The 68,203-nt window shown below is 41.3% G+C and overlaps 1 long non-coding RNA gene across 1 annotated transcript; it reads left to right on the top strand.

Moving 5' to 3' along the window:
• Positions 1-8,377: 8,377 nt before the first annotated feature.
• On the top strand, positions 8,378-16,774 carry LOC115599012. The gene is made up of 4 exons (XR_003988077.1): positions 8,378-8,624; positions 9,967-10,227; positions 10,361-10,506; positions 16,610-16,774. It is a non-coding gene; the product is annotated as an uncharacterized LOC115599012 (long non-coding RNA).
• The last annotated feature ends 51,429 nt before the right edge of the window (positions 16,775-68,203 follow it).

The raw sequence follows: 68,203 nt of genomic DNA, 5'->3' as shown, positions 1-68,203 counted from the left end.
TCTTTGGGTTATTTTAACTCCCTTCTGCTTCCTGTTATCCTGTTTTTCCATAGATTCAGCTTCTGATTAACCAGATTGTGTCAGCTGTGTGTCTGCTTGGGGAAACTCAAGTTCTTTTACCTTCAGCTGTATCAGAAGGGTTGTGGGGCTATGGGGGGGTGTTCTGTGGGGCTGGAGAACCAACAATGTCCTTGAAGTTCCATCAGCAGGATATTTCAAACTGGTATTTATGGTTCAGAACAGCCCTTTTTTGAGGATCTCACAATGACAGACATCTCACAGGGTTTGGAGGAATAAAGTCCATTCCATTGTGTCCTATTTGAAAGCTGCTGGTGACTCTTCCTTGTTTGTTAGTCACTAATTTAGGATCTGAAGGACTTGTTGCTCGTGGTATTGGTGGGGGGGATTCAAGGTTATTTAGCTGTGGTGTTTCATTAGCATCCCAGCTTTTATTAGAGGAGAGGAAAGAAATAAATATTCAGTGCACTAAACTGAATTCCAAACAGAAAATTGAACACACAAAGCTGCAGGGAAAAAATTCAGAGGCAAGTTAAGATTGTGACACCTTTAAAACTGTGTTATGTTTACTACTCTTAGATGCCATTATGGTTTTTTTGTTTATTTATGAACTCCTGAATTTTTAGAGCCTGGAGCAATGCAGATGGAGAAAATTATAGTTTTAAGTAGCAGCACACCTTTGGAATCTTCTCTGGTTTAGCTGAGAGGGGAGAGGGTGCATTAGGGAGCTCTGTGTGTGTGTCTGTGTATTAGTATGCTGCACATACATACCTGTGTATATATTATCTGTATATATATTATTATATCCATTTTATATTTGTTGTACATATCTTGCTAACTGGACTGTTTGCAAGGGTCATGTGTCTAATCCAAGAAGCTAAAAACTTTAAGACTAATGGGCACACATAAACTGTGCATTTTACTGGTTTAAGGATCATAATATCTGGATTATATATAAATAGCTATTTAACAACAACTGGTTCTCCCACAGCAATTAAGAACCTATAAAAGTTGAAAGATGATGAGCATCATATAATTGGTTTGTGCTGAGTCAAATGAGATGCTGTTTTCTCAGTAAGGAGAATATTCTCTTTCTTGAGAAAAGAAAGAATAACTGATGATAAATATTTATCAGTGATTCTTGTCTTTCTCTTGTCACGGAGTCTTCATCAACAAATTGTTCTTTAAGAAAAAGGTCCATTTCATCTGAGGAGAACAGTCAGCCAAGGTATGAGAGGTAGACACTGCTCTTCACACCTGCTCTGGGAAAGATGTCTGTTGGAGCAACAGAAGCAATCTCAGGGTTATGTATGGCTTTTCTTAGCTACCTACAATTTACTGTCTTTTATCATCAAAGTGGGCTGGATGCTACACTGTATAAGTGGTTTGTATCAGGGCAGAAAGTCCCTGTGTGTATCTTGAGGAAGGAGTCAGCTACAAGATGTCTTATAGCAAGTAAAGGTTTTATTCAAAGCTTTGTTTTTTAGTCTGATTGTACACAAGTTTTAACAAAAGACATTTGGTTTCCTCTGTAGACAGAAAAAAAAAAAAAAAAAAAAAAAAAGGTATCCTGTTTGGTCTATGCTCCAAACCATCTATATTTTGACATGAAGCACAACATCCTCTGATGGGACAGAGAGCTTGGGGGTCCCAGGCTCCAGAAGCAATCTCCCCGCTGTTGTCTGCAAAGTGACCCATGGAAGTGTCATGTTTTTGTGGAAAAATTTGGACTCAGTTTCTAAATAATGCATCCTTTGATCAGTGCCTTTATTTCTACAATTCCTGCTAATGTTCTTGATGTGAGTTTTAGGGGATGCATTTTCTGTAGTAATTCCAGTCACTACTGGAGTGACCACTTGGGACCTGTTTTGGCAGAGGTGTGAGCTGTGCGTGTGCCACCTGTTTTGTCACCATGGATTGTGCAATGCCCTCATGTAAGATCTCTTGGGCAGCTCAGTTGATGCATGCTTCAATAATGGTCTGATTGCAAGTAAAATAATGCAAAGGTATATATTGATATTTCAATTGCTTTAAAAATTGTACTTGCTGAGCTCCTCGTGCGTGACTTGGGCATTCAAGTATGGATTGTATCTGATTCTGAGAACACATTGCTTTGTCTGCTCAATGCCTGTAATAGCTTATACTTCCATCCTTGGGTAATCGTCTCTGCTTTAAAGAGTGACCCTAAATTGTATTTACACAATAAATTAACGTTCACTTCTTCAGGGGAAAAGATTTGCTCCAAGGACTGTGAGTAAGTGCAATTTTCTCTGCACTTCTTCTGTGGTCTCGATCGTAAATAAAGAGCTATGAGTGCCCATGGGACAGTGCAAGGGCTTCTTGCAATCAGTTGCTTTTACAGCTCTTTTATGGCTAGGGTCTTGAGGAACTAACAGTTTGAAACAGAACCAGTGGTGGTTAAAAATATATATTTAACGTGGCTATATCTTCTTTTTTTTTTTTTCCAGAAAACCAGGTGATGGCAGGACACAGGTTCCTGAGGAAACTCCTTTTGAAGGCAAAAGTGACTTCTTTTCAGTAACATATCAGAGGGTGTCATGTGGACAACTGCAGGGGTTGCAAGGTAAGCATCCTTATTTAAGGAGGGAGAATTCTTACTTGTCAGTAGGGCAAATTCTGAAAGTCCAAGAAGTTGGACTACTCATGTAGTACTTCATACTACTCATGTAGTATGAAATACTGAGGCATACACTTAGAATTTTCTCTAAAGAAAACAAGGTTGTAACATATTGTGCCAGATGTCCTTTTAAATATACATAATAAACAAGGTCATGTTAATTCACCTGGGTTCAAAATAATTTCACTTATAGGATCAGGGTGTAGTATTTCATTGGGATCAAAGAAAAGGTGCAGGTCTTAAAAGCAACAGGTGAATTTGTTTTCAGTGATATTCCCAATTGAAAATGTATTCTCTTTTTAAAGCAAATCAAATCAAATAATGAAATTTTAAAATGAAATAAGGCACTATAAGTGCTGCTGACCTGTACCTCTTCTGAGCACAGGGACATAGGAGAGCAGAGAGTGCATGAGTTAACCTCTATCTGCTCCATCAGTGGTGAGACTGGAAGAGCAAATGCAGCTCTGGGAAAGGATGCTGCAAAACTGGAGAGGATGATGGAAAGAGCCATGGTAAAGATAGGAGGATGGGAAAATGTGGTGTGAGATTAACAGAGCTCACTCTGGTTTATCAGAAAGATTTCAGCCTAGGTTTGATTACAGGGTTTCCCTATGAGAAATAAATATCCTAGAGGTACTATTCCATCTGGTGCCTAAAGGCACAACAAGAACCAGTGTTTGGTAGGTAAACTTAGCCCTGTTTATGTTTTGAATAGCAGAAACATTTTCTCTGTTAATATGGTTAGCCATGAAGAAAAGGAAACTTCAAGGAGGTGACCAGCCTGTTTTGATGCCTAAAATCCTGGCAATGAGTTTTTTGAAAGCACACAAGCACAAGTTGGCAGCCAACCCCTCTCCAGGGGCACGAGCAGACCTGGGTCCCCAGCCATGGGGAGGATGCTCTGTGCCAGGGCTGAGCACCCAGCTGAGGTGTCCGTGTGTCTGTCTGCAGCCAGTGGCTGTGTCCAGATGTGCACCCAGCCTGGCTCTGCAGGGTTACAGCAGAGGGTGCTCTGAGCTCGCCTCCGGGAGTGGCCAAGGAGTTTCCCCTGCAAACCCTCCTGGGAGAAGCGAGGGGGCTAAGGGAGCCTGCCCAAGCCCTGCTCTTGTGCCTGCAAATTAAATCACTGCACAAATGCAAAGGCCTTGAGAGTTCTCCCTGCCCATTTTTTTTATTTTTTTTTTTTTTTTTTGGCTGGGAAGCTGGAGCAGCTCTGTGTGTAAGATTCCCACCGAGGGTGGTTATGTAAATACTGCTCTCACGATAGTTCAGTAACAGAATTAACTTGGCTGGGAGGCAGAGGCAATATTCCTTTCATTTGTCCTCCACAGTCCTTTCCCCACCTTGTCCCTGTTGGTAAAAGGGCGTTCTTGTATCAAAGCTCTGACAGGACTTTTAATCAAAATAATCTATTTTAGAATAATTTTTCATGTATTCTTCTGGCTTTCTCACTGAGGAGGAGGAAAAAGGACAGAGAGGAACATGGAAAAAAAAATTATACTACTCATTTCCCGGTTTTGTTTATAAAAAAAAAAAAAAAAAATTGGAAAACTTTCAAAATCCCTGAAACACTGCTTGTGAAAATCCCCTTTTTCAAAATTAGGCCAGTAACTGGGCTTGGGGGAGTACAGTTCACTCCAGCCAGTTCTCATAGGCATTTTAAAAGATACTGTCAATATTCAAGCTAAGGATAGAATCTCACCTCCTTTCTGACAGAGGAAGGGGAGCAAGCTTGGATGATAGGGCCAAGGGGCATGTGGGAAGCAAATGGCTTAATTTTTCCTCCAGAAGACCCATCCTGCAACACAGGGCTGAGGATGGAGGAAGGAGAGGGGACCCTTGAAGCAGCCCCAGCTGCTGCAAGACCTGCAGGAAAAGGTGATGGGTTGGACCTGGAGAAAAGGCAGTCTGGTTTGGGTGGATTTTTGGGATCCTCTCTCACCACATGAGGCTGCTGCGTGGAGATGCTGGAGTCCTCCAAGGGATCAATTCCATGAAGTTACTGGAAGCAGTTCCATGAAGTTCCTCCTTGGCACTGGGAGGTGCAGCACACTGTAACGTTGTGGGTTCCCCACCCCTCCAAATCTTCAGGGAGAGACTTGATATTTACTCTCTGATATTTTATTTGCTGGAGGACTGTTCTTAAAATACTGTGGTTTATGTATAAAATATTATTTATGTGTAAAATGCCATTGAAGCTCAGTTGGATCCTGAGCTGACCTCTGCCTACCCCTCAGATCTTTCAGCTGCTTATTTGATCTGTCTCACAGTGTAAGACACACTGCTCCCCCTCTCCCATACACTACATAAAGCTTGCTTCCCAGTACATATACCTAATTTGTAGCTAATACTCTCATTGTGGCTACTTTAATAATAGTATAGATTTTTTTCTAAATGAGATGCACATGTGGCTCCTAAGCCAGCATTCTTCTGTTTCAGATTAAGTTTTTTTTTTTTTTCCCAGGATGCCACATCATACAAAATTTTCTATAATCTTTTCTCTTGATTTCATTCTTAGCCTTCATCAAAGAAGTGCTGGAGCAATCCAGGAGCAGATTGTGGCCTGTCTGGCAGAGAAGGGAAGGGCATGAGGGATCTACTTATGCCATTGTGTTGACCTTCTGAGCTGTGGGTAACAGCCTCAGGTCAAAGGACTAGTATTAGCTAAAAAAATGCTGTTTTCAAGGGTGGGAGTCTATTTTCTCCCCTGCTGAGGCTCCTAGAAAGTGTATCTCTCCCATTGGATGCAGAGCTGTACCATCTCCTTCCAGGACATGGAAATTCAGAAGACGCCTGTGACATTCTTGCAAGGCCACAGGCAATGAGTACAATAAGGACAAGCCCAGATCTCAAAGGGGAACAAAGTTATAACTCAACCAGCTGGAGCTGAAAAAGGTCACTGGCTCAGCTCCAGAAAGACTGGTATGTTTTGATGTTTGTGGAATATCCCCATGCTTCCTACCAGGCCACACTGCTGGGACAAGATCATGCCAGAGCAAGTTTATGATGCTGAGGCATCTCCTGGGTTTGACTGCAGCAGAAATACCTTGTGGTTTCCCTACATCTGGGTGGAATTACTAAGTCTTGGAACATATGAAAATTAATAATGAAAATAAAAAGCTTTCCTTCCACCCCCCGTCACCTCCTCCCACTGACACCATTCAAAGATTTAAAACCAGTTTGTATCACGGCCAGAGGTTGGAGTTAGAATTGTAATGTTTCCAGTTAGAACAAGGAAATTGAAGCAGAGCAATTAATCAATAACAATATGGGAAAGTAAAGGCTGAGACAGCCACTTAAAGCTTGACTGCTTAGCTGGATAAGGGGAATTTTAGAAAAATTCCATCTTTTACTGCCCGTGTAAGTTTTACATTACCAGCTTCCAGCTACAGAGAGAAGCAGAGCTTTGTGTTGTGCTGCTTCACCCAGCATTCTGAACCCATTCATTTGCAGAGAACGGATACTTGATGATGAATAATCCCAAAGTGTTTCAGTGACTGTTGCACAAACTGTGCACTCAGGCCCATTTCATAGAGCCATGAAATGCCATCATCCCTCAGGTGAAACAAAGCAACTCTTCAGCAGCACAAAGCAAAGCTGCACAGCAATTTAGGAAAGGAAGTGAAGAATAATGGATTCACTTGAAACTGCAGGGGGATTTTAACTATGCAGAATGCAATTACCAGAACTGGAGTTTATCCAGGACACTGGGGTTAAGACCCCATCTATTACAAAAGATGCCACAGAATTGCCAGCATCCTTCCTCTCATTTCCTACGTGTTACTCGCTGAGCTCTTGAGTACACACTGAAAGAGGCCAATGCTGTTTAGACTGTGAAAAATGAAGGCACCTCCGGGCAAGGTGAAGAGGAAAAAGTAATGTTTCTTACTGATCAGAGCTTTTTCCTTGCACATGATGCAAAGGACTTTTTATTAGAGAGAGAACTGAAGACCCCACAGGTGTGTGACTCTGTCCAGAGCCTGTGGACCAGGGCTGCTGCTGGCCCATGTGGGATAAATGAAGGGCTGCTGAAATAGCAGCAATCCTTTCACAACCTAAATTTGGTTGTCAATACCTTAAGCCAGATAGGGACCATTTCCTGACCAACTTTACGCAAGTTAGACTATATTAATTTAAATCTCTAAATAGCTCTTAATTTGTATCAGAAGCCCTGCATCACAATGGAGGCCATAAACCAAGGGCACTGTCTCTAACTTCCTGGCTCATAGCAAATAAAAACCACTTACACCTTGTCTGAATGGCATTTCTCAGGAGCTTCCATGAACTATTTGAGTTTCAGAGTTTCTTGACCTTCTGAGCCCTGCTCCTATCAGACCCTCTACTGCCCCTTGCTTGTACACACAGCCATTCCCACTGCTTAATAGCTTTGAAAAAAAACCCAGAGCCTATTCTATCAGAGCATTTACACCCCAGCAGAATCAGAGAGAAAAATCAGATGCCACAAGCTGATGTTTAAAGGAGAGAAGAGGAGGGGGAAGCACTAAAGCAGCTCCAGGCGTGGATGAGTGGAGCCGGGAGCAGAGCAAGGGCAGCTCCATCCATCCTGTCCCAGGAATGCCCCTGCCTTCCCTCTCACTGCAGGGAAATGAAAGGCCTTGGTCCTGCAAGGGAGAAGGAGAGGAAATATTTGTTCAGATCTTTGTGTATTTTTAACTCTCACAAAAATACTGCTTGCGAAACATCGGGAGCAGCATCTTTTAGCTTGGTACAAAAGCTTGAGAGTATTTGGAGAGCTTTTCATACGATCTGTGAGATGCACAAGTCAGTGTTCAACACTTCTATGTCTGGGTATTTAACTGATTAAATTAAAAGTCCAATAGCCCTGTGTTTTATTTGCCTAGAGATGCAGGTATTAGGTATGCTCAGTGCTGGAAAGTCCTGACTGTCTTAAATCCATCCCCTCCATTTACTGATGGGAAGATTAAGGTCTCATTTAAATATATGTAGTTAGATACCCCTAAGTATTGTTTTTCTCTTAAGGATGGTGAAGACAAACAAGTAAATAAAAGAAGTAACTAACACAGAAGAATGCATAACTACATCCACTTGCCCACTCACAGGTGCTGGAGGAAAAGTTACCACTTACTAGTGAAACCCCAATAAATAATGCTTCAGTCTTGTAACTACAAATCTTTCTAATAGAATCTGGCTATTTCATGCCCTGCCCCATAAATCAGTGCTCCTGATGAGTAGGCTTTGAATGGCTGGACAAAAATAATTAATCAAGATTAAATCAAAAGCAGCACGCTGCATGTGAAGGTGGTGTTAGGCAGGATGCATTCCTAGGAACAAAATCACTTAGAAGGGGCTTATAAATCTGGGCCATGGCTGAGGCTGATGTGAGGAAATGTGATTGTGATGGATTTTCAGGTTTTATTGTGCATAGATATTGCACATGGTTAGGTCTTCCTGCTCCTGCAGACAGCATCAGGTTTCAGGCCACATGTGTCTTGTGGCTTCACCTACTGAATGCCACAGGTGAGGGTGCAGGGCTGAAGGACCTGTTCTCACCTCTCCTGTGATGGCACTCAGTGGCTGATTTATGCCAGCAGAAATGCAGAGAGGACTACAAACAGTAAGGAGAAACTTGGGGAGATCAGATAGTATCTGTGATGTTAATAAGTAGAAGAAAGACATGCAAGATCTGGAAAAATAAACATTGCTGGGTCATAGTTTTATTCCATTTTAGCTGATGTTCCCCCCTCGTGGTGTCTGACCATTCTGAGCACTGAGAGTATTTTCAAGCATATTGGAAGTGACAGTGTTCTGATAGCTGCTGTACTGAACATTGGCCCAATCATTGAGTGTTAATCCAGTTTTTCTCCTGTATTTATTGACCATTAATGAATCAGGACTTATTCTTCACAGGCAGTGATTGAGCTAAAGCTGTGGCTGGGATACAACCAGGAGCAATGCTCAGAAAGAGAAGAATCTACAGCATTAGCAGGTAAATTAAACATGCATCAGAGCTGGTCTATTTACCTAATGCAAAATAATGCTCTATTTCAAATTCACCCTTAATATCCTCTCTTAAACTAGTCTAATATATTTTTTTACACAGAACATTCCTGTCTGGAATATTTCTCAGCTTATTTTCTCCAGTTCTTCTCTAGGGGAGCAAAGATTTGCATAACATTAGGTCAAAAACCCATTGAGGATGTGCTGCACGGAAATTTTCTAAAACAGATTCATCTTCTGGCTGTGAAGGGGAACTGGGCTCAAGAGAAGTTCCAGACTGACAAAGCACCAGAAAACAGAGAATCCCCAGAGGTTCTGCTTGCTACCACCAGTGCCTGGCAGATAGTATGAAGGCACTCACTAGTTAATAGATCCATCAATATGGGACATAAAATAGACGTTGCCAGGGCAATATGAAGTCTCCCCAGCAGAATGATGAGGTGGTTACTGAAAAGTGATCGTGATTCATAAGCTCATAGAAGGGGCAGGGCTGGTGCTAAGTGTCTGAGCACTTTCATGTCATGGCAATACACCTACCACTCAGTCATGGAGCACACTGTTAGCCTCATTTCCTGCCTCTCTGCAGAGATACAAATATGGAACATTATCTATTTTAACTTTAAAATAGTGAATAATATACCTTTTCTTGGAATTCTGCCTTTCAGCAAAAGAACAATAACCTTAACTTTTTTAATAGCCTTCATCATTCTGCAGTGATGCCAAGAAGATTAATAGTAATTGCCATATTTTATTACTTTTATAGGAGGCTGTAAGGGAAATGAATGTTAGGTTCTGTGTCAAATGAAGGTCGCCCTGACCACCACTGGTTCTAAGGAAGCTGTAGTGCTTCTGGTGCTATAGCTCAACTTTAGGTAACGTCATTAGTGAGGAAGGAGAAAAAGCAGCCTTAAAAATTCAGTATACCAAAAAATCTTCAATGCCCAAACAAAATCAATAGAACACTATAAAAAAAAGCATGGGAAATAAAATAACTGATCTCCTGCCTCCTCTAGAAATTCTTCATCCTGACCTGAAGTTGCAGCTAAAGGAGATATTAGTTTTTCACCAAAACATGTTCATTTTTTAAAATATGCTTCGACCTGACTGAAGAGTCCATCTCACCTTATTCTACTTTGAGGTTGTGTTTCTTTTCTTTTTCTTTTCTTTTTGAAACCACTCTGCCTTGTTTCATTGGGGTTGTTCTGGAGAGCTGCAGCCAGTGCTGGGTTTTGATGGGCAGAGGGAAGCACCTCAAATCACAACAGCATAAAGAACCTGACTTTGAGATGCTCTGCTCTTTTTTGGCTCTTATTATTTTTTCTTTTTTTCAGGACATGAGATGTACCCTGAGGTTCTGGATAGTTATGTCCCTTGAGCTGCAGCTGAAGAAGGAAAGATGGGGAGCGGGAAGGAAAAGTCCCCAGTGAAAATCATGGACAGAAGATGCTTCCAGGTTTTTCTTCTGTGGTGCTGAGGGACTGTCACCCTGGTACATCAGCTTGCTGTGCCTCAGAGAGCACTTTGCTGCTATAAGCATGGCTCAAGGTCTTTCTAAACACAGTCCCATTGTCAATGCCCACTCTAAGACCTATGTAAGATTTCGGGGCAGCTGTTCACAATAAACACCTGTCAAGATTTTTGGGTAGTTTTCCTTTCCCCTGTGCATGCAACCTTATGGGCAGACTCTTGTGTTTTGTCTGTTCTGAAAAATGTGTGTACTTGCAGTCGAATTAACTGAGCTCCTCAGCTGAAGATGAGCTGCTTGAGCTGATGCCTTTGCAAACCCCATCAGCTGCAGAAGATGCTGATAAGAAAAAGGGTCACAGGAGGTTCTCATGAGTGTCTAGTGACCACATGTGTTCTCCAGCCTGGTAAGTAGGTTTTAAATGGAAGAAGAAAGAGTTGTGTGTAGTGCCCTTGGTCTGAGGCAGCTTCTTGGTGGAGGACAGGCTATGGGTGCCACTGTCTACTTAGCAGGATGGTGAGTGAACCCTGCTGACTGCTCAGCTCCTACTTTGTATCCCAGTGCTAGACCAGTATGAATTGTCTGAAGCCCAGTCTGGGGTTAAATCAGGGAAGTTTTTGACTGCCAGTTTTGGGTTATGTTTCCAAAACCATGTTTTTTCTTGTCTTACTGAGTATGGCTTTGCTCCTCCAGTGTTTTTTGTGCAAGGTGCTGTTGACTTGTAGGTAATTCAAGGGTGGGAGATGAAATATAGTAGGTGTGCAAGAATAGGAATGGTCCTTAAGATATATTGAGGTGGAACAGTAAGGATTTGAGAGGATAGCAATTGTCTCTTTATCGGTAGGCGTTTTTCCCCCTCCAGATTTAGCCTTGAGAATCTTCCTGCTTTTTCCAAAAATAAAGACCCTCTTATATCTAAAACACTTTGGAGTAATTTCATCTCCTGTTTAACTCCTGGCTAATAATTTCATCTTTCATTTCCTCCTATTGTTCCCCTGGCATGCATCCCATCTATTATAAGCCCCAGATATCATGAAGTGATTTTATTTTTTTTTTTTTTTTTAGGTTTAGGGAGAGGGAAATAAGAGTCAGGTGGTTTGAAGTTAGGTTTTTATAGCAGCAGAAGTTTTGGAAGCAGTGCACAGAGCCTAGTACTAAAGAAAGAGCTCCATGGGAGGAAATGGGAGTGAGGAGACAAAGCAGCTCTAGCTTTCTGTAAGAGCTGTATCACTGCTGCAAAACAGGACATTTCCAAAACTGGAATGTTTTGTAGCACAGAGGCTTTTGCCTCTTTGTCTGCATGCACAATGACAGAAACTATGGAGTCCATTAATTGGACTTGAGTTTGTGTTTGCCGGCAGGAACTGGGCTCTGCTACATCATATCTAAAGGTGTCCTGCTACTTCCACACCTCCCTTCTTTCCTCTGAAACAGCTCCCAGGCTTTATTTTCTTTTTGGCTTGTGAAGGTGGATTGGAATCCCCAAAATATCAGCAAAGCTTGAGTTAGAAGATTTATCTGAGAGTGTTGTGTGGTGTTTTAGCTCTGTCAATGAAACTCTCTGGGTCAGTTTCTTTTCTCTCCTATGTGTGTCACAGTGTTTTGTCTCCTGGGATGTGTGAGAGCTCTTTGGACATTGAGATGGGGCTGGATGGTGGGCCTTACTAGAGGACCCATGAAATTTGTTTTACTGACCAAGTTACAGAGGGAGAGGTGGATTTACTGGGGTTTTATTTGCACTGGTTCTTGAAGCTATCTTTCATGGCCCATCTGACCTCCTGCATCCAACACAGCTCTGACAGGAGCTGAGGGGAAGAAAGGTGGTTTGCTTTTTCCAAACATTTTTTTATGGAAAGGTTGTAGAAAGGTTGCTGGAGAGCAAAACCTAGGTCTAGAACATGAAGAAGTATACTAAAGATGCAGCAGAGGCTCTACCAGATCAGTCCAGCATCTGCCTTCACTTGACTGTGGAATGCCAACAGCAGAGGCAGTGATTGAGGCATCTGAAAAAGATGGAAGATGCTTCAGAGAAAGTTGGGAAATAAACAGCCCATGATGTGAGCTTGCTATTAGCTACTCCATTACACACATTTCTCTTCTCTTTGTCCAAAACACTGTCCAGTGAATTTAAGTCTCTTGCAACTTGATTAGAGTGCAAGGACATAGGTCTGGCCTTACAAGTGTTAGGTTTTTTTCTATCTTACTGTTCTGGGTTGTTGTTCACCCATAACTGTGTCTCAGATTTAATGAAGTTATGATGATAACCAGGTTCTTGCTCTTTATGGAAAGGCAGCACTCTGTAAATACTGAAGTGAGTCTCTCTGCATCTGGGCTGGTTTCCTACCAACCTGGAAATGAAATTATGTGATTGCTGTCCTAGACTCTGGCTATTGAGTAGCTTTTGCTAACATTCATCCAAAATACATAAGGAAGGAAATTCAATATGGTCAGGAAAAAATAAGCAAATACCACACAAATGTGGCATGGTGCTTCTTAAAAAAGGAAGGTTTGTGCTTGCTCTTTTCCTCTTTCAAGATGAAGAATATTGAAATATATGCAATATTAAAACAAAAGCCCTGCTGTCTTCAGCTTTGTATCAACTCCTTGACCTGCCAGGGCTTCTTCCACCAGCACCTCTACCTGTTGTGTGCTGATGGCTGAGGTTCCCTGGGTATCTTTGTGATGTATGCAGTGGTTTATTATGAAAGAAATCTTGCAAGAGAAAAATGTAAGTTCAGCTTCCAAACAGGGCCAATATCCTGGTACCATCTGATGTGCCTCATAGTCCTGGTATCTCTGAATGCTGGTTCAATGCTTATGAAATTAGAGGCTCTTGTCTTGTGTGGTTTTTTGTGTCTTGATCTCCCCAGGTGGAACTGGGAAGATAAATAGCAAATGAGAAGTCTTAGGAGCACAGGTGGAATATAAAAATCTACAAAGAATTAAACTGATAATATTCAGGTGCAATAGCTAGTAAAGACCTCTTAGATGATGTGAGACAGAGCAAAAATAACTGCAGGACCTTCTAGAAACCTATTCTAGGATATTTCTTAGCTGTGAGATTAGATAATTTTAAATCTTGCATAAACCCTAGAGAAAGTTTATACAGCACATGAATTAAAAATGGGTGTTTGGGACCATTCCCTTTCATGTAGCTACTGGTGTAACCCAGTAGCATAACATTATTCTGAACTTTCAGCAGAATTCCCATTGGCTTTAGATGATGAATTTGGTTCAGTTGTAAAAACTCTGGAAATGGCAAGAGCACAAATTTTTCTGAAAGCATCACAGCCCCTGTCCTCATTCCCCCAAGAGATACAGGAGGATTAGAGAGGGCCAGGAGAAGAAAAGGCCTTTCAGAGAAGAAGGTAGTAAAGGATATTTTGGAGAGTAACTTAGAGTGGAATAAAAAAAAAAGAAAAAGATTTGCGAGTGAGTGTTTTCAGCATGGGAAGCTCCATAGAAAAGGGCTTTTCTCTTTTTTTTGTGTGTTTTTGTTTTGTTTTTTGTTTGTTTTGTTTACAGTTATCCAGTGGAGAGTCCTCAAGAGAGCTGTGAAAAGCCAGTTAAATATTTTATAAAGAAAAATTGGTTGTTTCAGTGCAGAGCTTGAGGAAGGGAAACTTGCCAGTGAGAAATTCCTGGAAATGTGGAACACCAAAGGAAAAAGTCTTATGGGGAGAGAAGCAAATCTGGAGGGTTGCCCTCAGCTGGGGCTCTTTGAGGATCTTTTGGGGGTGGGAGAAGATGGGGAGATGCTGGTCAGGGTCATGGCTTAACCTGCTGTAAATGTGGCTGTAAATCATTGTGGGAGCAAGTCAGTGCTGAACATGTAGAGACCCCAAAAGATGTGAAGGAGAAGAGTGACTTTTGATCATCTTCTAGAAGTAACTTGTTATAAAGGAGAGGCTGGCCTGAGGCAGCAAAGAGTTAAAAACTAGAACAGAAACTCTAGACAGATTAAACATTAAATTATTCTGACATTCATTATATTAAGCAGTCAATTATTTACTAGTGGCACCAGAGAGAGCACATGAATTCTCTACATCAGAGCAAATGCAATGATGCAGTCCAGGCTATTTTTAATAGTAAAGCTTTGGACACAGTGTGCTGGGTCTGATGTGTCTCATCCCTAAATGCATCACTTGGAGCTTTTATAAACAGCCATAGCTTTTCAGGAGTCAGACATTAGGCAACCACTTGGGCAGCACCAGGGACGAGTGACGTAGAAGCCTGATAAACATTTGCAGGGATCCAAGTAGAGCCTTGAGATGGCTAAAAGTTTGGGAAAACAAATTATGTGGGAAGGAGAGGTTGTTACAGGACTGGAAGGCTGTGCTGGCTGTGCCAGCAATGTGTAAGAAGCAAATTCTCCCAAGCTTCCAAGTTCCCAGAGCCCTCTTGAGGTCTGTGCCAATGAAAATAGGAACAGGTTGCTGAAGAACTTTCAGCAGAGGGTGATGGATTTCTTCTGCTACTTGCAGAGATGTGGCAATAGCAGAGGGAACTCCTGGAAATGTCAGGAGGCAGCTGTGCAAGGCTGGGTGCCACCTTCTCCTCCCACCCGTGTGGGCTGTGGGAGATGAGCTGCAATGTGCCCCCACTCCTCCTCTCCCCTGCAAGGTTGTTGCATTGGAACTGTGCATTTGGGAGCAGCTGCCTGACAATCCTGCCAGAGCTACAAAGGGGAAGATTTTTAATTTCAAGCTTGTTCTAGCATAAGTTGTGTAAGTTTCTGTGCCTCTTGTGTATCAGAAATTCAGCTCAGGATCCACGGAGACTCTGCTGCAAATGGATTCTTGCAGCATTGGTGATGCAGGAGGGGGTGTGGGTATTTGAGGCTGTGCTGTGATGGTTTAGGTTCCCTATTTCTCACCTTGAGCATGAGTTCTGGAGCTGACCTGCAATGCTATACAACAGTGGGCTGTAAAGAACTAGAGCAGTTGATTTGGGACCCCATGTATTTACTGTAGTGTCCTGCTTTTTGGAAAGCTACCACTTGTGGATCCCTGAAGGAAGAGAGCTGGCAGGGTATCAAAAGAGGGAAGAATATTTTGTATATACAAAGGGTCATAAGCACCTTGTGTTCCCCACACTGCCTCCCTGCAGGCTGCAAACCCTTTCCAGCTGGGATTGCCTTTTTTCTTTTACTGGTTTGAGTGCAGCAGTTTGTGTAGTGGGCTCTTATCTCTAACTGAAATGGAGAGGCAAGCTGAAATATGGGTAATGTGAGAAAAGAAACCATGTACCTGACCTCAGACAATGAGCTATCTAGCCAGCCTCCAAAGTTAACAGCAGCAACAAATGCACTGACAAATCAGTGGAAAAATTGTACAAAGCATGAAGCAACAATGGAATGATTTAAGCCCAGAAGGGCAGTGAAGAATTGGTGTTCAGAGACTGTTCCCAAGTGCTTTTGTCATCATCTGTTTCAAGGGCTGTACAACTGCCCAACTGATGCAATTCCCATGGATATCTTGGCAGTGCCTGAGCTACGTCTCCTCCCAGGGGAGCTGACCCTTGCTTCACTAAGAGGGGAGGAAAAGTCCCTCTCAGGATTCATTGACCCTGTTCCAGTTGACCATGTACTTTCTGATGCCTTCCTGAGGTCATAGGTGCTGACTTACCCTATTCCTGTACTAAGAATTGGGAAATCTTTCTTTTTTTGGAGGAGGGAGGGGGGGGGAGAGTCTATGACTCTGCATTTGCTGAGCAGCATCAGGCTTCTGAATTGCTCTGACAGCTCACATGATGCTGTGTCTTATTTCCAGAAGATGGAGTGAAGAGAGATGAAAGGCAAACAGGCCAAATGGAACAGTGAGAAGGTACATGGAAAGCCATCCTTAACAATTCATCTGAGATCACAGAGGTCATGTTGTAGAGTAAAAAGAGTCAGCATTGACAGTAGTTCTTTCCTACCCACACAAGGAAATAGGAGAACATGTTCTTGAAGCATGAATCTGCAGCAGTAAGGGGAGTTTATAGCTTGGCTTACAAAATGTAAAGTTCAAAACTGGACAGAAAGAATACATCAGATCATGAAAACACAGAAAGAAATATTATAAAAACAAGTTGCATAAAGGAGGAAGAAAATAGAACTTGGGGAAGAGGATGAAAGAGAATAGTGAAGAGAATGATCAAACAAAAGGATTTAAAAATAGAAATTGAAGAGAGATGCCCTTTATTCCCATTAGATGCTTAGATGAAAATTAAAAAAAAGGTGTTTGGAAATGAAGGTAATGAATGAAGCAGGGAACTTGGATGCTATCATCAAAGGAAGAAATTTTCAAAGAATGTTAGAACAGAGAAAAATGGTAAAAATTCTTGTCTATACTTTCACCACCCTCTCTCTCTCTCTTTCCCTGCAGCGTTGTGTTGCTCACTCAATCTGCCTGGAGCCCTGATGATAGTGGAGTAAGGAGGGGTGGGGAAGAGAGCTGAACTTTGCTTCTGAGTATTAGTACAGAAAGCAGCACTTCTGAAATTGTCTTCATATTTTTTCTTCCCAGCTGAAAGTTACAGAGAGCTTTGAATGGGAAAAACAAAAATGTGATGCAGCTGAAACTTCTTTCACGCCCTGATCCCCAAACAGAGCACCACGCAATGTCACAGTGGCCTGCTTCAATCTTTTTCTTTCAAATGACTTTTTTTTAAAGCATGTGTGGTGTGGAGAATCTCTATAGAAGCCAAAATGGGAATGCAGTGCTCCCTGTCATGGCTTTGGTTTGATATGAGGAAACGAGCTTGAACCAGGAGAACTCTGCTGGTGGCACTGCTGCCCTGAGTCCTTGGGCAGGTTTCTCCTCAGCAGACATCTGCTACTTGATGAATTCCATCAGCTCCACTGGCACAGAAACCACTGCAAAAACTATCTGAAATATGGAGAATTAAATGGTTTGTGTGGTTAGTCTCAGAACACTTGAAGATGTTACCACCACCACCTATTTCCAGCAGCCTGAGTTAGTTTTAGGAGCCATCCAAGTATTTGCTGCTCTTAAGGCTTCACAAAAGGAAATCCTTTGCCCTAGTGCTATGGAAAATGTGAGAGTTTCACAGGGATCCAGTTGGGGGAACAATTCTGGGGGCTGAGCTCAGTCAGGGCATGGCAACAGTGGCTGGTTGGGTCCTTGTAGGATCCTGGGTCACCTGGGTGTGGAAGTGCCAAATGAGAAAGGGGTTTGGCAACCCCCAGTAAAAGAAGGATGAGGACAGAAGAGTTCCAGAGCAGTGAGGCAGAAAGGGCAAAATACAGAAGGATCACAGGAAAAGCAAGGCAGATGTTTTCTGGCTGGGTATTCACTGTGGCAACTGGCAGCAGCCCTTCTGAGCATGAATAAATCCAGGTATTGACTGTGGTAGAGTTTTTGAGATCCCTTTCTCTTAAATAAAACCATTCATTCTCTTAATGGAAATCTCTACTATAAATACCATAAAGAATTCTGTTTTCTATGCTTCTGAGATTATTACTGATGTACCTGGAACAAAACAAAGGACTTGCACTTGGGGGGGGAAAAAAGTGCCAGCTGAGAGATTAATTTTGACAGAATCTAGGTCTGCTCAAAAACACTCAAAAATTCAGCATGTTGTCTGCTTGCCCATCTCCCTGTTTTGATACTCATTCACAGCTTTGAATTCCCTGCTAGTTCAGTTTTGCCAAATATAAAGACTTTGCCATGGCAAAACTACCAGTGATGCAGCAGGACTGTTAAAAATGGATGGCTGTGGGGTTTTTTTTAGCTGCTCTGAAAAGGCCATAAACTAAACCTGACTCTTTCTCCATATATCAAGCTCAGCTGCAGCTTCCCTTTCTGATCTAATCTGCAATAGGTGGTTGTCATATCCTGAATACTTCCCCACCTGGATCTCTTTGTGGTTTCTGTGAAGTCAGGCATTCTTACTGGGGAAATACAATATGCACATAAATCTGGCACTGCTGTTCATTGCAGAAGGCAAAATCCTCCATCATCCATCCTGTGACAAATTCTGAGTGGTTGCAGCACTGTGCCATCACAGATTGCATCTCCAGAATGTAAGCACCACAAACTTTGCACTTTCTGGCATAAACACTACAGCTGAAACATGAAAATATTTCTGCAGACGCCGCAGTGAAGGAACAAGGTTGTGTTATTGATTCTGCTGAAATGCTTCTTGCAGAGCAAGCATCAAAGCAGGGCTGTTTGATCAGTTTACACACTTTAAGCCCAGAGTTTATTTCTTGTGTAATCCTCCTCGAGGCTCTCTCTGGCTGAGCAGAACCATTGCCAGAAGTGTCTGCTTCCTGCTCTGCAAATGTAATTTCTCCTCCCTTCTCTCTGGTTTTGGGCTGGCTTCTGTGAGTTCAGTGTATGTGCTGCTGTAGAGAGCATTTTTAAATTTTTTTAATTTTTTTTTTTAATGAAGAAAATGTGGAATTGAATTTTTTAAAAGGATTCCTGAGTTTAGACTAAAATATTTGGTTTGCTCCTTTGAGATGGCTCTCCTCTCACTAGGAAAGTGTGCTGGAACAAGAGGCAATTTTCTCCATCTGCAGAGGATAAGGCTGGGGTCAAAACCAACTGTGTCTTGCTTGACTGCAGGTGTGCTGCAACTGCACATCAGCCATCTGCTCATCAGTCCCTCTAGCTGTAAAACAGCCTCAGCAAAAGTGAGAAGCTGTGAGCATTCTGAAACCAGTTGGGCTCTGCCAGCCAGGTCTGACTTCAGACAGTGGGCTTGAGTGCAGGACTGCTGCAGCTCAATATCCTTAGAGAGATCTCTTATCCTGTTCTGTGCTCTCCTCTTGATACTAAGATGGGTGTCTTACAGCTTATACCTTCACCTGACAGTGAGAACTGGATAAAGGAGCTTAATAACTGCATCTTTGCATTGACTCCAGATCAGAGAATCTTCTCTACATGAATTTCATCAAAACAAAGATGAAGATGCTTCAGGGTGTAGGTGAGGTGGGCTCATTGCTTTCAAGGATCAAATACCTCCCTGGGGGTAGAAAGTCTGCTGCAGTTTCTAGCAGAGGAAGCCTCTTCTATATGAAGCCTTTTCTCCTGTGTCAGTATTCAGAGGTCATTGAGTAGCTGGGCATTTTTCTTTTGCTTGCAGTAAAAGCTGAGTAGTGTAAGCTGAATATGCTCAGATGTGCTTGAGCACTGGGCAGTGTCCACCTCCAGTGGTCTCCTACCCCATGCACTGCTCCCAAGACCAGGCTGAGGTTGCCTTTGGATGTTTTGATGTGATCAGTGTGCTTCCTCCCAGGAAATAATGGTGTCCAGGCTAAGAAATGGTGTGGTGTCTGCTGATATCTTGATTTCCTACTTGTGTTGAAACCCCCAGAGTTCAGTTTGGGCCTGGTCCAGCTTTGGATCCCCTGCTGACCATGTACTCAGCAAGTGAGAAGGGTGATCCCTGTCCCTCTTTGTGGACCCAGGTGTACTCTCACCTCTGCTACTGTTCCTCTCACCCCTATTGCCACGTGAATTGTTTCTGTCGAAAATATAGCTGGTACCATCTTTTTGTTGGGCTGGAGAAGCCTGGGTGGCAGTTTCAAGGAGAGAGAAGGAGAGCAGCAATTCTTTTTTTGGGACACTTTGTTCCTAAGCACAGGAAGTTGTAAAATTGCTGATAACAAGCTAGTTCATTCATAGCTGAAGCCAGAAATTACTGCCTTTTCTCAAGGCACTGCCTTCTTGAAAAAGAGCTGAGGCCTGAGAAAAGAAGAGAGTCATTAGTTCTCTTTCAGTTACAGTAGATGCCTTTTTTTTTTTTTTTTTTTTTTGCCTTGAAGTCTGTTATCTTCAACTATCTCTCTCAAAGGAGGAGGTAGTCTTGGTCTGGGGTAGGCTCTGCTCACTTTTAGAGGATGTAACACCACTCCTCCAGTGCCATTTCTCTGCTGTGGATCCTACAGACTGGATGCCAAAGGTTAATTTCTAAGCTGTTGTAAATAGCTCACATTTCAGCTCCTGTGTTGCTCCTGACACATTCTGAGAAATATTTTCTAAATGTATTTCCCAACTTCACCATAATTCTGTATTTACCTCTCAAGATGTAAGATATTTTAGTGCAGGGGTGAAAACATCCCCAGACTGAAACATACATCATGGCACTAAACAGCTGTGCTGCTTTCATAGGTGGAATTGCAATCAAACCAACCAAGGCGTGAGCATTTCTCAGCAAAAAGTTGGTTTGTGTTTTTGCATTAAGCACAGAGAGACAAAGATTCATTTTCTTGAAGAGCTTATTTTGGGTACTTAACATACTTGTGGAAGAAACATGATCGGGGGGATGGGATGGATATCTCTGGAACATCAGGAGATAATGTCAGGACTTCAGGGAGGGGGGTTCATGGCTGTTTCTGGTTTCAGTCACATCTGGGAATCTAAACAATATTACAGGACATGCTGGAGCACAGATTACTTGCAACAAGGGCACACTGACCCAAATTTTTTGGTTTTTTGTTACCACTTCTTTTATTTTTATGGGCAGTTTTTAGGAGTGACCTTGACTATAAAATTACTGTCAGCCCATCTCCCCTCTGTCTGGTTTGTGGCTTCCCTCCTGAGATCTGCAGTGAGGGTTATAATTAAATTGGTTGGAAGACTTGCAGAGGGCAGATGATGTGAGGAGGTGTCCCTATAAGTCAGGATCTCCTTCTAGGGCCTGTGTTCTCTCTCCTCAAGGCTGTGTGGAAGCAGGAGGACAAATGTATAATGTATAAATGCTACCAATTTCCTTGTCACCTGGATCTTTGGGGTAGAGGGCTTGGGAAACTTGAGGGCAAAACCATTCAGGACACATTCTTATTGCCCTGGCTAAGCCATGAGACAAGTGCATCCCATTGGGAATTTCCCATATAAGTTTCCCCTCTATTTTTCCAGCACTGGTTTTGGATTAAGAGCTGCTCCTCAAGGCAGGCCAGATATCCAGAACATGTTTTTCCAGGAACAAAGAAAAGGTCTTCCCAAACAGACCGAAATCCTTGATGCCTCAGATTTGCTGAGGCAATAGTTTTATTTCCCACACTGCCTTAGGACTGACAAATGGCAGAGAAATTGTAATGGCTGCTTTGACTTGGGCCATGTTAATGTGGTAAACACAATTTATGTAATCCAGCCAGGGTTGTGATTAGCAAGATGCAATCTAGGAATTCAGTGTTTATCTACCATAATGTGTTGGTACCTTAGTTCTGGTCCTCTTGTACTTAAGCATGAGTTTTAGAAGAGCTCACTTCTTACACGAAAAGTATCTGTACAACTTTGAATCATTGAAATTGAAGATTTAGGGGAGTTCTTTTTCTTAAATCTGAAGTTGTAAAACTCATCTTGGCTGCACTGAGAGGTCTAAAGATGGGGGTCTGCTCTAGTCCTCTCCTTTGCAGTATTTTGCAATAGAAGTAGAGGCAGAATAGTCAGCCACTGGGGAAAAGTCTGCTGTCACTCTGGCAGGCTCTGAGAGACTCTGGGTCCTCCTAAAAGCTCTTCCTGTCTCTCTGAATTTGGTTTACACTTCTGCATAGATATCCAGCTATGTTGCAAGAAGGGAATGGCTCCATACCCTTAACAGTCACACAGATAAGGATTGCTGCTAGAAAACCTGTTTTATTCTGAATAATGAAGTAAAACCAACAGGATTGGTGACAAGGGTTTGTCTTTCTTAGGATTCATCCCAAGAGAGTGTGGTGCACAGTGGTCAACAGCTCTGACACTGCTGCAGCTGGACAACCATGAACCTGGAGTGCTTCCTGGCCTGTGAGTACTACTGAGATACTTTTTTTTTTTTTTTTTTTTTTTTTTTTTGTAGTCTCTTGCAATGGCTTTTAGGTGGAGTCATGAGATGTAGTGAAAGAAATTCCACGGTAAAATTTTAGCAGTGTGCATCCTAAACTCCACTTGAGGAAGAGATTTGTATGACTGTGCAGGGAGTTGAAGCCCTCCTAAATGTGCCTTACATATGTTTTTAAAAGAATTAAATTGCAGGTCTGGATTATCCCATAGAGAATGTCTTGGTTCAGAAACCAAATCGGGATGTAATGTTAAATAGACTGTACATTTTTTTTTATGTATATTGGTTTTGTGCCTCTGGGGTAGCTTTATGCATAAATCTCAGTACCTATGCCAGTAAAGCCAGATACTTGTGTTGTAGCTGGATTGTGCTGATATAAATTGAAACAGGATTCAAAAATGTGTGTGTCTATCTCTAAATCCCACCTTTTTTTTTTTTTTTTTTTTAATATTCCTGTTCCACTCTAGTGATTTCAGCAAAGCTATGACTGCTACCAACACCAGGCTTTGGCTTTGCTGTGTGGGTTGCCAGAGGTTTCAGTGAAACAATGTTTGCCACAACTCACTGCAAATTTGTGTCACAGGAAAAAAATATTGTTACAGTCACAAAGAGAGAGGCATCCAGTTAGAAGATGCTTTGTTGTTGTTGTTTGTTTGCAGTGCTTTTCAGAGCAGCGCAGTTGACAGAATTAACTGTCCCCATTAATGGAATGGGAATGTGGAGCTGCTGAAAGCAGCTGAAGGACCAGGAAAGCCTTCTGAGAAACATCTGCACTGCCAGCCTCTCAGCTCAGTTGCTTATGCTTAATTATTTAGAGCAGAGTGAACACTGAGTCCTTTTTTTTCCCCTTTGAAAGTAGGTGCATTAACATTTTCCTGGTGATTTGTGGTGATTCCAAGTACATTTCCTGATGCAAGATATGCTTTTGTAGACTCTCAGATATTTAAGTGAAGAACAGAAAATGATCTTGCTAGTTCATCAAAGAGTGTAAAATGCTGCCTGCCATTGCTCTTAATGTAGGAGCTAATCCCCAAGAACTGCTTGGGGAAAAAAAAAAGTTTTCAAGTGCAACATACTTGTGCACTAAAAGTAAAGTACTGATCAGCACAATGGGATGTCAAATTCATTTTGCAGGTTTGATGGTGATGCTAGAGATCAGGCTGGGGATAGTACTAATAGTAGTTTGGGGTTTTGGGGTTTGTTTTTTTTGTTTTCTTTCTCTCCTGGTTGTAACAACTCATTTATACATTTTGTAAAGGGGAAAGTATTTGTCACAGACTGAAACACATGGGATGAGTAATGAAATGCATCTCAAAGTAACATGATGGTCTCATATGTTACTAAATGCTTACAGTAAAGCACATATAGATGCATATGACATATCAGAGGGCAGGAGCCTTGGGGTTTTTAATCCTAGGTTGGGAACTTACTTTCTTTTGACTTGGAGCACGTCTTTTGACTTTTCCATTGAGTTATTGTCTCAGTTTTACTTATTGCTTTATAGTAGTGAACTGAGTCTTAGATGAATGAGGAGCTACAGCATCCTTTGGGATTTGTTGATCTAATCAAACATGTGACTTGTTTTACAAATTAAAAAGGTGAGGATTTGAGTAACTGACTTTGATAATTGAATGTTAGAGGGATCATTCCTGGCTGCAGGATCCCCATGAAGTATCTCCCCATGGGAGAAAACACAACACATTTCATACAGAAACTATGGTGAGAAATAATCATCGAGCCTGCCAGGTGATGAAAACAAGCTCTTTCCCCTCCATTTTCCATTGTCACACCCCTGGTGAAAAAGCAGAGGGCATGGTGGCTGGTCAGCTGTGGAGTGTGAAGAGCTCAGTGCTGTGTGACATTTGCTGTCCCTTCTTCCCAGGCCATGGTCTGGGCCATGCCCAGAGGATCACAGACATTTTTCAAGCAGCAGAGAGAGGATGTGTGATTTGCATTGCTCAGAGGGGCTCAGTGCTACCCAGCCTTGCAAGGATCCAAAACCTACGTGGAAAAGTGCTACAGGGGAATTTTCTAAGTAGTGGGACCTGGGGAAGGTCTATAGGGGCAAAAGGGAGAAAGGCATTTATCACAAGTGGGTTGTTAAAAGATCTCAATTTCTTGGTTTAAAAGAAGCCAAAGTCTTGAGAGGGGATTGATCCTGGATTGTTCTGGATGAGATTTTGTTTCCAAATAATCTATTCCTTGATATCTATGCACAGAAAAAACCCAACCCTGTTTAAATTTTTTGAGTGGCATTGCAAGATAAACATTTCAGTTTGATTTGAAGGAGTTAACAATGTCAAATTTGAAGACACTATATTAAAGTGCTGACAGATATCCAGGTCCACTTTCCTCCGTAATTAAAGAACTATTTAAATAAAACCTGAAAAGCTGTTGCCAGATCTCTTCTTTCAACCTTCTTTCATTACAGTTGAGGTTCAAGTTTTGTATAAACCTTGGCAGAAACCTGAGAACCACAGTTAAATCCAGACTATATTGGACAAATAGAAGTGAATATGGCTGGACACTTGTGGCCAAGTGCATGTTGGAGTATTAGGAGTCTTTGCAATGACTTCAGTCATCACTTGTGGTGTGTTTTGAAAATGAGTTTTTCCCCCTTTCAGTCCCCAAATTAAGATGCTTGTATTAGAAAATTTAAATATTTTTATTTCTCTTGCAATATTGCACTCAAAGCTTTCAACACAAACATTTTATTTCTCCATCATCTTGTTCTCACTCAAAAGCATGAACTTTTTGTTAGATCTGCTTCAGAACTTTGTTGAAGTGAAAAATCTCAATTATTTTGTTGTGAATGCTTGTTCTAACAACTTGGCCAGGAGAATATGCTTTGTTCATGGACACATTTCTCAAGATCCCACAGAAATAAATCTCAATCTCCTCTACTGTGATTAAAATCTATCACACTTTTTCTGGTGTATGACCTTGTACAAGGTTTTATCAGCCAAAGCTCGGTTGGTTTATGCCTGTTATTTTTTATGAAATTCCTGAGTTTTGTTGACCCTTGCTACCTGTCCCATCTCTGTCAGGAGCAAGACTTCCATTTTTTTGTAGTGCTTCTTGAAGTGTGAGAGATGAAGCTGGGGAACTGTTTCTAAGCAGTTACTCGGCTGTGTATTAAATTTACTACCTATGAAATTTTTTCAATGAGTGAGAGATATTTGAAATGCTTCTTTCTGCAAGTGTGGATTAGGTACTTAATATGCCCTCTGTTTGCTGGAGGATACTGATACTGATGATGTGACATCCCTGGAAGGCAAGGTAATAATCACTGAAATCAGACAGAGAGCTGCTTCTGTCCCCTTCTGTCCCCTGGATGCAAGGGCATCTGAACAGCTTTGTTCATGCTAAATAAAACTGAGGACACAAAACACAGGCAGAGTAGGAGAAGCAGCTGAGAACATGTCTAGTTTTTTTCCACTGCCCTGAAAAAAAATCAGGACAGAGTATGTGTGAACCAGCTGCGAGTACACAGCTCTCAGATCTTCACAACTGGGATGGACTGAGTGTCCTTCCTGGGACACTGCAGTCAGTCAGTCAGTCAGGATGGGATACCCACACTACATGCTTGTCTCAGTATTAAGACTGATGAGAGTCTCTGCTCTTCTGAGATGAATTTTCCCCTTGTCTGTCTCAAAAGGCTTAAGCACAAAAGCAGGGTTGGGTTGAACACTCTATCCTGAGGTGAACTGTGCTCTTTGGAAACGCCCTGTAATTGTACCCAGCCTGAGCTGGTTATTGTTCTGTAGCAGTCATGTGTGCTTATGTTTTAGTTTAGCTGTGTGGATGCTGTAGGATTGAGAAAAGTTGGTAATTGCACACTGAAGTGTGCTTCCTCCCCAGTATTTAGCAGTTTTGAGAATGCAGTTTGCTTGTGGTCAGATTATGCATCCATCACTTTGATAGGAGGACTCTTTCTGCTAGAAGCTGTTGTGTTATGAATTTATTTTTAATGCCTGCCCATTGTCAGTGCCTTTAGAAAGAAGAGGCATATTCTCTTCGTCCTTTTATTCATTAAAACCTTGCTTCTAATTAGGGGAGGTTGGTTAGATTGTGAGCAGGCTGGGGTTACTCCAGTGTAAAGCCCCCTTAAAGCTGAGTATATACATGAATATGTAGTTACTGCAGAACTAACCCCCAGGGATCCTAATAAAAGAGACTATCTAAAAACTCTGATTCCTTACTAGAAGGGGAACAAACCCAACTGTGTCAATAGAAACACAAAAGATTGTTGAGTTATACATAGCATCAAGCAGAACGAAATGTCTGGGTTTGTCCCACCCAGCAGTGTGGGGAGGGAAAGGGGTTTGCCAGCCTTATGGCATGTGGTGAGGACTTGTACCTTGGGAAGGGAACAGTGCTGATCTCTGGAGCCCACAAATGGGATCCAGGCTGGAGAAAAACTAAGTCAGAATGAGTTTTGGTACCTTAACTTTTGAAGTGATGGACTAGCACTGGCAGGCAACTGTGCAAGAAGTTGCTGTGTTAAGTAATTGAACAAAAAGTTGGGGTTTATTCCTAAAGTGTTTCAGTTAGACTTTATCTCATGTTGTTGTTATGGAAATGTTTTAATGCTGATCGATGTTTGATGTTTTAAACTTAAACCCCCAAAAAGCCCAGCTCTTCAGAATGGTTGCTAGCAGTTCGTTACCTAAAGTTACTTGTATGCTGGGCATTTTACATGTTCTTCACTGGGGTTTTATTTTTAATAAGTTGTTAATGTTGGTGAATGAACAGAAGGCTATACCCAGGCTTTCTACATAGCATAGCTTAGGCACAGTGTTTTTCTCTCCTCCTTGTAATAAATCTGAAGTAATGCTCTAGGTACTGCAGAAAATAAACACCATGTGATTAACTTGAGTGACATAAACATGACAAGATGAATAGGAAGCAATGGGGAAAAAAGGCTGATGGTTCAGAAGCCGAAGGCAGCATAGCTGAGACTTTCTGGAGCTGAGCAGTTCACCTCGAGCAGGGTTTGTAGGGCACAGCTCCATGTCTTGTCTTTTGGACAGGCAGAGCCAGGCTGAGCCTGACTCCCTGCTCCAGAGGATGCCTTGGCTGCTGTGGGGCCCACCACAGGCTGTTCTAGTAACCCTGGGTTCCTAGAGAAGCAAACATTTTAGAGAGACAAGCCAAATTTCAGCTATGCAAATCTCCTCTTAGGAAAGGGAACACCCACAGTAACCATGGATTTAAATTCCCGATTTCAAACTCTGATATTACTCATTCTTTTTTTTTTTTTTCTCTCCATTCTTTTTGAACTGAAGCAGTCATCATGTTGCAAATGGAAGCTATGAAATCTTTGGGTTACTGGAGCAGCTAAGTGACATTTCTTCCCTCCTTGTCCCAGCTGCAGACAGAAGACTGACTGGTATTAGAATAGTATTTTCTAGGCTCCTTTGTGTTAACAAAATAATGCAAAGGCTTGGGAAAGCCTGACTAAGGCATTTCTAGAGGTAGTATTGGGAAACTGGGTGCCATTTCTTTAAAATTATCATCTTTCTCTGTACAGACCTCTGACATGCATGGAGCAGTCTCAGGTTGAAATGTAGTATCAGGATTCTCCTGGCTTTCTCTTTTTGTGTGCATTGTTTCTGTGTCATTCATATATCATATTTTTGCTTGGCACAATATGGGTGTCTGTTCTCAGCACTGCTTTTGACTTTTTTTTTGTTGTTTTTCAATTAACTTGAATCTTCATAGTAAACTTCAATTCTTGAGGTCAAACCAATTTTACTGGTCACCTTATGGGAGTTCATGAAAGAGTCTATTTAATAAGTCAAACAAGGAATTTGTTCACCAATACTGTGATTATACTCTCTTTATTCAAAAACCTTTTTTTTTTTTAACTTTCTTGATGCCACTGGTCTGAATTTGTGTTACAGATGACTCAGGGCTTTGTGAAAGTTGTAAATTATCTAATTAGGTTTGTACAAACTGTTCTTCTGGAATAAACTGGAGTCACTCGGTCTTTGGGGAATTGTGCTGGAGAAGTGATCTACATTTTGGTTTTAGGACTTCAGCTTGACAAAGCAACTGAGCTGCACATGTGGAATGAGGGGTTTTTGGGTGTTTCACTGCAACAAAAAGCTGCTAGCATCTTCTGTAAGCACTGGCAAAAAAAAAAAAAAAAAAGGTGTTTCCATAGTGGTTTCATTGTTTTTTCTAACCTACAAATGTGAGATTTCTCTCTCTCTGACTGGAGCAGTGGCACAGATTGCCATTTTACACTAAATGCCTTGCATTTAGGTGGCTAAGGCTGGGGGAGATTCAGCTCTGGCTCTGCTGTTCCTGTGTGGAAGAAGGATTTTCAATTGCACAGGAAGAATGCTGCTCAACAGGATTAAAGAAGGTAGCATTAGAGCCTAAAGTGTCTTCTGGAATGATTATTGAAAGCCACAGGGATAAACTTCTGGTGATTTTAATAAGATAATGTTCTCCCTTTAAGACCAGCTAACTCCAGCTGAACCTTCTGAGGTCACCTTCCTGAAAGATCTGTCTGTGGAAGGTGAATGGTGCCCTGAAGTGGAGGGGAAGGATTGTTACCTCGAATAAATGTGCAATAAGTAGGATTCTGTGGGTTCTGGAAGTGAATCCAAGCTTCTGTGTGTTCAGCTGATGGCAGAAGCTGACCTCAGCTCTGGGGCAGGCACACATTTCAGATGTAAACCAGCATGTAACCATGATGAAGATTGAACACCAGTGCCCCTCACTTTCTTCTGCCACAGCATGATGTAGTCTGCTCTTTCTGTGATTTAAAATCAGCTTCCTCTGCTGTCAGGGGTGGCATTTTCCAGATCCCTTCCCAGGACCTCACATTCTGAGCCTGTGCAGCCCTGCCTCTTGGGTTTGTGTGAAAGCATCTGCCTTGGGTGGGAGATGGTATACAGTAGTCTCTTTTATTTACAGGAAAGTCTCTTTAATCAGAAATGCCCTTTAGAATTTACCCCAAAGAACAGTCCAGCTGCTGTACTTTGGCATCCCATTCCCTGGGGCACCCACAGAAAGGGAAGATGGATTTCTCCCTGCCCTGAGTGAAAAATGTTGCTGGGGAATGTAAATTTCCTTCTGAAGTTCATAGGTATATTGGGATCTGCAGCCTTTTTGTGTGGTTTGGAGTGCTGCTCTACTCCTTGCCTCTGAACCAGTGGTTTGATTTATAGTGGTTCTTTGTGAAAAATGGGAATACATGATTTATTATGTATTCCAACATCAGTGATTTCCCAAGTGCTCATTAAAGAGGGGGGTGGGGTGGGGGAAGGTGCTGTGTGTGGTTTAAGATGTCTGATGGATTCTAGGCCATCTCCACAATGCCCAAATTCTTAAGCTGTGGGTACTTCTGTGGGTAGATCTGGAAAACGGATGGGTTTGCTCTGCAAAATTTGTCAGAGGGATGCCATAAGCAGTATGAGACACCTTGAGAAAAGCTTGGAACCCTTTACTCGCCCTCCCAAAAAGAGTTGAGCAGGCTGTGCTACTTCCCCTCACCTTTCCCACCAAGTGCCTGTGAAATTCAAGCCTCAATCACAGCATCTGTGCTCTGGGCAGTGGTTTTCAGTCCAACCTTTGCTTTTGGAAGCCGCAGCTCTTGCTTAGGTGAGACAAAACCAGTGGAAGGGCCAGCAACCATTGAGCAATTTGAATGCATTATTTTACAGTGACTTCAGGATGCATCCACTCCTGCATTTGGATACAAATACATTTTCTTACTGCCATGAGAACTGCTTTGGCCTGCCAAAAGGTTTGGGGCTTCTGAGCACTGCTTGAGGTTGGGAAGAGCTGTTTGTTGCACATTCATATTTTCTTGTAGCTGTTCATTAGTTTCCTTCATTTTGTGGTTCCAGAAAGATGCCTTTCACTTTCCACTTGATCCTTTATTGCTTCATATGTGGGTTGATTTAAAAACATAAATGTATTATGGGTGCCCCTTTATTCTGCCTCCCTTCTGCTTGCTCAGTTGGTGCTTGATGCCTTGTCTGAGAGAAACAGAGCCCTTGGGGTGAATGAGAGAGACCTCTCTAATAAAGGGAAAAGATATTTTACACTCCCTGGTGCCAAAGGGGAGTGTTGGCACCAGCAGCAGGAGGTCACTGCCTGATTCTCTGCCAGGGCCTCCTTAGCTCAGCGTTTCCTGGGGGGAGCTCTTGGCTTCAGTGATGTATTACTTGCAAAGATAAGGAATTGTGGCCTTTACTGACTAGGCATAGCAAGTTTCTCTTGTTAAGAATATTTCATTAAATCTTTATCCCTATGTGCTGCAAACTGCTCTTGTCATAACAGTGTCCAGATGTGTCTTTAAAATGGTCTTTTACCCGTTGGTTTTGATAACCTTCCTTGGCAGCTCACCCTTTCCACTGAACACTGCATTCATTAACATCAGGAGTTCTGTTCCAGCGCCTGCAGATCTGGTGTGTTCATTTTTTTTTTTTTTTTTTTTTTTTTTTTTTTTTTTTTTTAAGTGAGCTCAATAAACTAGGAAACACCAACTTATTTCATGTTGGCCAGGGCTTCAGATTTATAGTTCTCTGGTCAGGGACCAAAGAAGTTTAAATAAAACCCAGTCATTTTGCCTTATCTCACTGGTGAAACACTGTCTGCAGGAGCTGAATTCATCCTCTTGTTTCTGAACCACGAGCCACTGGTTATTCCCCTGCCTTCCCTATTCAGTGCATCCCAGCCTCTCGCACAGCACAGCTCTTCTTTCCCATGCTTTGATTGAAACTTCCTCCCGTTTCAGCTGTGCTTTAGCAAGAAGACTTTGTCCTGAGCAGTAAAGGAAAGACGCAGCTCCTTGAGAAGCCCATGCTGAGAATTCTGATGTCCATACAATAAGAGCCTTCCCAAGGAAGGCAGTGGGAACAGCACGCAGACGTCACCCGCGCTGTGTCAGGCAATGGCATCACTTGGGCTGCTGGGATGTCCTTTGTTAATGAACCCTCTGGACCTATTTGCATTCATACGTACAGTGGGAAATTGTAGGGACTTTGTGAGAGCTAGAACCAATAAAGCTTCTCAGGAGGGGATCCCTGGGGGCTGACGACGTTTCCGATTTGGGAGGTTTGCATCTTGTTGGGTTTTTCCCCCTTTGCTTTCTTTGCAAATACTGAACTTGCATTTTTATTGTGTTTAGGAGGCATTTTTTGAATTCTCGGCAGGATTTTTCTTTATGGGACTCCAGTGTCACAGCCACACATAAAGCAAATGTTTATTCTTCAGTTTCTAAATAATCAGCAAACATTGACTGGTATTTCATTTTCCTTTTTTAGAATCATAGAAATATTTAGGTTGAAAAAGACTTTTTAAATCATTAGGTCCAACAGCCAAGTCCACAACTAAGCTATGTCCCTGAGCACCATGTCTACATCTTTTTAGGTTCTTCCTAAGCTATGGTGACACAACCACTTCCCTGGGCACCGTGTTCCAGTGTCTGACAGCTCTTTTGGTGAAGAAGGTTTCTTCACCTGATGTACAAATAGTTATTAAAATGGGCTTTGCCTTGTAGTTATCAGAATATTTTGTCAGTGGTTGCCACTGCTTCTGACTGCTTGCTGCATCCTTGATGTGAAACTGTTTAATATCACTGTACTTGTTTGGGTGACCTGGGTGCTGGCATCTCTTTGGTAGTGACAGAGCTGGTCTTGAACCCATAATCTGTCTCACAATGATGCATCTCAATTCCAGAGAAGTCCTGCAATTGGGCAATTTTATAATTTTCCTGCCACCTCTCTTCTCTGGCTTGCAGCAGCACCAAGGGGAGATGGGTTGAGGAAACCACATGGCTACTTCATGCTTGCACATTTAGTGATGTGGTTTCTGGATACTCTTGTTGTGTCCTTCTCTGCTTAAAGCCTTCCTCTTACAAATCTATTTCTCATGCAAATGCTACCCTCTTGCATGTGCCCTTGAATATTTTTCCAGCATTAATTTTTAGTTTTATCCAATACCAATCATATACCTGAAATTTCAGTGCCTAAAGCTGTAAAACAAGTGAACATGAACACTAGTGACTTAAAGCATAAATCCCTGTAGTCACATCTGTTTTATCTTCCCTGACAAGAAAAGATGACATTAAAAGAAAAGAGTGGGTAGAATTAAGGAGTTACAGTTCCTGATTGCTTGATGTGTGTAAGGTAAGAATTTCAAAGCTTCCCAGATATCTTCATTTTCCAGTCTGTTGTTTGTGATTTCAAATGAATTGGCATCCTGTCAATGATGGTCTTGCTCCATTATTATAAGAATTAAATCTCAGTTAAAGTATGGCTCTGACTGTGCATCTCAGTCATGACAGTAGAAAAAAAAATGGAAAGTGCTACTGGTGTCAGACCAAGCCTTGGCTGAAAACCTCATCAGTGCTTCATGTCCCTGCCTCTTGGACTCTATCTCTTGCATGCCCTGCAAAATGGTAAATTCTGTGCATCCTTTTCTTCCTAAATTAAGAAAGGAATCTGACCTTTTAATCCTCTTTCTTTAATTACCTTACATCTGTACTTTGCTTGATTTGGGCTTTAATGCAGCAAAGCTTTTTAAGCATGTTAAAGTGTTTTCCTTAATCAGGTCCTTGGGTTCCAATTCAAATACTCCCAGAGGCCTTTCTTCCCTGGTTTGGATAGTGTTCCCACATTTCCAGACAGAAGCAAAACATGGTAATTTTTTTTTGCCTCCTTGGCATGTGTCACAGAAACCTCTCTTATCAGTGTTTGAAAGCATTTTGGCTCTTTCTCTGAGTATGCTGGCAATAAATCTAGTCAGAGATGTAGGTACAGTCAGGACAAACCTTAAACAGGGCTCAGGAGCTGCTGCTCACACTGCTGGGAGTGTTCCAGGGTGAGCATCTAACATGACCCTTAGGATGCTCTTTGGGCTCTGACTCCTCCTGCCTGCTATGAGCTGACAGCACCTTCTATACAGCCATGGAGCCATCCACCTTTCTTGCTCTTCCCAGGCAAAGGACTTGGATTCTTCTTGACTATTTGTTTCAGTTTTTGTGCCTTTTCAAAGCTGCTTCAGGAAGCTGAGTGGTTGTTTTGCCACCCAAAGTTTGGTTCCTGGCTGACATCCACTGGTATCTGTACCAGCCAGTAGTGATCCTCCTTTTTTTATTTGGTGCCAGGCTGGTTTCTAATGGACTTTGAGATGCAGTTACTTCCCACTGCAGACAAGAAAGCACCCATTATATTTAGCCTATTGCTGCCTGGGGGTATGATGGTCCCATGCTTCTGTTCTGCCTTGACATCTCTCTGCCTGTCCTTTTTTACTGGTCTCCTTCTATAGCTACTTTACTCCCAAGTCTTGCATGCATTTCACACTAAAAAATGAGTCTCAGAAAGCATACACAGGACTCTCAACATCTACAAGCAGTTGCTGTATTGCCTCCACCTCTAGGCAATGTTTTCCTTCAATCTCCATGTCTGTTTTCTTTGCTGAAGCTGCAGAGCACCCTGATTTCAGCTGAGCCCTACAGGCTTCTGCGTAATACGGAGTAATATTTGCTTTAATTTAATTAACTGTTTGTATTCTCTTGGTGTGTGGCATTCTGCTCTGAAGAGGTGATGTTGCTAGGCAGGCTGCTAGTGCTGAACAACCCAAAGGTACTGAAGAGCAATCCCTAACCTTTTAAGAAGGGAAGTTCAGGCAACATTGAAGAGTGTATGATGATGTACAGCTGATCCCTTCCATGGTAAGCCTTGATAATTTATACCCCTCTACAGCATTCTCTAGGAGGGTCTGTGTGCTTTTAAAGGGAGCTTTATGTATCCACTTAGGTTTTATAGAATTGTATGGGTGTTGTCCACATTTAAAATTTTATTGGTCATCTTCGTTGAGACAGAAAATTAAGTTTCCCTTTTATTAGTCTATAATGGTGGCTGGTATATGTCATATCACTAAAAAAATAAAAAGGTAAGAAAAAGGGTGGGGTTTATCCAACACATGACAAAGTCTACTTTCAAGTTGGAGACTCTGCTGTATTTCATATTTCCACTGCTCCAAGGAAATACCTTGAAATTGAAATGTTCTGGCTGGATTTGGAACTGAACTGGACTGTTTTATCCCTCTTTGTGGGATATATTTATATATTTGTATATATTTATAAATACATATATTTTACAAGTTAAACTGTAAGGAAGAGCTGCTGCTACACCTATCACAAATCTGTGGCAGAGAGCCATAAGATATAAAGTGCAGATGAATGCAGAGAAAGTCTCTAATAAAAAGTGTGGAAATAATTTCACTGCTGCTGTATCCATACAGAGGCCTGTGGGCATACAAGGTACCAAAGGGCATCCCAAGGTAATTGACACAGGCCAAGAAAACCCTTAGAGTGACAGCATCATGTGATGCAGGAATGATGTGGCACATCCCCAGGTTTGCAGACTCCAGAGAGCAACTTTAATTTCCCCCTCATCTTGAGATTCCTGGTTTCACTTTGGACATTAAAGGTCACAGAGCAGGTTTGGTCTTTTACCTCCCCAACCAGGAGCCCCTGGGCTGAAAGGAAGAGATGCTGTCTTCTCATTTGTCCCCTCTCTCTGGAAAGCAGCAAGCACTTTGGCCTCCAGACAGCATTTTATTTTATTTTATTTTATTTTATTTTATTTTATTTTATTTTATTTTATTTTATTTTATTTTATTTTATTTTATTTTATTTTATTTTATTTTTTATTTTTTTATTTTTTATTTTTTTTATTTTTTATTTTTTATTTTTTTATTATTTTTTTTTTATTTTTTTATTTTTTTATTTTTTATTTTTTATTTTTTATTTTTTATTTTTTTATTTTTTATTTTTTTATTTTTTTATTTTTTTATTTTTTATTTTTTATTTTTTTTATTTTTTATTTTTTTATTTTTTTATTTTTTATTTTTTATTTTTATTTTTTATTTTTTATTTTTATTTTTTTATTTTATTTTTTTATTTTTTTATTTTATTTTTTTTATTTTATTTTTTTATTTTTTTTATTTTATTTTTTATTTTATTTTTTATTTTTTTATTTTTTATTTTATTTTTTATTTTATTTTTATTTTATTTTTTTATTTTATTTTTTTATTTTATTTTTTTATTTTATTTTTTTATTTTATTTTTTTATTTATTTTATTTTATTTTATTTTTTATTTATTTTATTTTTTATTTTATTTTATTTTATTTGTCTTTATGGCATTTAACGTGTCAGCTTTGCATCTCAGCTGGGATTTTGAGGTGTTGCTGTGATGTTATCAGGCAAATGGCCAAAGGATTCAGGGCTCAGTAGATGTTTCACCACCAGCATCTGCTGGCATGTATTCTGCTGCTGTAATCTTGTCTGAGCATGTGGTGAGTCCCCACCATTTACTTTTGGGATTCCTCGAACACATCATTAAATTACTTCTGTAGGTTAATTGAAGAAGCTAGATGAGATCAGGTGTTAGGATGAGCTGAGTATTAATCCCCTTTGTGTGTTTTGAAAGCTCATCTTGAAATCGATAAGTATGCAGCTATTGTCTCTTTTTAAATAAATATTGCCATAAAGGGCTTGGTCCTTGCTTGTATAGACAGCACTTCTTGGGCTCTCTTGTGAAGGCATCTTTTGAAGGAGGGCACAAAAGGGCAAACCATAAACCTGAATTAGAAACACTTTCATAGAGTGACTCAGATTAAAATCAAGCAGGTTGTGGAGAAAATTATGCGTGCTTTAGTGTACTTTAATTATTCTATTTTAGGTTTGCATCACTAATTGGTCTCTTATGGCTCATGTTACTGCATGTAAGTGCATATTTGTAATGTGTTGGTTTGTGCTGACTGATAGCATATGTAAAATAAACATTCTGCCTGCAGTTTCTGTGACTTTTCAGTCTTTCAGTGACTTCCATGTAATGCAGAGTAGCTGTGGGGGGAGATGGAAGGTTCTGCATGAGTAACCAGGGCTGCTGGTCACTCAAAGGTTGTGATCCAGTAGCATCCTCAAGCAAAACATGTGCTTTTGGGAACTTCTGCTCTTGAAAAACACCCCTACCTGGTGACCAGTTTTTGCAAGAATAGGTGTGAACTTTTTATATGTGGTGAGGGAGAAAATAAGTGATGGTTTTCACCATGGATGGAGACATCATGGTGTAACACTGAACAACAGGGGTGAGTGAGTCAGAATAAATGTGGAGAGGTCAGAAATTACTGTCCTAGATGTTGCTATGATAAAATCCATCTCCTGGCAAACAAGTATTTGCATGGCCCTTGAAAGATCCGGGGTTGGATAAAATACTTTAAACCCTTTGCAGGTCTTGTTCCACTGAAAATCATTTTGGGTGTCTCCTCTTCTACTCCCAGCTGCTATTTCTGGTGCAAGGGACAGGACAGGACTTGGTCTTTATGCACTGGAGTAAGCCAGCAGCCAAAATAAAAATTCTCAATGGATCAGACATCACTTAAAGCCTGTTTGTGTGCCTCTATTTTAGCAGATGAATGGGTCTGTGGCTGGTAGTTTGTTGGCTACCATATATTCCATCAACAGGGAGGGAATAAGATTGATCAGGCTGGGTAATCTGACTGCAGAGGTTGTCTTTATCTGAGCAGTAGGGAAAAGAAGACTTGTATATTTCTGACAGGGTAATGCAGATTTTGGGGCATCATTGATACCTATTTGGAGAGAAGCTGAGAAAAACAAGTTGCTGCAGTGCAAAAGGAGACCCTTTGACCACCAGTAGTGTGCAGCAAGCTGCCTACAAAGAAAGAATAAAAAGGAACAAAGTGTGTGGAAGAGACACATGGCAAATTCAACCTCTGGATAACCCCGTGTCAGTAAATCATTTGCCCCAAACACTAGTACTTCATTCCTCAACATGCCATGAAATCATGTAAAGGCAGAGCTTCACACCCTGTGTATTTGAAGCTGAAGCCTTCCTTAGGTGCATAAAATAGCAGATCTTGGGAAAACTCTGCAGGGCAGAGAGATATCACAGGCTGTTACCTCCATGTGGTGTTTGAGTTAAAACATCCCATGGCTGGGGGGGGATACCTCAATATGGCTTTTGGGGTATGACAAAAGTTAGGTGTAAGTTATACTTAACTTCAGTCTCCACCAAAACCCAAGCCATGCTCCATCCTTTAGGGACCACCCACAGCTCTGCTTATTTCAGAGCCTAGGACTGTTTCTCCCATGGATACTGGAGCAGCATTCCAGGTGGAGTAGGAGCAATGGGACTGTGTCTGGGGTGCTGTAGGACTCCTAACCTTCAGCTCAGCTCTGGGGTTTGATCTGCTCTCTACTGTGGGAGAAGCTTTGTCTGGTTTATTTTGCTCAGCACAGAAATGTGAACATCTATTTTTTCTAGCCTGAGACCATCCTCATCTCTAAGTCTTACTGAACAAATGAGATATTGTCCACTAGTTCTGAGAGCTGCTTTTTAGTTAAAAAGAAAACAAACAACACAACAAACTCCTTTTTCCCTTGTAGCAAGAGAAAGTTAATTGAAGTAACAACTGGTTTAACACTATCTTGTTTAAAAAAAAATAATTCCAATAAATGTTTAACATTTTAACAAAGTTCAGTACACGCTCCAGTAGTACTGCATCTGGGTTTCCTCTGCTTTTTTTAAGCTTGGCATACAAAGTACCATTTAAATACCATGGTGAAAAGGGCAAGCATTGGATTTAATGCCTTTGAAATTATTCTGGAATTAAATCCTGGGCAATATATCTCAGTCGAGCAGTGTTGCATGTAGCCACATGCAGCTAATGAGCCATCAAAGGCGATGCTTTAAATCCCCATGCATACAGTACACAGACCTTTTATTTTTGCTGTCATAACACAAATCACCAACCTTGGTTCTAAATCAAACACAGGTAAAAGGAAAAAAAATAATAAAAACATGAAACAAAAGGGAAAAGGAAGGAGAAACTGTGGCTGATTGGAAAGAGATTTGAAACAACAGTTGGGGTTTCTTTCAACACCATTAATCACCTCTTCTGGAACATCTTTCATAACCCAATCTTTTCTTGTCCTTGTTGCTATTTTCCCCTCTCATGGTACAAAATGTACATACTCTGTGGTTCTTGAAAGCCATTTCTCTCATGCTGGGGTTGAAGGGCTTAGAGAACAGCCCATTACCAGCTCCCTTTGGTCTTGGCAAGGACACTGATTTCCACCTTCATCTGGTACCCGAACTTAGCAGTGAGGACATGGCAGAGGCTGCCCAGTGGGCTGCAGGGAGGAGATGCTGATTCATCTTCTGCACTGCCCAGCACAGAAAGGTTGAAACCTGGAGGATATAATCAATGAAAATAAGGTAGAATAGGAGGGTGCCAGAGGATATTTGTGTACAGAATCAAGGCACTGGTTCTGCCAGCATTTCCTTCCCCTATCTTCTTTCCCTCAAGTGAAATGAACATATGCAACAACTTCAGATCCGTGCTGGTTGCCTGCAGGCTGCTTAATGGCCAGTGTAAAATGAATAATGGCTGTTAGCCAGCTCCATGACCATTCACCTTGCTAGAATCCTTGATGTGCCTTCTGGAAGGAGGAGGCTCTGTTGAGGGCAACCTGGGACTTCAGCAGAGAAGCAGAGGGCTGGGAATGCATGAAAGCCACACCAGTGGCCTTGGCCACCTTGATTTTCACGAGGACTGTGAGGACATCAAAGGCTGTCCATGTGCTTGAGCTGTTTGATAGCAAGAGAGCTGAGTGGGTGCTGAGTGTCTTTATTGTTTATAATTTTTTAAAGGTGAAAAGTACACAACCAGGTTGGTAGCTGTCAGGGGCTGTACTCTCTACCTGTGTTCCCAGTGCCTTCTCTGGACTGGTTTTTGTTTTGGGCAGCTTCACAAGGTAGGTTTTTAGTGATGCATGTCAGATATCCTCTAATTGCATGATGATGATGGAAGCCAGAAAATGAGCAACTGCAAGAAGGACCCATTTGTGTGAGGTGAAAGATGTTTGTGGGCTGAGAGCTACTGCTTGAAATGCTCGAGGTGGTTAAAAAGGTGAGAGCAGGGAAAGGTTTTTATTATCTCTGCTGCTACCTTTGTATGGCATGGAGGAATTAACCTGTTTAGAGATGTTAGGGCAGGGAATCCCTTAAACCCAGACTTACCCATGGAACTGTGTCTGAGTTCTGTGCTTCTGTGTCCACGTGCATTTGTAGACCATGTACACATGTGGAAATGAGCTCGTTTGCATTATTCTCAAGTGGTGAGTGAAAAAGCCTGAGCTGGAATTTGTAGCTATGATAAACCTTTAAAAAATAACTAATTATCTAGTGAGTAATAAAAAAAAATAATTAGGAGATTGGAGGAGAGATCTGTACAAGTCTTGCAGCCTCTTGCATTAACCACAGTATTCCCAAGCTCTTTTACAGTTTATCTCTGCAATGTAATTTTTGAGCAAAAGAATGTTTGTGCATTGTTTATGTGCTATTATCACTTTTCATTAATGGAGTGGTTAAGAGGTTATAACGTTTATTGAGCTTTGCATTTTCTCTGGATTTGATCCTCAGAAAACATGACTCAGGTTTGGTGAGATGTCTAACTTCTGGCAAGAGGGGTGTAGAAAATAAATCAAGCTTCACTATTGTACTTAAAATGGCATTTTCTACTTATTTTTGTCTATGTGTTTATGCATACAGGTTTATACAGAACACACTGGTCTCCAGGTTTGTTTTTTTCTATAGTGGGAAAAATCTATTAATCTCCTTAAAAAAGTTAAAAAAAAGCATGAGTAGAAGTGGTCATTTTTGTATTCAGCATACACTAATGTGATGAATAGAGATATCTGTCCTGTACCATTGCAAATATTTATAAACTACATATCACTGCAAAGTACTTTAAAATGTATTTTCTCTCACAGGGGTTTCCTCTGTTTGTCATGGTATTTATCCAACTGGGAAATGCTGAAAAATGGGTATGTGTTAACAGAACAAGCTAGAAGGATACAAATCATTCTCTTTCTGCTGCCCCTCTGTGGGAATAATGTGAATATTTATAGATCTGGAAAGCTTTCAGGAGTCTTTAATAAGTGAGAGCCAAACCATTCTCTTTGTGCTGATGCCATTTCTTGCCTTGACCTGATCATCCATCAGCCAGGAGCTGTAGCACCAAGGAGGCTGAATCCAATCAGTCACATATACTTACAAACTTGTGTTTGTTTTGGTTTGGTTTTTTCCTATTAAAATTGGAATAGAACAGGGGCAAAGGAGCAGAGCCCCACAAAGGTAACATTATTTGCAGCACATAGTGAAAAAGACACTTAAATACAGTCATCTTGAAGGGCAGGATGCATGGGGCTTCTTTCTTTTAGACATGATGTGAAGTTGCATGGGTCAAATGCAAGACTTATTTGACCAGCTTGTCTCCTGCAGCTGGAGGTGTTCCCTGGGTGATGTTTAGCAGTGTTCCCAGCCCTCTGCAACTGTCAGACTCTTTACCAGACTCTTTTATGTGGAAGGTGGGTAGATTTTTATGAGATGTGAGACCATGCTGATAAGACAAAAGAGGAGGTTCCAGTGAGCTCCCCTCACCTATTGAAGCTAACTGATGGAGTGGGGAAAGAAAAAGGGGGTTAACACGATCTGGTGGGAAAGCAGAAAGCAGAAAAGGCACTTCAAAGCAAAGGCTGAGCAGGGGTCAAAAGCAGTGTCAGGTCCAAAGAGAAATGGAGAAGGGAAAACCTGAACTCCCTCCAACCTTCCCAGATGAAGAGAGCAGGGTCGGGCACTAGAGGGAAGAGTTGGAGGCTGGCTAAAAGGAATGCACTGCAGGGAGAAGGGGATTAGAGAAATCTTTTCTTGGGAAAAGAAAATTCATTGGAAAAAAAAAAAAAGGCAGCTAGGGTATCACATGAAAAATGAGTGTAAGCTCTCCTGCTGTCTTTTCTTTTTTGAGTTTCTAGTTACAAGGTAAGAGCAGAGCTCCCAAAAGTGAGTGGGAGTGTGTGTGTCCTGTAAGAGGAGATGCAAGGCTGGGTTTTAGAGTAGTTCATTCTTCGTATGACTCTTACATGTTAAGGTTGTATTTGAGTCTTTTATTGCTGTTGGCCTTAGGACTGAAGGCTCAATTCTGACCCAAGCACAAATACCTTTTTCTGTAATGCAGCACAACCTAACTTAAATCTGCAGGATAGATGCTTGAGTCTTTGTTTATATACAGCCAAAATAAATCAATGAAACATATTCAAAGACTTGCTTGGGACTGTAGATCCTATAAAGCCTTCCAGAATATTTAGTTTTACCAGAGTATTTTGCCTGAGGATGTTGTGTGGGCATGTAATAACCATAATGCTATAGCAGCAAACGGTCATATAAGACTGGGAAGTTATCTATTACAAAGTGTCCTCAACTATTTATTTACTTATTTATTTGCTTATGAGGCAAAGCAATCACAAACCAAGAACACAGGGCGGGAAGATTGGATTGCAGTTGCTTTCATCTGCATTAAATCCATCTTGGAGTGGGAGGTGGAATAAGTGTCAAGTCTGAGCGAGTAGGACACCAGGAAAGGTGCTGCCTGCACAGGGGTCACATCCAGATCAGTGCCTGTGCCCTGCTGCAAGTGCTGGTAGAAAAGAGGCTGGGGGGGGACCACCCCAGTGGCCACACGTACAGTTTCATAGCAGGAATGTAAGGAATATGTTCAGGAGAAGCCTGGCTAGCTGATACCAAAGAGGAGAAGAGGTTACTCCAGACTCTTTGCCTGGCTGCTGCCAAGCTGCTTGGCAAGCTCTCAGAGAGTTTGGGTTTCCAGGGTCTGCTGGCCCAGTGCCTCCCTTCAGGCTGCTCCCCTGTCTGCAGGTTTAGCAGACATCTCCCAGCAGCTGCCTGGGGTGAGGGTACCCAGCTCCATGGTTTCCTTGTGGAGGAGCCAGTGATCTGGTAACCTTTGCTGTGCCCTCCTGGGAGCTGGAGAATGGGGCTGGGCACACCTGGCTTCCTCTCGGGTTACTGGAAAGGAGAGATGAATGCCTGGCAGTGCAAGGGACCAAGAAATAGGAATCTCAGCTGTTGCTTAATTTGGAAAAACTTAATATTGGTCTGATGTTTTGCTTTGGGTTTTTTGTTTGGTTTTTTTTTCCTTCTTTCCTGCCTCTAAAGAACGCTGTGATTTCTAATCCTTTCTCCAAAACAGAATCGTAATTTTATTCCAGACTCTCTGTGGACTGAATTTTGGTTGTTCTGCCCTCAAGATTAATCAGATTTTCTGTTATGCATCCTTTCTCCAGAACACAGTCTATGCTTTTCTAAGAAAGTAATTTTTGTCTCAGGGTTCACTTGCCTCAATCATACACTCATTGTAAAGAGATTGCTTTATCTCTTCTTCAAGTGTTTAGAGAAACTTTAACGCTGTTTTCTCTCAAAGGCCATTTTAGATCCTGTTTTGTCTTTAGTAATTGTTTTTGTCCTTTTAATAAGGACATGGTGGAACCCATCTCTGCTTCACCCTGGGGCAACCCGAAAGTACAGTAAGCTCTCACAGTTCTGAGAAATTGTCTGATTTTCAGGGAGCAAGCAGACACAGAGAACTGAAATGTCTCAGAGCATCAGTTGTATTAAAAATTACTTGAAGAATGGCCAGTATGGGAGCCTGTGGCCTCCCCTCTCATTTTGATGATTTCTGAGCCAACATCTTCATGATTAAAGTTATAGGAAAGTCAGGAAGGGCTTTTTTTGTTTGTTTTGGTATTGTGAAAGTGCTAGATACCTGCAGCAGTAAAACATACTATGTGCTTAGAGAAAGACACTGATCTTGGGGTGTGCTGGATATTTTGAGCCCAGGCAAACACCTGGAGTGGTGGTATCATCATTTCTGTGCAGATAACAACCTTGTCCCAAAGCTTTAGTTGTCCCCTGGCTGTTTGAGCTCAGCTCAGCCTTCTCTGCCCTTCCTCACTCCCCAGGGATGTGGTAGGATGCTCAAGAGACTCATCTGTACCCTGGGTGATGTGCCTTGTCCTGGGATTGCCAGTTTGGTGTCTGTAATAACTCAAAGCAATCTTAATCTGTAGCTTTTGGGGAGCTGATGAAGTTTGCACTTTAGTCATGTGGCAGTTTGGGATAAGAGGATGTTCTGGAGAGTCTCAGCAAAAAGAGCAAAGATTGGTCCAAGAAGCACACGTCTCTGTGTGTCCCTAGCAAATGCAGTTATTAAATGTCCTCCATGTCAGGGGCTCTGTGTTAGACTGGAAATTTAAATTAATAGGTCAGGTTGGTGTGTCACAAGTGCCCCTTCTCACACTTCAGTAGTATTTTTAATCAAACTGTTAAATAATAATGCTTTTAAAAGAAACAAAAGCCACTTCAGGAGAACATTGAGTCCTGAACTACCCCAAACAATAACTCTGCTCCAAATTCCTGCTCTGTGTGTGGTGAGGAGCCCAGGACAAGTATGGGACTTTCTATTATGAGACCTGAGCCACCGCCACTGATGAGAAATGGAGTAAGACGGGTGGAAGGGAGTCTGTAACAACACAGAGGCCATGCTGCTGTCTGCAACCAGCCCTTTATATAACCCAGGATGTCAGCAATACTTTTCCTGGGGTTTATTTTAATGGCTCTTTGTGGTTATGGCTGACTGGGGAGGGCATGGAGGGGTAGCCCCGAGTGGGCAGTGGCATTGCAGACCTCCACACCCGGCCACCAGCACACCCCGAGCCCAAGGGGGTGGCAGCTGAGCCTGGGCAGTCGTTCACCCGTGGCCTTTTGCTCCTTGCTCTCCCTGCTGGGCCTGGTGACAAGACCTCTAATTACTTCCAATTGTGGTGATGGTTTTGTGCCAGGGTGGGCACCGTCTGCTGCAGTGGGGAAGGAGCCGAGCGCCTCATTAGGGCCACCGAGCAGCCCCTCGATGGTGCCTGATCCCCATCCCTGCTCACCTGGCTCACTGCTGCTCTGAGATGCCTCTCTGCATCTCCACCAGAGCCACAAGCTGCTGTCTTCCCAAGAGGAGGTCAGAGACTTCCACAATAGCCCCCTTGGCACTTGTGTTCTCAATCCTGGTTGGTATCTTCGGCTTACAGGAAGCAGTGTTGCATAAAATTGGGTGGTCCAAGGGTGAATCCCTTGGTTCAGACCAGGAGAAACTGTGTAACTTCTGCTGTGAATACAGGAAGAAGAAGGAATCCCTTTTTTATTTGTATATTGTTCCTGCAGAGAAGCTTTGTGGATGCTAGAGTAGTGCTTCTGTTAGAAGAAATCAGAAGGCTGGCAGATAGGCTGAGGAATGGATACATCCACAAGCAAACAAGGGATGTGGAAAAGTGTGAAGCTGAAAGGAGAGGAGTAAAATCACATTGTGTGGAGAGCTGTGGTGATCTCCCATCTCCAGGAGAAAGAATAGCTCTCCAGTACCTACAGTAATTAACCAAAACCATGGCTAGGTAGGTTTTGGAGGAGCTGGGAGCAGGAGCCAGAAAACTAAATTGCAACAGCTTCAAAAATCTCCAGTTCTAGAAAGATTCACATGTCCTGCAAAGAATGACCATACCCAAAACCCATTTCTTGTTTTCCATGGAGAATCTCCACACAACTATGATTTTAGTGCAGTAGGATTGTGTGTCACTCACTAAAACTTCAGATTTCTAAAATTCAGTAAGATTTATGCAGCTGATTTCAGGAAGGGCAGGGCTTTTGCCCTTCCTAGGAGCAAATTGGTCATTTTGTAAGTGGTTACCCAGGGAGAGTATAACTGCACAGCCAGTACTCACAGGAGAAGCTTTTACTTCCATGTCTGTGCCAATTAAAAGTTGTATAAGGCATCAGATAGAAGGAATGCCTCTTACAAAGCCCTTGCTCTAAAAACCCTTCAGTTCACTGGTTTTCAATTCAAAAGTGGGTGACAATAAAACACCCCTAGAATGCTCTACTTTTTCTCCTCCTTGTCAATAAGCTCTGGAATACATTGCATTTAATTAGATATTCTTTTATTGTAATAAAAAAAAAAAAAGGCTGGGGGGGTGTTTCAGCTGATGTATTAATTTAAGCAAGATGTTGGCATCACTTCTTTTTCTGCTCTGTTCTGCTGCTGAACCCATCTGCATTCTCCAGGAATGAGCAGCTCTGTGGTGTTGGCTGGTTGGTTTTTATGACCTTCCTTCTATTCCAGTAAAATTCCTTCTTAACCAGCAGTTTGGTGCCTGCAGGCAACAGAAGGCATCCTGTGGAGATTGGTCTGTGTGAAGTTCTGTCCCTTTCTTCCTTCTGTCATTGCCTTCTGCTCCCACTTCTGTTTCTTCTTCCTTTGTAATGGCTGTTCAAGGGGAATTGTTGGTTGGGGCACATTGGGTCCAGGATGTTGCAGTTCATTTTCTAGATGTTCTGTGTACTGCTGAATGCCTGTGAGCAATGTTAGGGTATTTACAAGAGCAGCCATAGGCCCAAAGCAAACACAAGGGCCCTTGCTTGCCATCCAGCAAGAAACCCCATGAAACATCAAAATCCACAAGAGAGGCACTGAGCTAGGGAATGTCCAGCCATTGGGGGTTCCCTGCTTTTTAGACAGTTGTATTTTGCTACTGAGCTTCTCACTGTAGAGCTGGAATAATAATTTCCTCTGTCAGTGATGTGCTTAAATCTTTGTCATACATGAAAACTGTGACTCTTTTGGTGCTGGGTAATCATGAAGTGTTCATTTTCTTCCTTCTACATGCCTTTCTCTCTGAGGCTGTGTCTTTCCATGCATTTACTTTCTCCTCACCTCCTTCCCTTTTGTTTAAGCACAGGCTCACAACAAGTCCATCAATCCCAAAATAGCCATTTTGTTTTTTCTTTTTCCTCTTGAGGGATCATTTACCTGTGCAGTAGTATCACCAAGCTCATTATAGGCTGGTTGTTTAAAATCTGTGTGACTTCTCACATTTAGATAAGCAGATGGAAAACTGGATGAAATGCCATGGTCAGAAACTTATGCTTTACCTCCCTGTTTTGTTTAGAGGAACCAAACACAGACCAGTGTGTCCTCTTCTTTGGGAAAGGTTTTGCTTCTTTGACTGGGTTAGGCTGTGGGACACTTTTCTTGAGTGTGCTATAATGCAGGACTTGGGGCAGCCTGAAGTTCTGGTGTCAGGAAAAGCTGTCCAAAGTTTGGACTCATGGGTTTTACTTCTACCAAAAGCTGCCTACTGCTCAGCAGAGATCCAAAGAGGAAGTATTTTCTGCAAAATTTACTGCAGAACTTCAGTCCACGTGGGCAGAGAGTGAAAGACTCTCTTGGAGAGCCTAATTTGAGCATGTTCCCATCCTCAGGAACTGAGCTGTAATGTAAAACATTTATTATTCTTAATACAAAAATTTTGTAGCTCTTATGTTATTAGTTTTCTGTGTCATAATTTAAGACCTTTAAACCCCAAAGCTGTATTGGAGTGACTATAATGAAGTTATATATCACATATATCAAATCTATGCTATAGAAACATCAGTGAGTGACATCCTTATTTTTTTCTAATTTTTTATGACAAGGGCAAGGAGACAAAACAGACCAGAAAGCTTACTTGTCACTATCTCTGAAGCATCAGTAGTGGCAAGAAGTGGCTAAAGTTACTGTGGTATTTCCAGACCTTGAAAGAGGGGTCCTGTGTGAGAGAGGGACCCTCTTGCCCTGAGAGCTAGGCAAAGCCTACAAATAGCATATATTTGACCTTTATCTTTCTGAAGAGCAGGGATGATGAGGAGTAAGAGCTCCTGTTCCAAAAACAATGTCCTTCAAGCCTCCATGGCTGAACATGGGTCATAATTGATGCTTTCACCTGCTAAACAGCTCAGCTGAAGAGCAGATTCTTGGCTCAGTTTTCTCCTAGCCTACAGGGTACAGTTCACTCGAGGTAAAAACCATCATTGTTCTCTGCTCCTGAGAAAATAAGGTACACCTGGTCACCAGAAGAGCTTCAGTGGATCTTTCCCATCAGTTAGAGACTACATGAAGAGTTGCATTTTCCAAATCTACTACAGAAAGTGTATGGAAAACACATGAAAATCCTACCTGGCAGTTCATAGTGATAAAATTTATTCTAAAACCATTGATAAGGGCTCCAATTTTGCATTATTTACAGATGTCAGAAGGACAAAGCTGTAAAGCAATGCAATATATTTCTTTGTATATATTGCTGATATAAGGGGAACCAAAATGTTTTTCTCTTCTCTGCATTACCATTGCTTAAACAGTGTCTTTGGCTTTTCTGGACAAAATCATAGCAAGAGAATGTTTGACACAAAACTGAGACATCCTCTTGTACCCAAAATATATAAGGCAGACTCCATGAAGTTGTAGATGTACTTGGCTGGAATTAGGGTTGCAGGGTATGCCCCATATTAAGCAAGCAACCTACTTTGCACAAAGACAGGATTTAGAAATTTAAATTCTCAAGGTCTTTCTAAGCTTATAAATCTCTCTCTGTCTGTGACAGATATGATGACACAATGTGTTTTTGGAGCTCTTGCAAGATGTAACACTATTTACTTAGGGTTTTGTAGAAAAATATTTTATTGATGCCTGATGGTATGGAAATTCTTTCTCCTTATATAGTTATAGTATAAAAAAATTATGAAAATAACTTCTTGCCACACTGTTCCATGGCTGCTGTTTCATTTGAGATTGGGTTTCAGAACACAGGATGATGGTTACCTAATGGTGCTGGAAGATCATCATCCCCTTTCACCTTTCACTGCAGTGGTGCTGGTAAGGGCTGATTCACAGCTATCACTTGGTGCACTCTCAGGATGATGCCTGGTGATTAGGATGTGCGTAGCTGTAATTAATGAGAGGGAGTAGCATGGTGAATTCCCTGTGCAGCTCTGACATCCTGTCTGCAGCTTTGTCCCTGAGCTTTTACTTACGTCTCCCAAGCAGCCGGTTATTGCATTATATCCTTGTATTATATAAATAAAGCCTTGACCCTTGTCCTTTGCAATATTGCTTCGGAGCAGTTTTAATTCAATTCAGAAAAGAAGCCTGAGTATTAAAATCATTTAAATCTCCTTAAACATTATTGGGGCTATTTCTGTTCACAAGAAAGCACTAAGAGTCAGAAATTGCCTTTTAGCTCTTTGGCATTGACAAATGAGTGTGTGTTTCTTCAGATTGAAACTATGCAGGGAGCCCTTCCTGGGCAGGGAGTATTTGTACTCCTCTGCATTGCAAGGCCTCTCAGGTCTACAGAAACTATTAGCAGTGCAGTATTTTGTTTATTATTTCACCACGCAATTCTGAAACAATAACCCTCCCCAGGCAAGTTCTGCTGAAGGCAAATCCCCACTAGTCTTTTCCATTTTTCCTCATCCCTATGTTTTCTAGCTAACTTTAAAGCTCATGTCTGTGGATTCTCCCTGATAAAGCCAGGCTGGCCCTAGAAACATTGCAGTCAATCAAGGCTGGGACCACCTCTTGGGTATCAGAAGCTCAGGTTCTGTTCAGGAAGATTCTGAGCTCTTTTCTCTGTCACTCCATGTAGTTATGCTGGTTTTGGGGGTTTTTTCCCAATGGGTGTGCCAGAGGTGGAGGTGAGCAGGGTGCTATGTCTCTGAGGATCTAAACTGTGTTACTTCTGAGCTTCTGCACTGATAGATAGAAAATGGGGATAAAGGCTTAATTATCTTCTGTGGATATTGTGGGATATATTCATTAAAGATCTGGAGTATTAGAGCTAGACACAATCTGGCCTTTGTTAAAATTGCTGCAATTGTAATGCTGTTAGTACCTCTGTGCAAATCCCAGCAAAAGTAATTCTTTTATAATGATGGAGATGCAGATCCTCTAATTATCCAGGACAACTCAAATTAGAACCACAAATAACTGCTAGAAGTTGAAACTGCATGATGTGAAATATAATTGATTTTTAATATGTTAGGGCACAACTGCTGTTAGGTGATGTACACTGTTTTTTCTCCTGCTGGATGTTTAATGAAACTTTGAAGAAACAGAGGTATGATTTATACCATTGTTAGAGATTTTGGGGAGCAGAAGCCTAAAAGAAAAAAGGAAAGGAAATTCACAGCTTGATTAAATTTTTCGCCCATTGCCACTTCCATCTTTTTAAATTGGAAGTGACTTTTTATCAATTTCATATTATTTATAGATTATAATCTGTGAAGTTACAATATCAGAATCCAGAAATTTTTTTTTATTTTATTCTTCATTTCAGATTTGTCCTATTAGTAGAGAAAAAAAGGATTCCTAACAAACCTCCATAGGTTTCCTTTGGGAGAAATAAAATAAACCCTGGTCAGTGATAAGCTAACTTACTCCATTTAGATTCCTTCCCCCTCCATTACTTTTGGTACAATTATGTGTAAGCAGTGATTGCACAAAGTTTCTTGGATTCCATGTAAATGATATGACTTTGGCATAGAGGAGAGGCTGTAAATCATTTAGAGCAAAGCATTTTTCCATGCTTGGCAGAGGAAGGATACAGAGAGCTTTTGTAACTCGGTTGCATCAAATTGAATATTTCTTTAATCACCCTGGAGAAGAATGCATTTGATTACATTCTGTGAGTTCTCTGTTATTGTTCTTGGGTAGACCTGGTGGGTAAGAGATGACCTGAATCCACATCACCACTCCCCTGGCCACCCCCTTGGATCCACCAGCTCCACTCCCCTGGGCAAGACCTCCTCCACTGGAGTAGTAATTGTGCAATAGTCAAAAGCAAAGAATGTGAGGGAATAGCTATTAATAACAAAGTTGGCAACCCCCTGTGAGGACAGATATTTTCACACGAAAATCTTCTTTAAAGAAGTAATGCTTCGTTTGACTTCTTAGCAGGTAATTGCACAGAAGGTGATTTCCAGGTAAGGAGATTTTTTAATCCTGAATTTAGAGTAAATACCCATTATTTAAAAATGGACAAAAAGCTCCCTGCACACTGCCCAAACTATTGAAGAATTAATACCCCGTGCAGAACTTCAGGGTGTTTTTTTCCTAATAAGATGGTACTAAAAAGACAAAGACTCCTATTTAAGAAATTATTAACTCTCCAGAAGAGAAGCTGATAAAAGTTTGGTTCTGTTTTTGCACAAGGCTGTATAGTGATGTATTTAATTTTGAAGGATATTAAACAAATCTGAACCTTTCCCTCTCCTTTTTCATTTACAGAAAATAGCAAATGTCAGGTCATAACTAAAAAAAAAGTAGATTGTGCTGTCATTAGCTTAGACATTTTCTTGGTGTAAATACTAGGAAAAATATTAAGGGCAAAAAACCCACATGACTTCATGCTCAGTTTTCACTCATAAGCTCCAAGTTTAAAGTAGTCACTGAAATTACTCAAGGCTCAATTGTCAGTCAGCAGCTGTGGAAAGAAGACCTGTTCTGCTGACATCTTAAAATGGCGTAGTCAGAGCATCAGAAAGCTAAGAGGAATTGCACTCATCAGCCTCATTTTATGAGCTAATTACCTTTTTGAAAAACATAACTCATTCTGAAACTGTATTTTCTGGCTGTGGTAGAAAATGAGTTAAAGAAGGACTGGTGCATCTGAATTGAGCCTTTTCCTGGTGCTTAGCATGAAGGGATAAACCTCTCCCATCAGGCAGAAGAGGTGATGCTATTAGGCAGGAGCAAGAAGTGGTCATCCTGCTCTTCTGGGTTTTGGACCAGTTGCTAGAAAGCAACGTGTGACATCCTGAACCAACAGGATGAACACATCTCATTTCTACTGAGTTCTTGCAAGCATGTGGGGGCAGAGTTTTGCCCATCCTTTTTTTTTTTTTTTTGCTGAATCCGTGTGTTAGAGCCTTTATTTTTTACATGTTCAGCAAAACCTCTGAATATGTGTCTGGAGGAACAGGTGCAAACATTTGCTTTAGTATCTCCATCTGGATAAGAGACAGCCCAGGCTGGGAGCTGTGCAGCCATGGTTTCTATGTTATATATGTTTTATATGCTGAGGCAGCTGTATTCAGGCTCAAATGAAAGGGGAGTGCCGTCTGGGAGCATTTTTGCATCTGGTGAGACTCAGGCTCATCGTGGCTGCCTGGACCCATGTGTGCAGACACAGCAAATGTAAACCTGAATCCAGTTAATTTTCACACGTTTGTTACAGCTTCCCTTGCCTCCACAGAGGCCTCCCACAATCCTCCTCCTTCTTGATCTTGCTGGGAAAGCTTGGATTTAGGACAAGGCAGGCTGTTCTTGGCCTCATACTGAGGTGCCAGGAGTGGGGCAGTATCAAGCAGAGAGAGAAGCCAGGCTGGGAGGAGATCCAGTCCCTTCAGCTCATGTTGTCCCCTTCATCCATCAACCACTGCCACAGAGGAGGGGGAGCAGGACTGATGGAAGGCTCTCTTAAAGAAAAACCCAGGAGGGAATAAAATGTTGAAATTTGGAGGAGGGGCTTGCTTGTAAATCAGAACATTCCTGTTCACAAAGTGTCCTCTGGCTTGGCTTTCTGGAGGAGCACATCCCTAAATAGAGTAGCCAGGATGGGAAGTGAGCTGTCTCCCCGGTTTGATGCTTGCTCTCTTAACCAGAACTGAGGAAGAGGGAAAATATCAATGATTTCTCCTACGTGCACTAAGTGCAGTTACAATTATTTATATTATTTTGGTTCCTCTCAGCACCTGGGGCCTGCATCAAGCAGCAGCCCGGCACACTGCTCATGTAGCGTGAGGGTGGTCAGAGTTCAGGAAGGGAAAGTGAGGTGGGGAAAAGCAACTTCTCTTTGTAATTGCATCCCCGAGTCCTGCCAAGGTTTGGGGTGCCCTGCTCCATGCCAGAGTCCTGTGGCCTGGCCAGGGTGGTGGCTGCCGGGGCGTTTGGGTCCGGGCTCCCTTCCTGTGCGCGGGCGGGCAGGGACAATGGCCTGGGGCCCGTGAATCACCCACGGACTCGCCCTGCAATCAGCTCAGGAAACAAGGCACCTGCCCTGCTTCCTCTGATTTAGCTGGTTTATTTTTAAGTGGAAAAGGCTATGAACTTTGTTCCTTTTCCTCAGGCACTTTGTGTCCTTTAGAGATCAGTTGTGGTGGGGTACAAGCAGACCCTCTTTTGAGGACCACGTCATGGGCTCTTCCTCCACCACCAGGCATTAAAGCTGAGGCTGCTCATGGAACACACGTGGACCAAACTCCTGCACAACCTGGCAGAAACTCCTGATGGGATCAGAGCCTCCTCCTACCCTGTTCCCAAGGACATCAGGGGAAATTGTCATGGTGCTGTACCCAGGTGAAGGAGGTGTTGTGAGGTGATGCTCAGCATCGCACCATGTAGGTGTGTCAGGTTCCTCATGTGTCTGTCTGGCTTGGGGATCCCCAGCACAGCTGTGCATGTGGCGTTGGCATCCCTGTATTTGCAAAACACTAGAAGTAATTAATGATTAAGTAGAAAACAAAGGAATGTGTGTAAAATCCTTTCTTAGAACAACTTGAGGTCTCCGTGTTTACAAACCCCTCCTCTTACTCTACTCTTTTTCTTGGTACACACTAAATCACCTTCCCAACAATTAACCTGTAAAGCCCATTCCCTTTTTTCTACCTTAGAATAGTTTCTGGGAGGTGGTTCTTTATTTCTCACTGAACTTTTGACAAACCATGGTTTTCTCACAGAGAGGAATGCTGAGTGCTTAGCAAAAATTAATTTTAGTCAACAAGAGAGAATAAATATTTTGCCACCACATGTATCAGAACAAAAACTGTCTTTGTGGTGCTCGGGTGGATTTTAACCATAGCTCCAGTCAAAGGATGTGTATATTACACCTTTCTGGGGGGAAGGGACTTTCCCAGAACCATATTTCCCTTTGGGAAAGGCATGCATGACTTCATTTCACCCCTGCAAAACTGTGCAGGTAATTAGAGAGAATGGTCTTGCCTGTATATACGTTATTTTTGTATCACCCTTTGTAAAGCAGAAGGCAGAGTGGACTAAATCTAAAGTCTCAAGTCTTCTCACTTCTGTGATGTTTCATCCAAATTAACCCAGCTGCTGTGACTGAAATGTTGGTGGATTTTTTTGGAATTTAATTCTTTTCACGAGGTCTGGAGTTTTAGCTGATGAACAGGCCAAAGGTCTGGAGGTACCCATTGAAACTCAACAGAATTTACTCTGTATTCCTCATCTTTCCTCTCTCAACTTGCTCACTCTGTTTGTAAACATACTCATAAATCCTTCAACCTTCATTCAGGAAAGTATTAACAACATTAATACAAAGCACATAAACAAGGCATCATCATACAAGGCCAATCTATGGCACTTTTCATTGATATTTCTAGCTGTGATAGTTCTTCTTTTTCTAATACCTTTTTTTTTTTTTTTTTTTTTTGGACTCTAACCTCTCTTTCCTTTCCAATGTTTGTCTTTTCCTAGTTAAAAACTGTAGGGTTTTATTCTGATCCTTACCAAACATGAACCAGCCTGGCTTTTCTCATCAGCTTCCTTAATATCATAAGCACTGCCACCTGGACTGCTCACCATGGCAGCAGCACAGTGCTGGATATCTTGCTAATCCATATTCCCTTTTAGATCTAGATGACAGGGTAGGGCAAATATTGCAAATTCATTTTTTTCAGGGCAGGGTTTTTTCTCCTCTCAACTATTTTGCAGGAGGGCAATAAAAAGTAGCTAAAAAATATCTCTTTGGTGGCTGAAATCTGGAGAAGACTGAAATTTGGTACCTCTTGCACGAGCAAGCCAAGCAACCATGCAGTCAGGACCATTTTCTTCTTGTTAGTAAGACTGCCCAGAGTCAAATCAAGTCTCTTATTTGAAGTCTTGATCTTTTTGAAGCTTTATTACTCCATTGCAAGTTCTCCAGCAGAGTACAGTACATGGCAGTGTGGTAACCAGAATAATATCATGGGGTTTTAAGACAGAACATGCAGTTCATGCTTGTTACCAAGTGATGAATGATACAAACTGCACCAAAAAACTACACAAATGCATTATTGCAGCTACCACAGCAAGTGTTCAGATGTAAATTAAAAATTAACTGCAGTCTTATGGCCCCTGACAGCTATTTACAAGCCTCTTGAAATATTTCTTTATCTGTCTTTCTCAGAAGAAATTAGGCAATTATAATAAAGAAGGCTGAAGCTGAAGAGCATCAAATAATGGATCATTATGGCACCATTACATGAGAAGTAGTAATGAGGGGAAGCCCAAAAGGAAGGAAGCTCACAGGTTTTTCAGCTTCAGGAAATCTATTTTAAATGAAATTGAAATAATGTAATCCTGTGGAAAAGGCAGTTGAACAATGAAGAGGTATTTGCAGCCTGAAATTCAACTTCATCCTATATAGAATATTTCTAAACAGGAAAGAAATAATTGCCATGTCATTGAATTAGTCACAAAACTTTGTATAGGGGAAGCATTCATTAGTGAGAAAGAGAAATGTCCTCTGGATTCTACTGATCCAAAAGTTTCTGAAAGATGGGGAAAAGAGGAAATGTCTCTCTTAGATATTTTTTGGTAGTATCAATGTATATTTATTCCTTATTAATTTTTACTTGAACTGCATGTTATTTGTATGCTCAATAATTTGTGTGTCTATAAAACAGCATGAAAATATAAATTGACATGTGAGAGTTGCATCATAAAGTATTTTGGGACTGGCATAACTGGGATTGTTTTTGTGGGGTTTTTTCTGTTAGTTTGTTTTCTAGTTCTGGTATTAACTTGATTATTTTTTTTTTTTTAAGTTCTGAATCAGCACAAGAACACATCTCAAGGCACCTAATGGATTTTAGGGTGAAAATTCAAGGCTTTTTTTAAAGAAGACAAATCAGACACTCAAAATGCATTGAGTTCCCCTGAACGCCAACAGGTGTGATCAACAAGTCTCAGGATTGGTCCTTTTTTGACAGTTTTAAGGTAAGGCTTTTTGACATTGCTTACACAAACCTTAGAAGGTCTGTGGAAGATCGCTCCACAGGATAAGGATCCAACAGATGCAGATAAAATGAACCACTGGTCTTGAGGAAAAAGGAGATGCTGTTGTGATATTCTGCTTGTGCTCTGTAATAGGTGAGAGCAGGAAACTGATGCCCACACTTGCCAAAAATTGCAGTTGGATGAGGACAGGCAGGACTAATGACTTTGATTGCTGAATGCTCTGCACTGTCCTCTCCTCTGGCTGCACTGCTATTCATCAGAGCAATGGGCCATCATACCTGGGAAATTTTCTGTCTTTTAAAGAAAAAAAAATATTAAAAATTGTCCAGTCTGCTTTTTAGTTCAAGCATTTCTTCTTCTTAATAAATTGTGTCAAAGCATGGCAAATTGGGTGGAAAAGACATTATCTGAACTACCTCAGATGTGCTCAAACCTAGTGACTCTATTAAGGACACCTCTATATCATGTGCTCAGTATTGGTAAGTCCTAAGAACATGATTATCTTTGAGCATGGATCTGAGTACCAACCTGAAGAGCAGGACCTGAGAACCTAATACATTTCCCAGATCTTAAATGTACTGTGAGGCAAAGAAGGACTAAATTTTTCATTTTGTAAAGGATAGGACTACTCTGAGAGTCACCATAGTTCAAGAGAGAGCCTTCATTTGAGTAACGACAGGGATGAGAACTCAAAATTTTGGGTAAATGGAGTACCAGGTCACCAGGTCTACATGAAATACAGCTGAAAAATGTATAGGTAATAATAGCAGCTGGTGATGGGAGACATCATGTCATTGCTCACAGAAGGACCAGCTTTGGCAAATTCAGTCATTACAAAAAGGCAAGCCTTGGTGTTACTCTGCAAGAAATTAGAATCCATTTCAGAATACTCAGCTTGAGTTCAGAGCAAAATATATGAGTTTAAATATTTATGTTCAAATGTTTCCATCTTCATTTAAAATTACTTTCTGCGTGGACTTACACCACTTAAAGAAACCCATGAGAACCTGTTACCACCCTGCTGAGAGATCAAAGCAGTAGAGATGCTGACTGAAAGGACCTCAAGCTCACACTCCAGTTTAGAGATATCAAGCAGCTTCTCAGAGCAGTGGTGAATTCTTTTGCTGGATTGTGCCACATCTTGAACCATTTGCTCTCAGCAGATGCTCTGTCTCCACTGTGTTTGTCGTATGGAAAGGGCTAAGTCATGAATTTGAGCAGACTCTGCAAACTTGCACATTTCTAAGTGCCCAGGAGCAAATGAGATCCATTGTGCAAGGTGCTGTCTAAACATGTAACCAGTACTTACAGTCTGTGTAAATAAACTGGAAAAGGAGAAGGTCAGTGACACACAACGACCCTGTGAGAAGCAGCAGCAGTCCAGAGCCAGCCCCGCTCCTCTGACTTCTGGTCCATTGCCTTTTCCATTGGATACTGCCATACTGACATCTTGGATTGTGTAAAAAAAAGTGGTGAATGATAAATACCAAATGGGATGCTTATCTCCACAAAGTCTGGCACCAGAAGGAATTGAAAAGCAGACATTAAGAATTATAGGCTCATAGCTGTATCCTGAATGTATCTCTTTAATGCAGTAATGTATAACTGCTTGATTATTGACAATGAAACCCTCATGCTGCTGCTTGTCTCCACCTGCTTCCAAACACATTGAGATCAGCCCCTAGATTTATTTCTTGCTCTTGGTCTCAGGTGTAGCAATTAAAAAAATGTTCTGTATTGCTGAGAGCACCAGATGTGTGCAGTGGAGCATCCTATACTGACAAACATTTTGCTTTTAATAGTTCCTCTGGGTAAAAACTGGTGTCTGGTTTTATTTTTCTGTTTATCCTTTATTTTTCTGTTTTATGGAGCTGTTTTCTTGATGGGTTTTTTTTTGGGGGGGAGTTTGGTGTGGAGTTTTTTTGTGGGATTTTGTGTTGTTTTTTTCTTGCTCGGAGGATGGTTTGGGGTAGCCTGGATTATGGCAAAGCAGTATTAAGAGCTGTCACTCTTTTCAGTTTTTAAGATCATTCCAAGTTATTCATTTGAACCCTCCCATATAAAATAAGAGCAACAGGAAATCACTCAGAAACCTGCATTGTGGATCATGCTGATTTCTTTCTGGCCCTTCCTGACATCTCTTTTGTCATCTTAGAACCAGACTTAGCAAGTACAGGACAGGTTTTCTTCAAGAGAAAGGTCAGGGAACAAGGTTTTTCAGCTACAGTAGTTGCAAACCTTCTTTCACTCACACCCTGGAGGTGGTGGACACCTAGAAGGTGGCAGGAAATTTTCTCTCAAGCTCTGTGTTTGCAGATTTTCTCCTCCAGACTAACTTTCAGCACATTCTTCATTGCCAAGAGGAACAAGACGCTGGGTTGCAAATCGCGGTGTCAGTCAATGGACAAAAGGCTGGAGTGTAGCAGCAGGCACATTCTAACTTAGAGAAATCTTTCTCATTTTTCTCTGGGATTTTGTACCAAATTGAGAGTGCAATAATGGTTATGAGTACCTGAGAAGATAGAAGCAGCACTATGTTTATTCCTGTAAGTAGAGACTGGATGTGGCACTCAGTGCCATAGTCTAGCAACTGCAACGGTGGTTCAAGGGTTGGACTCGATGATCTCTGAGGTCCCTTCCAACCCAGCCAATTCTATGATTCTATGATTCTTTCTTGACCTCTGCAAGTAATTATCTTGCCTCCTAAAGGGTGGAATTTAACTACTTTGGCTACAGTATGAGCACTTTTAAATGTTGTTCAGTCTGCTGGATGCTAGTTCTTCAAAATAATGCAGGTAGTGAAAAAACAGATCTTCACACACTCATTATTTATAAGGAGTGTCAGGTGTCTCATGATACCATGACCATGGAATTCTAATATGGAAACTCCTTATCTTACACAAACCTAATTTATTTTTTTTTTCAAACAGTGGTTCAGATAAAGCCACAGTGAATAAAAGATTAAAGCTCTGCCAGATAAAAAGCAATGTTGTACTGTTTCAGCTATCCTAGTTTTCAAAAGAGAATGAAGTATGCAGTAATTCAGGCAGATGACATAAATATTGAATAACCATTGCAATGGATTGTATTGTAAGATGGATAAAAACATATTTGATTTAGTCCTCTGCTGATGGTGCCAGAGGACTACAAAGCCTAACATGCCTACTAAAATGCTACCCATCAAATAGTTATAATTTTAATATCTTTTTTTTTTCCTCCTCCCCAGAAAAAGAAAGTAATCAGGATAAATAACTGCCCTTACAACTTTTTGATTCCCTGGAGATTGATGCTGATCCTACCCATCTAATTTCATGCACAAGAATATTCCCAATGATTAAGGTAAGAAAGTTTTTCACATCTAGAAATCACTTCAGGATTTGGAGCCACAAGATGCCAAATTAATTGCTGACCTCACTCAACTAACTGAGCATTTACTTGGTCTGATACCACAGGACACAACCTGAGCATAAATTTGGTATGAGAACTCCTGAAGCAGAAACAGGAGCCAGGATCCCACTGCCTGTCAGGTGATGAGGTCCCATGCTGACCTCTCTCTTTCTGTCTTGTAGGAATGAGCATCTTGAGGGTGGAGGTTACCACGAGTTCTTGTCTCTAATGGACCATTTCCTAGGAGACAGCTCAAAATAAAATGAGTTGAGAGAGATTCATGTTCAAAAATTCTGTGGACTACACCTTCCCAGAAGACTCTTGCTACCAGTTAGCTGGATATGGATCCGGGCTCCAACATGTTGCAGAAATTATCTATTTTCCTCTTCACTCTGTGGCAAAAGGTATCTGTGATCAGACCTATGGATCCTCCTTGATGCATACACTTTAAAGTAACATTTCCAACAGGTTGAGGACAAGTGGGAGAGATGTTTTAAGAGGTTTCTTCCTCTTTCTATCACCATGGATTCAGGGCAGTGCAGTGTGCTTCAGGACCCAAAGTCTTGAGGCAATTTGGAATCCCCTGTGCATTTGAGAAGTAATAAGTCATACCCTTTATTTTCATTAGATTTCCTCCACCTTCAGTGGCTTTTCAGCTCACATCTAATGAAAGAATTGCCCACGAGTTGGCATTGGAGGTGTGCCTCTAGGAAATATATTACCTGAATTAAAATGTGCTAATTCAGAAATACCTTCCCCACCTTTTGTTGCTCTTTGTTAGGGAAAAATACTCTATTTTAAACTGCAGCTAACTGATTACCTGCCAGTTCTGAAGCTGTGCTCTGAATTAATCTCCTCCAAAAGCCAACAGAGATGACTTATGTTTGGGCACCTCACAGGAAATCAGGGAGATGAAAAGCCACAGGAAAACTTTGACAAACAACTTGAAGTGTTTGACCAACTCTGCACAGCTGCTGCTGAATGACAAATGTGAGTAACATACCAGAGGCAAGAGGGGATCAACAGGGAGGGCAGCAGCTTTTGTATCTGGACTGGGCATTTTGTTTCCAGGCAAGGAGAGGAAATGTGCTGAATTACCTGTAGGAGGTGTGCCTGCTTTTGCTAATAAATGTATCTGGTTTCTGCATTAATTCCTACTCAGTCAGATCCTGTGCTGATGTACACAGGAATACCTCTGAGGTCACAAATGCATGCAGAGCACCTTGATTTGACTGATTTCATCCCACCCACTTAAACATGCCTTACAGACTCCTTTGCAGAGCTGAACCAAAATATTTCTGCTCCCTCCAACTCTTGATTTCAGGCAGGGATGTCTTGTCACAAGTCCTGGCCGCGATAGCACCAGCATGACCTATCACTTCATTACATCAATGTGCAAAGCTGTGTATTGCACCGAGGAGGAGTTTATCTGGTCAGAATGGATCTGGTCCAGGAACAAATAAAGAAGTTAGGAATCTGATTATTTCTGGGCCAATTCTGTATGAATTGCAGCTTTTCAGTTTCCCTGATGTCAGCCTCTTTTCTTTGCTTCGTTTTCCCTCCCCACACAGGAGGTGCAGCATCCAGCTAGCACAGGCATCTCCATTAGTCTCACTGTCTGGCTGTTCTCTTAACAATGTAGTTGTCAGGAGACCTGACCTGAATTTCAGATCAGGTTGTCACCTCACCATATTTGGTGTCATTTGAGCATTAGCTGCTCTGGTGTGTGCCAAGCTTGTTCCAAAACTGGGGATCCACTTCCCTGCCAGGAGCAGGGGAGGGAGGCGGTGGTTCCTCCTGCACCCTCATCTGGCTCATTGAGCACCCTCTGGGAGGGGCAGGCAAATTTCCTTAGCTTTGTGCAGCTGAGGAAGCCTTGCACAGGGAGGCAATTTCCTGATGATCAGATATATTGGGATTTTGTACAGCATTTTTCACTGTCAGTATCAAGGGATTAAAGGAAGGTGATATATTCAGCTCAAGGCTGCTCTGCTCTAGTTCAGCCATGAGTGGTAGGGATAATGTCTATGTCTTCCATTTTGTTTAATATTCCAGACTTTCTTTAAGATTATTTTCCAATTATTTTGAAGCTATTCAAAGGCTAAAAAAAAAGCAGCTAGCTTGTTTAGTCTGATGTGTTCTATATCACTTGTTTACTCCTTCCAGGGCTTTATGTTTTCCATGTATTTACTTAATGGTTTATATTTGACTAATACCCATCTTTCAGTTCAAATGTGATTCAGTGATGGCTGGAATTTTCCAATCTTTTTCAAAACATTAAAAATTACATCAGAATGTCAGGAGCCTCCTTTGCAAAATCCTTCTATGATTCTCCTATACAAGTTTTTCAGACCTGATGGCTTTAGCAGGCAGAATTCTTGTGGGTACTCAATAAGGTTTTCAAATAGTTAACTGGCCTTTAATGTGCATCTCTTCAAGTGCAGGATATTTACTGATCCTTTTGTCTATTCTGCACATTTAAGTTGTCATTTCCAGGTAAGCTGACACTTGTATAAAGGAATTATAAACTGTCATGGTTTTCATGGGAAAAGGAGGTGTTGGGAAGGCAAGCTCAAAGGTGGACATCCTTAGGTGCAGCAGCTCTTTAGTTACTACTCCTGGCACCTCTCTCCAGTCTGTGCCTGTTCTTAAGGTCAGAATAGGCAAAAATTTTATTCCACAGAAATGCTTTTAGTATTTTTTTAAATTTTTGGTGAGCTATCAAGTTTTCATATGAATTATTTTCATTCAATTTTATTTTTAATTCATGTTTTCAATTGACTGGGAAGATCTTCTGTAGGATTCCGTGGAAATGTCAGCTGGGTGTTTTGTGCTTCCTCCCACATGGATCCCAGCACTCCTGGAGCTTTTTGATGTCCTTATTCCTCCACTGCTAACTCAGAACTAGTGAAAAGCTAACTTGCTTATTAGTTTGTTTAACTTAGTTTTAAGTTCTTACCCTACTGGGAAACTAATCCTTTTCCAGGAGCTAAGGACCAAAGACAACTTCTACTGGTGACAGTTAATACTGGTGATTAAAGTACAAGGTGCCATCTTCCACGTCATTTTCAGAACTTTAATGCAGAAATCTAAACAAATGTTTCTTATTATAAATAACCTTGCCTGCAACATTAAGTTGTGGTTGAAGGAATCACATATACCAGCAAAAGTTTTTTGTGATGGAGATAATGTCTCAAACCAGGATAGACTCAGCTCTCAGATGAAGTGGGGAGGAAAATCCTTTTCCATTAAAAAAAAAATGGGTTTTTTGTTGTTGTTTCCTTCTAAAATAGCTATAAAATATGCCATTTGGGCTCTTGTCCTTCTGTCAGTTATTCCTTCAAGATTAGAACCCTGTGTGTATTTTTACTCCACACATCCATGCATCTTTTAACTTTAAAATGAATATTTTTCTCTTCTTAAACTTGAAGACAAGTATTCTGGAACGATGACAGCCTAAATTTGGTATGAATGCCTAAAAAATTTGTTGTTTTCTTACTAAGAAGCTCTTACATAAAAATAACAGTTGCCAAAATTCTAAAGAATGTCAAATTGCTATTAGGGAGAAATTGCAAGCTAGACACCTGGAATCATAGCTTCTTGAGTAACAAACTAGCTTTTGACAGCTGTAGCTTTTTTTGCAGGTGCAAAAGGAACATTTTCTTCTTTTTATTTATCTGCTTTACATCACTTAATGACTAGAATATTCCAAGTTGGGAAAACAACTGTGAGTTGAAAGAACAGGAAAATGTGTTTATCCTCTCCCATTTTATGAGTAAAAGGTGTGTGTGGGAGTCTGAGATCATCTAATTCTGATCTTGGAGATCATGGAAGCAGGAAAAAAAATCTCAGCTGGTTAATTGCTGATAATATTTGAGATGTTTGGAACAACAGCTACCTTGAAATGCAATGAGTATTTTGATAGTATTTCCTAAAATACGCAGGAAACAATGTACTTCTATTTTAACAACCAGGTTGTTCTGTATATTTCTTTCTCAAAAGCAGCATCGTGACACAAAGCACACATTAAAAAGTTATTCTGGTGACTAAAACTGCCATGTCCTGTTTTCTCACAAACCAAGTGTAAAAATCAAACACCAAAATAAATGCTGAGGGATACGGTGACGTAAGTATGGTTTTAATGTTTTCTCTTAGTTAGTAAAAACAAATATTAATTGCAACCTCGAAGCTACCTTTCTATGCAGTTGAACTTCTATATTAATTGTCAGCTTCTGAGAATAACTTTCATATGGATATCTGTTAGAAGACACAACTGCAATGCAAATTGAGTTACTTAAATTGTTGTTTCCTGGTTCTGATTAAACTACAATTAACAAAACTGATTTAAATCAAAGTGATATAAATTGGTCCACCCTGCTTTAAAACTAATTAAAGCTGTGCCTTGAACGCACAGTTATATTGCTGCCTTGACTCAGTGGGTTCTTCATACCACTTAAGTCTTAATAAATCACAGCAAGGGATGGAATTTTTATTTAGTGCAGCAGTCTCTATCTCTGAATGTAAGGCCACCGAAGAATAGATTAACATTTGTAATTGCTGGGTTGATCAGGAACGCAAATTAAAAATGGGGATTTCAAAACAAATTAACCTTTGCAGTACATCATGTGGAGACAGACAGACAGTGATATCATTGAAAAGGTTCCCCTTGTCCTTGAAGTGATTTACCACAAATCACTGTATCCTCCATGGTGCTTTACTGCTCTGCAGCAAGCAGCCTCTGGAGTCTCAATGGCCAAAAAATAAACCATGATAACTGAAAGAACAACATGGGCAGTTTGAGGCTGGCAAGTCACTGCAAGGGCTCTTGTTGCTTTGTGTCCCTCCAGGCAGACTTGTGTATTTTGAAACTAAGATTAGGATGTTTAGGCTACAACTAAATGGGTTTATAAGTAGATATGTGCAAGCTCTGATCTATTAATTGAGATTTTTGCTTCACTAAGCGTGCTCTCCTCGTACTGGGTTTAAAAGCAGTCCGTGGAAAAAGGATCCTGAGTACCCACATTTTTCTGCTTCAAACCTGCCCATCCCACGTTTTGCTAAGAACATTTTATTGCTCCGTTGAGAAGCAGCTCAGACTTTACCCAAAAGCTGTCCCTCTTTGGGATACCACATGGACAACCCAGGACAGGGTGTCAGTATGGTTGCTGGTAAATGTATTTGTAAAATTCAGAGCTAGATCCCACCTAGAGAGAACAAACGTATGGCATAAACACCTGTGTATGTGCCATGCTTCTCCTCAGGCAGAAAAATGGTCATAACTGGAGATGGAACTGCTTTTGATGGCACCATACAAAATCTGAGGAGGTCCAAGACTTCCTTTCATACCCAAACATCTACATGGACAAAAGATGTTGTCAAATGCAAGAAAATGTTGCTGACCCCAGTGGAGGGTTGTGTGGGGAAAGAATAGGGCAGTTCAAGGTCAGACAGCCACGGAGGGAACTGCAAGAGCAATAGAATCACCTATCAGAGCAAACATCTTTGGTGTCTTCTCTCACAGGTACATAATCTCATGGAGAGCTTTTGTCAAGGATGTGGTTGCTGGGGACGCTGTGCTCACTATTGTTGTCATCCCAAGGAGCAGTAGACAAGGTAACTGAACTTTCAATATAGACATGTATCTTGCTGCCATCATCTATAGACTCCCCAAAACTTGCTGTTTTCACATTTGTGGCACTTCCCCCAAAATTTCAGTTCCTATGGGCAGTTCCTTCAATATGAATTGCTCATGGCTGAAGTTGAGTGCTGAAGGAATATTCCCCATTTCCCACAATTTGACTGTGTGCCTCCACAGCTTTACCAGAGCCAAGTAGTTAGAAACCAACATGACGTACATGACCCAACAGTCTGACCCTCCAGAAAGTATCAGATCATGCAGACCCTTTATGCACATCCCTTGTATAGCAGTGGAGTTGTTGTATGATCCCAGACTATAAATAGGAATCCAGAAGTGGTATTAAAAGCTGATTCTGCACAGAAATATATTTTTTTTTTTTTTGCTATGTTTCTTAATAGAACTTAAATTAAAACAATGTAATCTAACCAGACAGGAACAAACACAGAACTGTGGCAGGTATTGTCATCACAGCTCACAGGGAGTGACAGGGATTTTGCTAATGGGAAAGCAGAGAAAGCAGAGCCAGGGAGGATCCTTAAAGCTGGCCAAACTTGAGTGGTGGAAAGACAAACTGTTTTTGAGGTGGTGGAGCACAGATGGAACCACCTGGCTCCTGATCCTGCAGACACGGGTGCTGCTGCTGCTGCTGCTCCTTGAGGCTTGGCACTCCACACGTCTGGGCACAGCATTGGGTGTGGGAGGTGGGGACAGAACCTTCCTGCCACAGCCACACCAGCTGCTTCCAGCTGAGATGCTCTTGGCTTCTGTCATCTGAAGGGTGGCAAGAGGTGGGTGGTGGGCGAGGAAAAGCTGATGCAGCGGAGTATTGATAAGGCAGCGGAATAGGCAGCCAAATGCTTGGGATATTTTTCAGAAGTTTTGGCAGGCAATACAGGATTGCAGTCTGGAAGAAAAAGGTACTTGTTTGTCTGTCTTGTTCAGTAGATGTTTCCACCCGCTGGCAATGGTATTGGCAATAGGAGGTAGTTAATAGATGGAAAGTTACTGCTCTTTAATGTGTGCAGAGATTGCACAACCCCCACAGACATTCAGTTAAACATGCCCTGCTTTGCATGCTTCATTTTTTCTCATCTAAATAAAATGCAGCTTTTTCAACAATCTCTCCCTTTCCCCATGCTATATTATTTGCTGAATTATTGTTGTTGTTGCTATTTTTATTTTTTTTCCAATGGGGAATGAAATATTGCACATAGACCCTCAAAAAGCAAGGCTCTTCAGTATGGTTAATCTTTCTGGTCTGTCTTATTACTGATACTTACATGGATGTGCTGGCACAAAGAAATTTATTGCAATAATTATTGGACTGAATTGGAGGTTATTTATAATGTGATTAGATGGCTATTTATTAGACATGTCACAGTATCTATTTAATGTTTTATAGGTGTTCAGTGAGATTATGACATTAAACAGTATTTCTTGTATATAATCCAGAAAATGTTACAAGAAAAGTAAATTCTGAGAGAGAAAGATGTAACAATCAAAGTAATGAAGGGAAAAAGTACAAAATTGTAGTTTTAGGCAGCAATTCCCAGCCAGGCTGAGGGAGGGGAATGTTTAAGACGTGAGGAAGTCCAGGTGCAGATTTTAAGTTTTCTGAAGTGCACCAGCACTCTGCCTAACAGCTGACCTTTCCCTCATGAAATGGACATTTTTCATTTAGAAAAGGAAATGAGAATCATCTTCTTTGATTTTTTTTGCACAGGATAAGTGGAGCTAAAAAGTTCTGTGGGACCGTTTTCTGTAGGAAACTTTCATAAAAATCAAGCATTTCCCAGGCAGGTGTTCCTTTGACATTTTTAATGCTTTGTGTTAAGGTGGCATTGACTCTTTTATTTCTTTGTGATGAATTCAACATTTTTTTCCTTATCAGAGTTTTTCATAATATTGTATTTAGCTCTATATTGTGTCATCACCATGCTTTTTTGTACCATCAAGAAAAAAAGTTTCAGTCTTTCTTAACATCTATGAGTTTTTCTTCTTTTATTTTTTTTTAAAGTCAGAAAAAAAATGCAAGTTGAGTTTGCCATGAATAAATCTGGGTAAGGCTTGCCTGCAATGAAGAAAAAAGACTGTCAGGGCAAAAAATTTCCCCAAAGAATTCTGTTATTTAAAAAGATTTCCTGCAATCTTCAGAAAATGCAGATTCTTTAGGAAAAACAAATCCCCTGGATTCATATACTGACACGGACCATCTTAAAATATTTCATCCAAAAAAAGTCAGTCTTGCTACTTCTGTTTAACAGATAGACCCAGTTCTGTGGGAGGATGTGGAGGAGAGAGGAAATGAGGCCACTGGAAGGTTTTGCAGGTGTGAGGGTGAAGCTGAGTGGCCTTTGCTTTCCATTTCTCATGAAGGTGCAGCAGGAGAAGGAGGGAGCGTGGGGTGAAAGGAATGATCCTCTATTTTTTTTCTCATGCCTCCTTTTTGCATTTTCTCATGGAAAAAAGAGCGTGTTTGCAGACAGTGTCACCACTGTGCAGAGGTGGCAGACCTCATCTCATCTCTTCCCATTCCCAGCCTAATCCTTGTTGTCCAAATCCCATGGGAAAACCTTCCCTGCATATGTGTAGTGTTCCATCATCATGGGACACAACTTTTCAGCCCAGACTGTTGTGGATCAATAGTATTTATCCTTTGGTTCCTGCAGATAAAAGAGCTGAAATATGCCCTGGCATGAGATGTTCAGTAACACAAGAGGGCATGGGGCAAAACTGTTTGGCCAGATCCATGGCCATCCATGTCTGGGAACTGGACTGGGAAGAGTTTTAATGATCACTTTTAAAACAGTGTAGCTGCCATCTAAATTGAGGCTAACACTGGTGAGAAATTACAGTAGGTAATTTAATGAGACTATACATTTTATTAAATTTATTAGCTGTCCACAGAGGGTTAAAGATAACTAAAAATAATTACATAGGAATTATGGAGTTGAAGCAGAATGTGTTACTCAGCTCCCACAAAACTTCAAGGGAAACAAATTAGCAAGGTTTATTTGCATATTCAGATTTTTCAACAAATCTTACAGAGTAGGAAAAGCATAATAATGTAAAGGAGCTGAAGATTCATGTTTCCATAATAGCTGTGTCTGCACAATCCTACCTGCAAAATTCATTCTCTGTGGGTGATGATGCTGTTGAATATTTTTTATTTCTTAGCCATCCTATTTTTCCCCTGTAAGCAACTCCAGGGGATGGATATTAACCTGTAATTCTCTCTTAGCTGTAACTTTATTTGGCTGCATTACACCTGAGCAAGGGATCTTCCAAGGAGCAAAGGGCAGCATGCAAAATTTATCAGAAATAGTCATTTTTATTTAAAGTCGTTCATGCTAATTGTTCTCTTGAGGCTTGATCTGGAGCACAGAGAAATCCAAAGGGGGCTCACTGGGCTGTGGGTCAGGTTTTTGGGTCACCTGTACGTGGCAAGTGGTGAATAATGAGCATCATGCACAGAGTGCCTACTCCCTGGGTCTCATCCTGGTGCTGGAGGTAAGAATTTGTCTGCTGAGTTCAACAAGTGCAGGCTCAGGGCTGGAGGAGAGCAATTGCAGCAAAAGGCAACCCCAGACTTTAATGATCAGGAGGCAGGGGTGTCCCAGTTATGCAGCTGACCATGTCCTGGTTAACTGGTGTAAACTGTGCCCCAAAATGTTTTTCCCAGTAGAGTTAGCTCTTTGAGGGATGGAGGTGGTTCAAGAAGTTGTTAGAGTCACTGCTGGGACTTGATATGGTTACAAATATATTGCCACATATAATCATGAGTATTGTGATGGCTGCTGTATCTCTCTCACTGACACAAACATTAATACATGTATTTTGCAAACAGAAGTACATGCACCAAAAGCTGTTTAGGGTGGACTTCTTTTTTTCCCTAAACAAAATCCTTTAAGCCAGTTCAAAGGGTTTGTTCTTGCAGACACAACTGTCCTTCTCTTTAGTCTAGTTTGGGTATTCTAGTGGGAAATACAGTTTGGAGATCCTGTCCCACCTTTCTCTGCCACCATATGCAAACCACTTCATACTGTGGTGCTTTGTTGTCCTATTAAGCTTTGCCCTGCTTTGCCAGATTTAAAGGTTGTTTCATTTTTTGTCTTTTTTACAGACACCAGTATGGTGTGATCCAAGACCAGGGGGTCTGGACATCACCACAGTAATCATGATAAAGACTGGGGAGCCTCTTGGTCAATCCCTAAACTCCCAGCTGTTTCCACAGTGGCAGCAACTGGTCCTTGGTGAGCTGCTGGATTTTAGCTCTTAGCATCTCCATCCTGGGAAGGGTGCCCCTTCCTACTGCCCATACATTGAGTTCTACTGGTGTCAGTAGATCTGTCAAGGATCTGGAAACAGATATGCAATTACTGAGCATAAAGCAGATTACTCAGTGGTGGACAAAGAAATGTTCAAGCCTGGCAAGAAAGGAGTTAATATAAGCTTAATTTTTCTTACCTACTCTCCATAGGCTCCAACATTCTTATATAAATCCCCCTCTCATTAATC

This window comes from Calypte anna, chromosome 12 (genome assembly GCF_003957555.1).
Source record: "Calypte anna isolate BGI_N300 chromosome 12, bCalAnn1_v1.p, whole genome shotgun sequence".
NCBI classification, from domain to species: Eukaryota; Metazoa; Chordata; class Aves; order Apodiformes; family Trochilidae; genus Calypte; species Calypte anna.
Note: the sequence above shows the minus strand (reverse complement) of the source record. Positions and strands in the feature narration are given on the sequence as shown.